Source organism: Hyperoodon ampullatus (assembly GCF_949752795.1).
Source record: "Hyperoodon ampullatus genome assembly, chromosome: 1".
Classification (NCBI taxonomy): Eukaryota; Metazoa; Chordata; class Mammalia; order Artiodactyla; family Ziphiidae; genus Hyperoodon; species Hyperoodon ampullatus.
The window spans coordinates 178,167,045-178,239,133 of NC_136914.1; the positions used below are offsets into that span (position 1 = coordinate 178,167,045).

At 44.6% G+C, this 72,089-nt stretch overlaps 3 protein-coding genes across 3 annotated transcripts in view; all 3 read right to left on the reverse strand.

Annotated features, from left to right (window-relative positions):
* Positions 1-5,326: 5,326 nt before the first annotated feature.
* Positions 5,327-15,977, reverse strand: LOC307055142 (cholecystokinin receptor type A-like; the record flags this gene model as incomplete). Its single annotated transcript, XM_079707112.1, has 5 exons — positions 5,327-5,862; positions 6,787-6,914; positions 9,146-9,407; positions 14,938-15,189; positions 15,869-15,977. 5 exons carry the CDS (start codon positions 15,975-15,977, stop codon positions 5,327-5,329), a joined length of 1,287 nt encoding a protein of 428 aa, XP_079563238.1.
* A 41,464-nt stretch (positions 15,978-57,441) lies between these two features.
* On the reverse strand, positions 57,442-61,919 carry LRIT2 (leucine rich repeat, Ig-like and transmembrane domains 2; the record flags this gene model as incomplete). The annotated part of the gene is made up of 3 exons (XM_079711664.1): positions 57,442-58,235; positions 60,729-61,510; positions 61,810-61,919. The coding sequence occupies 3 exons, from the start codon at positions 61,917-61,919 to the stop codon at positions 57,442-57,444; spliced, it is 1,686 nt and encodes a 561-aa protein (XP_079567790.1).
* A 6,581-nt stretch (positions 61,920-68,500) lies between these two features.
* LRIT1 (leucine rich repeat, Ig-like and transmembrane domains 1) overlaps positions 68,501-72,089 on the reverse strand; it is a gene marked incomplete at both ends in the record, with an annotated part of 9,850 nt that continues 6,261 nt past the window's right edge. Inside the window, 2 exons of the mRNA XM_079699363.1 lie at positions 68,501-69,474; positions 70,692-70,997. Of these exons, the coding sequence (XP_079555489.1) occupies positions 68,501-69,474; positions 70,692-70,997 (1,280 nt within the window). The remainder of the gene's footprint in view (positions 69,475-70,691; positions 70,998-72,089) is intronic.

The following is a 72,089-nucleotide window of genomic DNA, read 5'->3' on the forward strand; positions in this document are numbered from 1 at the left end:
GCTGTTGACTAGCTGTCAGACCTTGTACACATGGTCACTCCCCTGAGGCTCAACTTATTCACCTGTGAATTGTGGGAAATGATGCCTCACACGTTGTTTTGAGATTTAAATAAGAAACCAGATGCTGCTTTGCAAGCAACCTTCTCGGGGCCTTCCAGGGTAAAATCTGAAACCGGCCTCCTTGGTAGAGGGCAGGGAGAGACTGAAGACAGAGGCAGCCCTCCAGATTGGTCGTGGCAAGTATAAGAAGCAAGGGGACTTTCTTGGGCGGCAGCAAGGTGAGTAGATCTCCACGTGTGCCCACAAAACTCTTAGAAGTTTACTCAGAGGCCTTCTCTGCACGGTCCAGGAACCTCAGCACCACATTTCTATCTCAAGGCTGTATCCTTGGAGCAGCTTCTGGGAACAGGGAAGGCAAGTGGAAAGCATATTCCAGGGACAGGGGAGGGGAAGGGGAGCTTCCAGCTCAAGGGTCAACTGGCGGTAGCATCTTTCTGAAGGCCTCCTTTAACCCCATATGTACCAGACATTCATTCATCCTTCCATGAGTGTGTATTGTTACCCGCTGTCACCAGTGACTTCACAATGCATAAAGCAGGCTTTAACGAATGTTGGTACTTCTGTCATCTAGGAAAAATTTGGTTTGGGAATGGGTTTTTCTGCCTACGTTTCAGTGAGAATGTGGCTCGGGTTCCAGGGACCAGCCTCACACAAGTTGCTCTGGGCAGCTGTGACCTAGAAGGGGCTGAGAGCTTGCACATTCCTCTTTGAGACCTTTTCTTTCTCACCCTGGCCGCCTTCTCTCAGAGGTGCCCTCAAGATCGAGCCTTCCTCAGAGGTGGTTATGTGCTTAGTGTCAGGGAGCTTTTCTGATTGCAAAGACAACGGGAAGCTGACGAAATTAAGGGAGGGTATGGAATAATAAAAGCACATAGCAAATTCCGACCTACTGAATCCCACAGTACCAAAAATGGAGCAACAACCCGTCATTTTGCAGGAAGGAATTGATACCCAGAGAGGGTGTGTGACCTGCCTGGAGCCACACAGCAAATTAGGGACAGGGCTAAATTTGGGACACAGATTTCCGGACTTGGGGTCCAAAGTATATCCTCTTTACCCACAGAGGACGTGTTTATGGTCAGCGAACTCAAAAGCAGTTTTTGCCGTACTTCATGTCCAGCGTGAAGGATTGGAAACAGAATGAGGCCACCCAGTCAGCTTTACCTCTTGTCAAGCCCTACCTACTGCACACTCTGGGCAAGATGCCTCTGGTTAGGATGGTGCCGTCCCCAAAGCAGCCTGGAAAGGCCCGGCATTGAGGAAGGACTCCATTCAAATGTATTCATCCATTCACTCATTCATTCACCCCCAGACACTTACTGAGCACCTGTTATGTGTTATGTACAAGGGTGGCTGCTGGACAATTCATACTTGTCTGATCTCTCTTCTTGAGCAAGAAAGAGGACCTGAAATTCTTCCCAGGCTGAGCTGCTCAGAGCCAGGGTGTGGGGTGGAATTGTGGGGCTGGTCCTCAGCTGTGGCAACAGGTTTAGGAAATGTGGAATCTATGTTCCACTTGAGGGTGACCAGGAAGCCGGAGGGACCATAGAGATCCGAATCAAGGAAGCACCTTGGCTGGAGCTGAGAACCAGCCACAGGGCTCAGAGGTAGGGTTGGGGAGGGGGGGATGGCACAGGAAGATGCCCAGAGGTACCCAGAGGAGTCCTGCAGGAGAGCAAAGAGATGGGAGGTAACAGCTAAGGGCGCCAAGTGGGCTTTGATAATACTCACCAGCCCTAACGAGTGAGTAGAGTACTTAAACATGGATTAGGAACACAGTGGTGGTTATTTTTACTGTTCTCCTTAAAGAGAATGAGGGTGGGAAGGAGCAAAACCAAGGGATACTATAGACCAGTGCTTCCCAACCCCCTTCCCCCTTTTTAATTTTGCTAAAAAAACACATTAAATTTACCATCTTAACCATTTTTAAGCGCACAGTTCAGTAGTTTTAAGTATATTTACATAGCTGGGCAAGAGACCCTAGAACTCTTTCATTTTGCAACACTGAAACTCTACACTGGCTAAACACTAAATCCCCAGCCCTTGGTAGTCACTGTTCTATGTTCTGTTTCTATGATTTTTGACTACTTTAGATACCTCATGTGAATAGAATCTTACAGTATTTGTCCTTTTTCCCAGCCCTTTAAAAAAATCTATGTCCTGGCACTGTTCACAGGTGTGACAGTATCCCATTGGTAACATCTCCAATTATACACACACACACACACACACACACACACACACACACACACACACGGGGGAGAGCAAAAGGGAGGGAGAGATGGCAGCAAATGCTCACACAGCCAAGTCTTGGGTAGGGATACACGCAGAGTTGGAAAAAGCCCTCTAGAAATTCTGATACTCCCCAAGAGTATGCCCCCCTTGTTGAGACTCACTGTTGTGGACAGAAAAAGAGTTCTCCAAAGCATCGGAGGCAGAGCAGGAGTCAGTCACAACATTTATTGAGCACTCATGGTGTACAGAGTACTGGGCAAAGCACTGGAAGGAAATACAGTGGAGATTCAACAGCTACTGTCACTTGCCTCATGATTACATTTTAAGTGAATGGAGAAGATACACACACGAACATGTATAAACTAATATCTAGACACATGCATTTCTTATTCACCACTGCAAGTTATCATGAGAGTTTACCGAAGTAACTAGGGCATGAGAAGCCATTGGGACACATGGGCTAAGTAAAAATCAAAGATACATTTCAGTGCTCAGGTTCAAACTTACCACTCTGGTGATGAGTGGAAGCTACCAGAAGACACTAGAAAATACCAGAAACTTGGTGAATCTATTTTCTTAACTCTATTGGTCATTTTGTTTCAAATTTAAGAATTCAGTTTACCATGAAATAAAGGAAATTGGCTCAACAAAGTACTAGAATACCTTTATCTTAAAAACTTTTTTTTTTAAGTAAAATCAGCCTATTGATAGTACCATTTCCAAAGGTCAGGCACAGATTCTGAAAGTTAATAGCATTTTTCATCTTTTTAAAAAAAGCTTCCATTATGTGAAAGACTTTCCAATATATTTCGTGAACAGAGACATTTTATTGCTCTATATTATATTTGGGAAAACTTGTTTATATTCTTACATGCTTTTAAAGTAGGGTTGCCAGATAAAATATAAGATATATTTTAGTGCATGGGACATACTCATACTAAAAAAATTATTAATTGTTTATTTGAAATTAAAATTTAACCAGACATCCTGTATTTTATTTGCTAAATCTGGCAACCCTATTTTTAGGTTAACATACCTTTGGAATTTCCAAAGGTTTCCAATAAGGTGTGGGGAGCAAAGAAGCTAATTTAGCTTCATTTATATGCTAACACTGTCAGAAGGGAAGGCTTATTCTTCTGGCAGGAAAATGGTAGGTTTTGTAGGATTTACTCAAACATTGGAGACATCTGCATTTCTTACACCTTTTATCATTACTATTTTAGCAGTGCACGTTTTAGTCAGTTGAATTTTTACCTTGAAATTTTTGACAGAGATGACTGGTTAGAATTATTAAAATAAGATTGTAGTCTGAGGAATAGAAAAACTAACATCTGGCTTGAAAAGTCCCCTATAACATATGTTCACGTCCTCAATAATTTCTTCTCTGTTAACACTTTATCCCCCCAACCCGCAAAAAAACAACAAATGTCAACACTCACATCTTGTTAAATTATACAACGTCCCTTCCCCTATTCATGATCACTTCCTGCCACTCTCTGCCCCTCCCCTTTCCATATTGATTTTTTTTTTTTTTGATAATTGAAAACACTAGCTCTTGTGCACCACAAAGAGTGTCTGTCAGGCATGGATCAATGGGTGGTCATGGACCCAAGAAAACAGGAAAAAGAAAAGCTCACCTCTCAGATGCTTGGAGGCATGAAAACTATGACAGAAAGTGGTGGGGAGGGAGGGAGGAGGGCTGGTAGACTGGATTGACACCTTCTGTTCTAGAAATGCACTTCCTTGTATCTAAATGTACAGTTCATGTCTTATTTTAAGTTGAGATTCTACATTGGAGGAGAGATATTTCAACACCAATTTTGCAAAGAAAAGAAGTTCATGAAACTCCAACCATTGTAGAGGAATGTAGAATGATAACACTTTCTGAATTCCAACCTCCATCCACTATTCTTTTTTTAAACACACCGAAGAGTATATCTATATGTAAAGAATGTACTTCTCTGTTCATATTCCACATACACATAAAATTACTATGAACATTAACAAACACATAGATTGTATTTAAAGGCATATACAGCCTTTGACTTTCAAAAGCTACTTATTAATTGAGTTATTCTGGGCCTGACTCCACCTGTTTCCAGCTTGGCCAGGTGCACATAGGTTACAGCTCTCCTTTGTACCTTGAGGTCTTTCCAGAAAAGAGGATGAGTATGAGAAATTAAGTTGAGGCAAAGAAGCCACGGGGTTTCATATCACCATGTAAAGGTGGAGTTAAGCAACATATATTATTAAAGCAGAAAAATATTTCTATGCCCCCTCTGGCATTTAACATTCCTTATGCTAAGACAGCATTCCATCCAGCTGCTTGCCACATACTCTTTTCTTTTCAGAAATATAAGTTCCAAATTCCATCGTTTAGACAACTTTCCATCTGCTGTTCTGATGACGACATAAACTTTTGTCTCTGAATGCCCCTGACCGACCTCAAGGAGAACAAGTCAGGCTGTTCTTTTACTACAGAAAACGGCCGGAAGAGGGTTTGCTTTGGGTTCCCATTCGTGGTCATGATGAGGTGGGTGGCTACAGAATGTACGTGAAAGAGTGATGGACTCCCCAGGGCCAAAGTAGCCCCCCAAATTTTGCATCAACAGAAGCAGCAGTGCACAGAAGGGTGTCCCTATGGGGGGTGAGAGCCCCCTCTAGAGCCCCACTTCTAAAGCTCAGTAGGGTCCGCGTCCCAGTTTGAACACGTGCTTGGCAATTACACGTGCAGGAGGAGTCCTGTTGGACTCCTGTTACTGGCCTGCTGAGGTTTTTCTCATGGTGACTGGTATGGAAACTGCCTGCCTGGAGCTGCCTGGAAACCCAGTCCCGGCCCCGCCCTAGTAGTGTTCCCCTGGCACCCAGACGAAGGATGCCAAGCAGACAAGGAACAGTTCCCACTGGGGATGGCGCCTTCCTGCTCCTTCACTTCCCGCTTCCTCTTCCTCCTGCTTTCTTCTTTTCCTCCTTCTCTGCTACCTCCCTCGGTCCCCGTTCCATCCTTTGGCGCTGGCGGCCAGGGCACAGCTCACGGGGGCGGGGCAGAGGCGCTCGCGTGGCTGTACGAGCGCCTGGACAGAGAGGCCCGGGTGGTCCTGCTCTCCACCTCCTCCCCCGCCTCCCCTCTCGCTCCTGGGGGACCAGGGTTGGGGCAGCAGGGGAACGTGGCCATGAAGCCGAGGCGGAACCGCTGGTTCATGAAGCAGTAGATGATGGGGTTCACGCAGGAGGAGGTGTAGGAGAGCAGGAGGATGAAGGAGATGGGGGTCCCGGAGAGGCGGCGCTCGGCAGAGGCGGTGTCACAGGCCCGCCAGGCGTTGGCGCTGAAGATGGGCATCCAGCAGAGGAAGAAGAGAACCACGATGACCATGAGCATGCGGATCACCCGCTTCTTGGCCATCAGGTTGGTCGCGGGGCTGCTGCTTCTCATGCGGCCGAGCCTGCCGCCGCCGCTGCTGGACAGCTGCTGCAGCTCCAGCTTCCCTGGAGCTTGCTTGGACCTCTGCAAGTAACACCCATCGGTGGCCTCGTATCTGCCGCTGCTGCCGAGGCTCGGCTTCCTTTCTGGGTGGGCAAGGGATAACACTTATTTTTCGGGATGGGTCATGCCAGACAGAAGGCATGGAACCCCTGCCCCCTGCATCAAGGGGCTAAACCACACTTGAACTGTACTATTGGGCAGGCGACCTCGGGCCTGCCTTGACATGGGTAGGTGTTGTTTACACTAGTCCTTTCCTTCAAATGAAAAGCTACTTAAAACCACTAAAATAATAAATAGTGTCTGAGGTACATAATTTATAATAGTAAAATAATATTTTACATATGTAGATTATAAGGATAAAAAACTGTTCAAGAATGAATAGGCACACTCTTCTTCCAGCTCCTCAGGGGGAAGTTTCCTGCTTGCTTGGGAAACCTCCAGACTGCTTTTACTGGGAGGACTCTGCATAATGAGCAAAAACCAAAGAAGACCTTGAAGTTGTATAAGTGGTAAAGAGTTGAGTAAAGGGGTGGAGTGAGAAGGGGGGGCGAGTGTTACCAACAAAGGTGTCAGGTAAGTTTCTCTGACCAGTGGACTATAATGAAGGGGGGGACGGGAGGCTCTGTGGCAGCTGCAACAAGAGTGAAGGGGAGGAGAGAGGATGGCGCCTGGAATTACAATTTGCTTTGGTTGCGGAAGGGGGTCCATTTGAATGCAACGGCACAGAGAGCCTGGGACCCATGGGCCCCCAGCTTGTAACTGGGCGATGTGTGTATTATTTCATCTATTCCAATCAGCACCCTTTTGAGAGGAATAATTTCTTCATTTTACAGATGAGGAATAGAGACACTGGGTCTCATGACTGTGCCTTAGGACACAGAGTCTCCTAAGAAGACTTTTGAAAACCTCTAATATACCCTATACACACTCCGGGTATATCTATTTAAGTTACAGAAAATAAGCTTTTGTAATCTTTTGGCATAAGCATACAGCTAAGAGATAGTTACCTCTAGCAGACTTCTTCTGGCTAGCATCAAATTTTATTCCCTGGTAAAGTTCCAGAGAGATTAATCCATATGCCACCATCATCACAATTCCAGGAATAAGAAAGAGGATGAGTAACAGGAAGGTGTGCCTAATAAAATAAAAAGCAATCCAATAACCAGCATCTCTAGCATTACAAACTCAGATGGAATGGAATAAGCAAGGTTCATCTCCATTTTAATGAGTCTGAGGAAACACATTAATTACTAGGATTTAATATCTTTGGAAATTTCCCATCTGGAGGGTCAGTCATTAGAAGTTGTTTACTTCTTTTCTTTCAGATAAAGTCTCTTATGAAGGACTAGTTAAATTTGAAAAGTTTGGTGTAAGTCTGTGCCTGAAACAAGTCTACATTTAAAACAAATGAGAGCTTAAAAAAGAAAAAAAAAAAACAAGCCAATGAGAGTAGGTGAATACCTCAATAAAATGGTTTCTGAAATAGTAGTAATAATAAGAGCTTACATTCATTGATGACTTATTCAATTTCAATATAGCATATATATATTACTATATCTAATTCCCATAATAACTTTTGAGGTAGGTACTATTAACATAATACCCATTTTACAAATGAGGAAACAGACTTAGAGACAATAAATAATTTGTCCAAAGTTACACAGCTCGTGGCAAAGGTGAGATCTGAACCCGAGCAATATGATTCTAGAACTCATGCTCTTAAACATCACAATATACCATTTGTTGACTTTATAGCAACAGAATCATCTAATGCATAGGTAGCAATGATGGAAAACCTCCTTGGTTTTGCAAAATAAGCATTCTGGCTGTTCTGACCCATTGGCACAGTGGCAAGCTTGTTCTAGTGCCTGGTGGGCCAGAGCTATGCTTTCTCTAAATATGTTTGATTCCTGAAGAATTGCAGCCTCCTTCTTTATGAGTCTGGCCCCTAAATCACTTTTGCAGTCTGGCATGTTAAGATTGCGCGATTAGGCCATAAAATTGTCAGAGGCTCACAGTGGCTGAGCCATTTCTCATTTCAATTGGACATGTTTTGATAAGAGTTCTTTTCGAGTCTTGGAAAAGTCCCTCATTTGCAACATAACTCTTTTTGTGTGTACGCATTACTTGGATGAAATGAAAAAAAGGAAGGCAAAGAAAGCAGAGATTATCTCAGTTTTGAGCTATTTTTTTAAAAAATCCTTGTCTGAAGTTTCCAACATCTGTGTTTTTTAGGGTTGGTTTCTATTGCCAGTTTTTTTCTATGTACAGCTCATATTTTCCCATTTATTCCCATGTCTAATACTTTTTTTAAATTTTTATTTATTTATTTTTGGCTGTGTTGGGCCTTCGTTTCTGTGCGAGGACTTTCTCTAGTTGCAGCAAGAGGGGGCCACTCTTCATCGCGGTGCACGGGCCTCTCACTATGGGGGCCTCTCTTGTTGTGGAGCACAGGCTCCAGACGCGCAGGCTCAGTAGTCGTGGCTCACGGACCCAGTTGCTCCGCGGCATGTGGGATCTCCCCAGACTAGGTCTCAAACCCGTGTCCCCTGCATTGGCAGGCAGACTCTCAACCACTGCGCCACCAGGGAAGCCCTTGAGCCATTTAAAAATGTCTAACTCCCTCCTTCTAAAACATGCTGGGAACTGGTAAACATAATGTCCTGCATTTGTGTAGCCTTTTTAAAGATATTTAGTGACATTTTCATAAACATGCTCTCATTTGAATCTCACATCCATCTAATGAGGTAGATAAAAAACATATCTTTATTCTTAAATCTTTGTGTAGATAAAGGACTTGAACGTCAGGGAGGTGATATGAACTTGTCCAATATCACCCACTAGTAAGCAAAGAAACAGGTACTAGAACCTTGCCTTTTAATTTCCAGTACAGTGTCCCGTGCAAGTACCACAGTTGCAGCTCTAAGAAAAACCACGTGGGATTCGGAACTCATCCTCGGCTCTACCTCCAGTTCTTGGAGAATCAGAGCTCTTCCAGAAGCACACTGCATAGTGGTTAAGACCAGATGCTCTCTTATCTCTTCTAGGTTTGGGACCTGGAGCAACTTGCTTAACCTCTCCATGTCTCAGTTTCCTCTGTAAAATGGGGACAATAATAGTACCCACCCTATAGGGTTTTGAGAGGATTAGTTGAATTTATATATATATATATATATTATGGCGTTTAAAACACAGCACTCTAAGTGTTTGCTGTCACTGTTCCTCTAGAAAGAGGTTAGAGCGAACCTTCTCAATAAGTCTCCAGGAGACTGATCCCCCTAGACACTGGACAATACATTTCAGTTTTTATTAAACCTGCAAAATTATATCGAGTTGTATTAAACAAATAAACCCATGCAGCCTTACCAGGACTGCTGCATGACATCATTTGGCAGTAGAAAACGGCACATGTTCGCAGTCTGATTGTTATTTTTGGTAAAAGGCACCAAGTTGCTATAAATCGGGTACGGAGTCATGATGGTAAAGGAGAGGCACCAGGTAGCGGCAATCACCTTCAAAGCGTGGGATTTTGTCTGCCAGACGCGGGACTGTAAGGGCTTGCAAATTGCACCATATCTCTCCAGCGATATGGCTACCAGATTAAAGGTGGAGACACTCACAGAGGTGCCTGGAAAAGGAGCAAAGAAGCTGGTTATGCAGGCTCTGAAATCCAAAGTTTATTTGCACAATGAGCTTAAGCATACCTGATCTGCGCAGGTTTGATAGATAGCAGAGGAAAACGCTCACAGGGTAAGAATATTGTGTATATATATCTTTAAAAAATGATTTATTCCCAGCTTTGTCCCCAGAACGATTTGAGGCAGGTAACGAAATGTGTTTGCAAATACATCTTATTGCCAATTTTTAGATAAGTTTATTGAACTTTGATTACAACCAACTCCTTCCTAGGCTGAAGGTGCTCATTATTTAATAACCAAGTGGATGAAATATGTTCCTATCCCACAGAAGAGATTTCTGAGTGACCTGTAGAATAGCTTTAGTTTTGAGCATGATCTGCATAGTTAAGTTGACCTTTTAACCCAATATTCTCAAGGACTGTGAGCCTGAAAATTCAGTGGGGTCTGAGCTGGGACCACTAAAACTCTTCCTGAAAATTTCTAGTACAGACATTTTTTAAAAGATTTTTTTGATGTGGACCATTTTTAAAGTCTTTATTGAATTTGTTACACTATTGCTTCTGTTTCATGTTTTGGTTTTCTGGCCACAAGGTATGTGGGATCTTAGCTCCCTGACCAGGGATCAAACCCACACCCCCTGCATTGGAAGGGGAACTCTTAACCACTGGACCACCAGGGAAGTCCCCAAACTGTTTTTAAGAGTGAAACATTCTAAGTTTCAAAATGGAGTGTTGGAAAAATTACCTAGTGAAAAAGGAAGAAGGGGAAACTCTCCATATCATAACTAACGTTTTTCTCTGGGTGGAAGGGCTAGGGCCTGCTTTCTCATTCTCTTTGCTTCCTGTATTTTGTAAAAGGAACGTGCGTCATCAGTGAGAAAGACGTCAAAGCACCTCGTTCAAAAGGATATACTTACGCATAGTCAAAAGAGCTTAATTTTCCTTATTTTTTGTATTTTGTGTGTGTACATACTTATTATAATCTCTTATCCCCTTAAAATTCCCTTTAATTCTTTTTTTTTTTTTTTTATGTGGTACGTGGGCCTCTCACTGTTGTGGCCTCTCCCGTTGCGGAGCACAGGCTCCGGATGCGCAGGCTCAGCGGCCATGGCTCACGGGCCCAGCCGCTCTGCGGCATGTGGGATCTTCCCAGACCGGGGCACGAACCCGTGTCCCCTGCACTGGAAGGCGGACTCTCAAACACTGCGCCACCAGGGAAGCCCCCCTTTAATTCTTCATCCATAAATTCAACTGATTCTTCTCTTATCTCTTACCATGATAGAGGAGTTCTTAGCCAGGGGCCTTTTGTGAAACTATGTATAAAAATATTCTTTTTCTAGGGAGAATAGCCATAGTATTCCTGAGAGACTTGAAGGAATCTACAACCCTGAAACCATTCTATAAGAACTTACATTCTGAGACAGGATTTGCTGTGTTTTATAGGACTTTAAGGAGTTGATGACATCTGAATTAGAGGGTACAGCCCCAAATTCCTCAGAGTCAAGTCTGTACAATGGGTCCACTGTACTTATAAACCCACCAGCAGGCAAGCAGTCTTTTTTTTGGCTATGTATTAGGAGCTTAATGAGTGTTAACTATTAGAAACAATATTGAGGAGAACATAAAATTAAGGGAAGAATTGAAATCACTGGAATCAGAAATCCAACAAAACCATTATGGTATTGCAAACGCTTTCAGAATTATCTTGCTTTTCATTTTCTAGAACAGTCTGTCCTAGAAATTTTCAGGAAGAGTTTTAAAGCTCCTAGCTCAGACCCCAGCTATTTTTAAAACACTTTTGGTTGCGGTGAAACTTACATAACATAAACTTAATCATTTTAAAGTGTTCTGTGGCATTTAGCACATTCACAACGTTGTGCAACTACACAAGCACTCTTTTTAAATCTCCTTCCACAAACCTTGGTTAAGATTATTAAATATTATCATAAGATATATACAGACAGGTCTTGAAAGCCTAAAGCACTATGAGATGTTGGTTATTATTATTGCGTCATTGTTTAACAATGATCCTTTTCATTTGTGAGTCCATTTTTCTTTTCAGAGGACTGGACCCAGATTGACACTTTCTTGGTTATTTGTCCATGTCACGCAGATCAGTTATTCATCATCATTTTGTCACTGCTGGATCCCGCTTCCTCAATTGGGAGAAATAAAGGCTTTTAAAGCTTTCCGGTCATTGAAGGCTGCCCTAGCCCAACTCAGCTCTGCATATTTTGCCTGGCTTAGGTCAGAACAAACAACAGCTCCTTCCTCATTCCCCGCCTCTCCTCCTCCTCTCCCAACTAATTCTCAGATTGGGCAAGGGACAAAGCATTTTGGCAGACAGAGGGGACAAAGAGACATGTTTTGTTTCAGCCTTAGAAGAGCCACAGCAGTTGGCAAAGCGAGGTCATGTACTCACCACTGTTGTGGCTACCGATCTGGGTTCAAGTCAGCTCTGTAGCTTACCACCTGTGTGTCCTTGGGCACATTATTAACCTCTCTGTGCCTCTATTCCCTCCTCAGTGAATCAGGGAAGGATAACTGTATATTCTTTATAGGGTGGTTGGGAGATAAAATATGATCATGGTTTGGAAGTTTTAGCCACAGCAATCAGAGAAGAAAAGGAAATAAAAGGAATCCAAATTGGAAAAGAAGAAGTAAAGCTGTCACTGTTTGCAGATGACATGATACTATACATAGAGAATCCTAAAGATGCTACCGAAAAACTACTAGAGCTAATCAATGAATTTGGTAAAGTAGCAGGATACAAAATTAATGCACAGAAATCTCTGGCATTCCTGTACACTAATGATGAAAAATCTGAAAATGAAATCAAGAAAACACTCCCATTTACCATTGCAACAAAAAGAATAAAATATCTAGGAATAAACCTACCTAAGGAGACAAAAGACCTGTATGCAGAAAATTATAAGACACTGATGAAAGAAATTAAAGATGATATAAATAGATGGAGAGATATACCATGCTCCTGGATTGGAAGAATCAATATTGTGAAAATGACTCTACTACCCAAAGCAATCTACAGATTCAATGCAATCCCTATCAAACTACCACTGGCATTTTTCACAGAAGTAGAACAAAAAATTTCAAAATTTGTTTGGAAAAACAAAAGACCCCGAATAGCCAAAGCAATCTTGAGAACAAAAAACGGAGCTGGAGGAATCAGGCTGCCTGACTTCAGACTATACTACAAAGCTACAGTAATTAAGACAGTGTGGTACTGGCATAAAAACAGAAAGATAGGTCAGTGGATCAGGATAGAAAGCCCAGAGATAAACCCACGCACATATGGCCAACTTATCTTTGATAAAGGAGGCAGGAATGTACAGTGGAGAAAGGACAGTCTCTTCAATAAGTGGTGCTGGGAAAACTGGACAGGGACATGTAAAAGTATGAGATTAGATCATTCCCTAACACCATACACAAAAATAAGCTCAAAATGGATTAAAGACCTAAATGTAAGGCCAGAAACTATCAAACTCCTAGAGGAAAACATAGGTAGAACACTCTATGACATAAATCACAGCAAGATCCTTTTGGACCCACCTCCTAGAGAAATGGAACTAAAAACAAAGATAAACAAATGGGACCTAATGAAACTTCAAAGCTTTTGCACAGCAAAGGAAACCATAAACAAGACCAAAAGACAACCCTCAGAATGGGAGAAAATATTTGCAAATGAAGCAACTGACAAAGGATTAATCTCCAAAATTTATAAACAGCTCATGCAGCTCAATAGCAAAAAAACAAACAACCCAATCCAAAAATGGGCAGAAGACTTAAATAGGCATTTCTCCAAAGAAGATATACAGACTGCCAACAAACACATGAAAGAATGCTCAACATCATTAATCATTAGAGAAATGCAAATCAAAACTACAATGAGATATCATCTCACACCAGTCAGAATGGCCATCATCAAGAAATCTAGAAACAATAAATGCTGGAGAGGGTGTGGAGAAAAGGGAACACTCTTGCACTGCTGGTGGGAATGTGAATTGGTACAGCCACTATGGAGAACAGTATGGAGGTTCCTTAAAAAACTAAAAATAGAACTACCATATGACCCAGCAATCCCACTACTAGGCATATACCCTGAGAAAACCATAATTCAAAAAGAGACATGTACCAAAATGTTCATTGCAGCTCTATTCACAATAGCCCGGAGCTGGAAACAACCTAAGTGTCCATCATCGGATGAATGGATAAAGAAGATGTGGCACATATATACAATGGAATATTACTCAGCCATAAAAAGAAACGAAACTGAGCTATTTGTAATGAGGTGGATAGACCTAGAGTCTGTCATACAGAGTGAAGTAAGTCAGAAAGAGAAAGACAAATACCGTATGCTAACACATATATATGGAATTTAAAAAAAAAAAATGTCATGAAGAACCTAGGGGTAAAACGTGAATAAAGACACAGACCTACTTGAGAATGGACTTGAGGATATGGGGAAGGGGAAGGGTAAGCTGTGACAAAGGGAAAGAGAGGCATGGACATATATACACTACCAAACGTAAGGTAGATAGATAGTGGGAAGCAGCCGCAGAGCACAGGGAGATCAGCTCGGTGCTTTGTGACCGCCTGGAGGGGTGGGATAGGGAGGGTGGGAGGGAGACGCAAAAGGGAGGGGATATGGGAACATATGTATATGTATAACTGATTAAATTTGTTATAAAGAAAAAAAAATATATGATCATGGAAGTAAAAACTTAAAGCAATTAGGAGACTATCTGGTGCTCAAAAAATGCATTCAAAAATATTAGCTCTTGTGACTTTTATTATAAAGCAATTAGGAGACTATCTGGTGCTCAAAAAATGCATTCAAAAATATTAGCTCTTGTGACTTTTATTATCATCACCATCATTTTGATTGGCAAAGGCAGAGAGCTGCACATCTCAGCCAACCAGTGTCAGCTTAGCGACCCACAGGCTCTAGGAACAAATTCAATTCCTCGTCTAGTGGCAGAGGTCTCTCTCTCTCTCTCTCTCTGCCTGAGATGGTCCCAGACCCTCGGAAAACAGTCTGGGAAGTGAATCCTGAGAAGGGAATCTAGACCTCTGATGAAACTGGTTTTCAAATAGCCCCTGTTCCCTAGGAAAGCCAGAGCAACGGCAGAAAGAGCCCTCTTCCAGCACCATGGCCACCCCAAAAGCCATGCCTTGGGTTGGGTAGAGCTCAGAATACAATCAACAACCTCCAGGAAGGAACAGAACAGCTTGCATCTGTCTTACTTTCTAACAGAAGCAAGCAAAACCAACCTCTTCTGTGGCTTCTTACCAACTTATTCCACTTTGAGAAACTGACCCCTAAAACTGGGGACTGACTTCTGGGGAGTTATGAGGACTGACCCCCCCATAAAGCCAGCTCCTCTGTCCTTACACCTAGCCCTACACAGACAGATGTTTTGTTTTGGCTGTTAGGGGTTGGGGAAGGTCTGGGGCTGAGCGGGGTCTGGGGCGAGCTCCAGAAATAGGCACCCTAACTCACCCATGAAGTAGGTGGTGGTCTTGCAGACAGCGCTCCCAAAGATGAAATCCTTGAGCAGGTTGGGGATGAGGTTGAACGGCATGCAGAAGAGGCAGAGCATGAGGTCACTGACAGCCAGGGAGAGCAGGAAGGTGTTGGTGACCGTTCTCATCCTCTTGTTCCGAATCAGCACCGTAATGACCAGCGTGTTTCCCAGCACACTGAGCAGGAATATCAAGGAGTACAAGAGAATCTGCACGGCTGGCTGCCACTCTGAGAGGAGGAACGGAGACGAGGGATGGAGGTTATGAGAGCAGAATGTTAAAACCTAGCACGCGCAGCAAACACTTATTTCCTGCCGATTTTTTTTTTTCAGGGGCGGACATCATTGAACCCAGATCTCCCTGTACTTACAATATTTTGCAGAAACAAAGTGAGGAGAGCACAGAGTGTTCAGTTGCTTCTAAAATGTTGGTCTGTTAAAGGATCACTCACTCAGGGAACCACTTTTTCTTAAGAACAAAGCTCCTCTAGTGAATAGTGATTGCTTTCTTTCCTAAGCTGCTAAGCATTATTTTGCTAGAATCACTTCTTCACACTGATTTCCCCCAAGAAAAGGCGACAGCTAGATTGTGACAGCACCTTTTCTGTGATGCTTGTAAGTTCAAGCTTTTACACTTGTCCTCGCTTCTGGCTCCACTTCAGGTCCTCCTCCCACTGCTTTTGTGCCCCCAAGTCCTGTACATTAATCCCAACTCTCCCCTGGGGAACAAGAAGAACATTGGACTCAATTCTGCTTTTTGATCTCTTATTCAAACTTCTGAACAGATGACTTTACCCAGCCTTGTCTCAAGAGGACTTTGTTATATTTTCGCAGTCAGCCTTGCCTTTGCTGATTTCTTCCCCCAACTTAATAGTTTTCTGAATTAAAATATCAGCCTCTGACACCTACCTTTGGAAGCATGGGGCTGATCCAAGCAGAAAAACGTCTTGTTTTCGATCCCCAGTTCGCAGGGAGGCGTCATGTTGCTTCCATTCAAGAGAAGGCTGTCCACATCCATCCTTGCTTGCTGATTTTCACCAAGCGCTGGCGAGCTGATGAATGGCTCACTCTCGGCTCATTCCTCTAATGACCGACTGGAGAGTTTCCCAAATGCAACCTGCCGTGGAGGAGCAAGGGGGTTGGGGGAGTGATTGCCAGGTGTGGGCTTCTGAAGCCATTCTTAAAGGCGACTGGAGTTCCACACACTCAGGCCAGCTGGGCAAGCATGTGCACTCCTGTCTTGGAAAGAGCAGCTGATGCAAGGCAAGCCTACCCCACCTTCCAGGCCCACCCCATTCCTGGGCCAGCCATGGGGCCGCTGCACACAGACAGCCTGATTGTAACTTAACCCTTCCTGGAGTGTCGCTGCTTTTCCATACACATGCACACAGGTGTGGACACACACATACATGGACACATTACCGCTCTTCTCTGTATAGGAACCTGTCACCGTCCCAGACATAGGCAGAATAAAGCCCAAACTGGCCGTGTGAGACAGAAACAATTAACACAGTAACAGATACCATAATGCAGAGCATCAGGACTAAAGGACACGGAGGGACTGTGTTTCTACCTCCTTATATAAAAGCAGTTAGTGCCTTTTTAGCTTTGGACCCATGCCCAGCAGTGTGTGTGGATATAACTACTGGTTGTTAAGCTCTTACCAACCACAGGGTTATTTCTCTGCCCTTGGAAACTGAAAGAAGGGGGGTACTTTGACTATACGTGCCTTGATTCTTATTACAGAAACACTTTAGTAAGATTTTCCATTCGTTCATTTATCCACTCATCCATTCATTCAGCACATGTTCATTGAGAGTCAGCCGTTTGCCAGGTACTTTTCTAAACACATAAGCAGATAATGGATAAGATTATTTCAGATGTGTAAAGCACCACAGAGGAAGTCAAGCAAGAAGGCGTAATTGAGAGGGATGGATGGGGGGTGCTAATTTAGGCAGGGTGGTCAGGAAGGGCCTCCCGCAGGAGGGGACTATGATCAGAAAGTTAGATGGCAAGGAGGAGGAAAGCTTGTGCCGATCTGGAGGAAGCTGCTTCTAGGCAGGAGGAGCAGTCTTCTTGGCAGAGGTCACAGCAGGAGCAAAGGCCCTGAGGTGGGAATAAACTTGAACTGTTTGAGTTCAGTTAGAAGTAGGAATGAGGTGGGAGGTTAGGATAGAGAGGGGGACCTGGCCGGGAGCTTTGGGTTTTCTGTGAGGCTTTGTGGTGCCGGAAAACTCCTCCAGCCCTATTGCACACATGCTCTCCTCAGTTGAGACCTTTGGGACAGCAGGTGAGAGCGGAGGGCCCTGTGTTTCTCACATGTTGCTTGGCCCAGCTGAGACCTGGTCTAGATGCCTCTGGGATGCCTTGTGTTTTGACAGCTCTCTCAGTTGACAGAGCTACGTGTTATATATTTGCTGAATCCCTGCCAGACACACATGAACTAATGGACTTTTTCACCATCCAGGCTCAGTGGAGCTGAGAAGAGAGTGGTACCCCTGTTCTTTGAAACCATGAACAGCTCACGTTGAGGCACTTAATTGTAGGAACTAGAAATTCGAGGAATGTTGGAGAAGCTAACAGTAATTATTAAGAAGACAGGCTTTGGCATCAGACAGACCCAGGGTCAAATCCTGGCTTCACTGGTTACCTGCTGGGAAATACTGGGCAGGTTTCTTAACCTAAGGCTCATTTCCTTCTTCTTTCAAATGGGGACCAAAATGACCTCATAGATATTTGTTATGAAGATTGATTGCCTCAGGACAGTGCCTGACACAGAAAAAGTGTTCCATAAATCACAGAAAATAACAACTATTATTATTATTTTCCTTTTACACACAAGGAAATTGACTCAGAGTGGCCATGTGATTTGCTGGCGAGAACCAGCTGTGGATACTCCCTCACTGGCCGGCAGCCCCACCCTCACTCCTCTTCCTGCAGCATAGAGCTTTCTTCACTGTCCTAGTGTCCTGTAGCCCGTTTGGAGCCAGAACCCGCGTCTCTGCCTGTCATTCCTACCTCGGTTCCTGTTGGCTGAATCTTCTCAGTCTGCAGACTGATACGGACCCTGCCCACTAGGAGGGGACCCTGTGCAATACTGTCCTGATTTGGAAAGGGATAAACATTCAGATTCTGAGCACTGGGTATAGCTAAATTTCACTGCACTGCTGTTCCCAGCAGCTGACTGCTTCAGCTGCTTTAAGTGGGCTGATATCACCATCCATAGAGGGTGTTTCCTAAGCACGTTCCTCAGGCCCTTCGGCTGCTGCTCCAGCCACTGCAGGGAACCTGCTGCTCAGGGTCCAAGAGCAGAGGGGCAGAGGGCTGGTGTCCACCTGCCCTGAACTGAAATGGAGCCCAATTTGGAGCGTTTCTCCTCCCTTCCTTCCTCCCTCCCTCCTTCCCTTCTTCCTTCCTTCCTTCCTTCCTCCCTCCCTCCCTCCCTCCTTCCCTTCTTCCTTCCTTCCTTCCTTCCTCCCTCCCTCCCTCCCTTCTTCCTTCCTTCCTTCCTTCCTCCCTCCCTTCCTTCCTTCCTTCCTTCCTCCCTCCCTCCCTCCTTCCCTTCTTCCTTCCTTCCTTCCTTCCTCCCTCCCTCCTTCCCTTCTTCCTTTCTTCCTTCCTTCCTCCCTCCCTTCTTCCTTCCTTCCTTCCTACCTTCCTTCCTTTTTTCCTTTTATCCTTTCTTCCTCCTTTCCTGCCTTTCTATTCTGTTCTGTTCATCCATTGGCAGGAAGAAAGGGTGGAGTGCAGGAGAGTGGGTCCTAGAAGTTTTGTAAACTCACAAAGAGTAAGTGTGGCACATTTGAGTGCTGTGCTTTATGAACTTTAGTGCAAATCTAATCACTGGGCTTAGTGGTTAAAAAATGGGGATTCCCAGGCTCCCTTCCCAAGGATTCTGATCCTTCTGCCCCAAGCCTGGGAATCTGCCCTTTTATCCAGCATTCCTGGTGATTTGGAGGCCAGTGATCACAAGATTACCTCTTAGGAAGCTCCCTGGAAGCTGGTAAGTGTGTGAGAACAGGTGTCAGATGGCGGGAACCTAAGCCTGAACTTCACCCCAGTTGTGAACATGACCAAATTACTTGACTTTTCTGAGTCTCAGCTTGTTCATCTGTAAAACAGGCATAGTATAGCCCTACCTCTAAACAAAGCAATGCATGGAAAGCACCTCGAAAAATGCCTAGAACATAGGGCTGGACTCTAATTATTACTATCAGTGGATAAGAGTAATCCTGGGAATGCTCTATTTATCCCCGTTATCATGGTCAGGTTAAGGGTTTGTGTCTCCAGTACATCAGCACAGTGCCTGGCATACAGTGTGTGCTTGGGGAATGGGAATAAATAAGGAGTAAAAAATCAGGAGAGCCTATATTGCATTGCTTATTCTACCCTTCTATATCTCTATTACATCGGTTCTTTTCCTGGCCAGCTCTGGATTTTTCAGTCTGACTTTCTGAGCCAGTGTTACCACAGAATTAAATTTAAAAAGAGAGGATTCCAACAAGAGACATTAGGGCTTTCAAGGGGAGAGCTGATGCATTTTTCAGGATGTTAGCCCTTACTTCGTTCCTCAGCACACATTTATCGAATGGCTTCTAAGTGCCAGGCAAGGTGCCAGGTGCTGGGGATAAGCTATGAACCAAGTGGATGGAATCCTGCCCTTGGGAAATTCTCCGTGCACTGTGAGAGGCAGGCAATAAACAGATGGGGCAAAATAAAAGTAGCCTTCTCACCTCGGAGCCCTACCTTCTGACTGAGCATAGGCCCAGGAGAATTAATAAAAATTTACTAAACTGAGTTGAAATGGTTTAAGTGCCTCCCCTCTCTCCGAGCCACAGAGTTTTGGTGTCTCCTGCAGTCCCCAAAGCCCTGTGGGTACTGAGGACTCTTTTCTGGCAAACGCTCCCCTAGGAAGACAGAACGTGAGCAATCCTGCTGGAGCCCCGGATAAAGAAATTGGTAGCTGTTCCCCCAAACCATTCTCCATCTTAAGAAACAATTGTTCTAAAACACGTAAAAGATTTATTTGGATTTTTTCCCTCATTATAACATGAATCATATGCTCATGATACATGTTAGGCAAATTTTTTTAAATAAAGAAAAATAGATAAATAAAAATATTATACAAATACATTTCAGAGCCCCACATGATTTATCCTCAGAGAATCACAGTCCAGAAGCCAGAGGTAGTTAACAGGTAATGGCATGTTGCAGGATTCCCAATTCTTAGGGCAGCCTGACATTTCTTCAAATGATCTTGCCTCCCCTCTGCAATTTTCCCCCCTCTCTGCTGCTCAAAATGTCACTCTCTAAATTCCTTATTCCTCATTCTCTTTCTAAACTCACCCAGACTGTTGCCTGCTAGGGTTTTTCTCTTTTCCTCCCTGTAACCATCTCAGATTTCTGGAAGAGCCTGACTGGGACTCCCCTCCCTCCTCACCCTGCACTGGCCACGTATGGGTTCCTCAGGAGGGTAGATGCACTGAGCCCTGCTGCCCTCAGAAGCTTGTGTGCAACCCCCTCTGAAGTCCTTCTCCCACTAGCTGCCCTTCTTGAGAAATCATATTGGATCCTTTCTGACAAGTGAAAAACCCCTCCTTGCTACAGAGGAGGGCAGACATCATGTCTCTGTCTGATAAGGCTGTCACTTAGCAAGTCATGGCTGAGTTTGGGCAGGTAGTTTTGCCTCGGTCTCCATTTCCTCACCTGTAAAATGGGTTAACAGAGGTAACACCTACCTCAGAGGGCTGCTGGGATATTACATGTCACAGTGTGTGTAAAGCACACAGCAGAGTGGTTGGCATGTCATAAGAGCTCAGTAAATAACAATAATGATAGCAATATAATAGTAATAATAAAAATAATATACCATGTTTCATGTTGATAGGAACATTAAAATCATCCTTAATACCACTGCCTCAAGATAGACATTTGTCTGTTTGTTTTGTTTTTAAACATCTTTATTGGAGTATAATTGCCTTACAGTGGTGTGTTAGTTTCTGCTTTATAACAAAGTGAATCAGCTATACATATACATATGTTCCCATATCTCTTCCCTCCTGCGTCTCCCTCCCTCCCACTCTCCCTCTCCCACCCCTCTAGGTGGTCACAAAGCACTGAGCTGATCTCCCTGTGCTATGCAGCTGCTTCCCACTAGCTATCTGAGAGAGTGGCATGGACATATATACACTACCAAAGACAGACGTTTGTTAAAGACTTGGTAGCTATCCTTCCAGCCTTTACCTCTAATCACAGTTCATAAAAAACAAATTTGAACTCTTACTTTATATACAGTATTCACCCTACTTACCACTTTTTGAAAATGTATTTTTAAGATAGAATTTTTTCTCAAAATGAGAAATATGGTTTTTGTAAGTTTCTGGAAAATGTATATTTTTTAATTTAGACAAGAAAGTAAAAATAAAATTACAACTCCATCACCCAGAGAGTTTGAAAAGTGCTTTACACATATACTATTTTGTATATTCATTATTTTCACTTAGTATTTTTTCATCATCCTGTTTTGGTACTTCTCTATGGTATTATATTTAGGGATGGCTATTATTTCATTAAGAACATGTACTCCCAATGACTAAAGTATTTCCATACAGTTGGGTACTTAGTTATTATTTGTAGCCGTCTGCTTTTATAAGTGACACTGTAGTGAACACTTGTGCATAAATATATTTTGAGGCATTTGATGTACATTGGCAACCTCGGGGCTGCCATCAGCACCACTCCAAGGGCAGAGCTCACATTGAATGCACTGTCACTGCCACTTCTTAGAGCTGCCAATGAACGACGCCTGGCACTGGTGGCCTGAGGCCTGGGCAAATAGCTTTCTAAAGGATCAGATTCGTTTATAAGCTGCTGTTTATTAGTACTGGTTTATTATCCTTTTATCAGCATTTGATATTATGGGTTCACATTTTCATTTTGCTAATTTAATCATTGAAAAAAAGCACCTCGTGGTTCCTTTAATTTGCACTTTTTCTTTTAATTGAAGTATAGTTGATTTACAATACTACATTAATTTCAGATGTACTATATAGTGAGGCAATATTTTTATAGATTATAATCCCTTTACACTTATTTTAAAATATTGGTTATATGCCCCGTGTTGTACATAACATCATTGTATCATATTTATTTTCTACCAAGTAGTTCGTACCTCTTAATCCCCTACCCCTATCTTGCTCCTCCCCCTATCCTTTTCCCCTCTGGTAACCACTAGCTTGTTCTCTGTATCTGTGAGTCTGTTTCTGTTTTGTTATATTCATTCGTTTGTTTTATTTTTTCAGGTTCCACATGTAAGTGAAAACCTACCATGTTTGTCTTTGTCTGACTTATTTCACTTAGCATAATGCCCTCCAGGTCCATCCATGTTATTGTAAATGGCAAAATTTCAATCTTTTTTATGGCTGAGTACTATTATTTGCATGTCTTTTATTACCAAAGATGCTCCATATTTTCCATGGGTTTGTTTACTAGTTGTATTTCTTCTGTCACTCTTGTAAACCCAGGATAAGCCAGAGCATTTTTTTATGAATTGTTTATGTGCTTTGTCCATTTCTTTGTTCAATCACCAAATATTTATTGAACACCTAGTACTTGGCAGGAACTGATGTAGGTACTGTTCACAGCAGTGAATAAAACAAAGTCCCTCCCCTTACTGAGCTCCCATCCTCGTGAGGGACACACAATAAACATAGAAATAAATAGAGCACATAATATCGGATAGTGATAAGTGCTATGCAGGGAAACAAAGCCAGATTAGGGGATGGAGAGTGATGGGTGCCCAGAGAAGTCCCTCCTGAGGAGGTGACATTTGAACAGAGATCAAAATGAATTGAGGGGGCTTCCCTGGTGACTCAGTGGTTGAGAGTCCGCCTGCCGATGCAGGGGACACGGGTTCGTGCCCCAGTCCGGGAAGATCCCACATGCCGCAGAGCAGCTGGGCCCGTGAGCCATGGCCGCTGGGCCTGTGCGTCCGGTGCCTGTGCTCCGCAACGGGAGAGGCCACAACAGTGAGAGGCCCGTGTACTGAAAAAAAAAAAAAAAAAAAAAAAAAGAATTGAGGGAATGAGTCTCATGACTATCTGGGAAAAGAACATTCCAGACGGGGTATTATTTGTCATCCTAAAATGTTTTTCTCATCACTTGACAGGAATCCTACCTAAAGTGATGACAGTGATATTTAATTTACAGCTTACTGTCATAAACTGTTGTTGTAGCACAGACTGCTTCCCTTCCCCCCCTTCTTGTATAGTAATTGAAGCCCCAATTTTTAATTGGGTGTGTGGCTGCCTAGAATTAATGTTATATATTTCCATTCTCCTTTGCAGCTAGATGTGGCTGTATGCCAAGATCTGGCCAATGAGAAGTAGGCAGAAATGAATATACAGCTCCTGAGAAGTATCTTTACAGAGAAGGAGCATACCATTTTCTTTCCTTTTCATCCTTCCTCTGACTAGAATGAAGATGTGAGCACTGGAGCTGGAGCAGCCATCTTGTACCCCGAGGTGGGTGCCAAGAATTGAATGTAGCAGAAACCTGGATACTAATAGAAACCTAGATTCCTGATGGTCTTAAAATTTATATACTAGCCAGACCTGGACAGCTTACCTCCCGACTTCATTTATGTGAGAAAGAAAAATAAATTTATTTTATTAAGCCAGTGTTATTTTGGGTTTTCTGCCACTTGCAACCTAATCCTAACTGAAACAGTGTGAACTAGAGTCTGCATGTTTAATTTCTGATCTAGTCTCACACGATTCCTCAGTTGCACTCAGGATGCATCATGGTAGCGGTCACCTCACCGACTGGGCTTGCCAGCATGTCTGACTCCTTCCCACCTAATCAGGGTTTACGCTTCTTCAGGGCCCAACTTCATCCCATCTCCAAGCAGCCTTCTCCAGTTTACAGCCCTCATGGCTCTGCCTTTTCTTTTAACTGCCACAGCCTTTCCCACTGATCCCACCCATTGGGAGTTAATCAAATTGCCTTATTCTTTCTCAGGTTGAAGATAAATTTCTGTCCCATTATTTCACATTTCTCCATCTCCACTGCTCTACCCCAGTCCACATGACCCATAACTGATGTTCCTACTTTCCCTATGACTTCTCTTAACCCTTCTCCATGCAGTAACCCGAGCCGTGGTTTCAAAACATAGACCAGAATGTCATTGCCTACCTAAAATGCTCCAGCCCAATCCAGAGTGGATGGTCTCTGCCTCCCTCCATGGCTTCATCTTACACTATTCCCCACCCACTCCCCGGCTCTGTGTGTGCCGATACACTTTCTTCTCTCTCCTGTGCCACGCTCCTGGTCCACTCTCTTCCCCACAGTGTTTGCCCACATTGTTCTCCTGCCCAGGCTTTTCTGCCTGCCTGTTATCTCACCCTCACTTACCCCTACCCACTGATGCCACCTTCACAGGGAATTCTCCCCTGGACCCAGACTAGGACGAGTTTCCCTGTTGGATGTTCATAAAGCCTGCGGGGCTCTCCTTTCACTTACTATGTACTTACATAGCACTTACTGTAGTTTTGAATGTTACATTTGTGTGATCATTATCTGTCTCCCCATTAGCCTGAAGCTCTGTGAAGACCAGGGCTGTGTCTGTTTTGCACTTCACTATAGTAACTCCTCAGGCAAAGTGTCCAGCACCATTCCTCTTAAAACCTCTAGGAAGTAATAATTATCTATTACTATAATTTCCTTTTGCAGATGAGGAAGATAAGCCACAAAGAGATTGGAAATGCAACATCAGTGCTCAGCCCCAAGTAGGACTGGGGCCAACATCTACACTTGTTTCATTACACGACTACAGTATAAATACCACCTAATAATTCTCAGAGTCTTATGGGAAAAAGACCAACAACTGACTGATTCCCACCCCGTCTGGTCCTCAGCACTGTTGTGGATGGGCTGTGCGTCTTTAAGACCCAAGGATATGACTCTCAGAATGGAATTTCACAGTGATGACAGACACTGGGCGAGACACATGGGGCAGAGGATCTGGTAACTTGAGAGTCAACAGGAAGACAGAATTAGCTTAGAACTTTCCCACTCTTTCTTAGGGTCTCCAAGGACCACTCCAAGCAGGACATCAAAGGATGAACATGCCAAGACCCCTCCATGTGTCTTTACTGTGCCATCTCCATTATCTGGCCTCAGTTGGGCTCCACCCTTGATCTTCATGACTCTGAATATCCAGATCCTCATTCATAAAGTACTGATTATAATAAGAAGCTCACAGGGTCATATGAAGATCCCGTGGGATGGGGTACGTGTGTGAAAGTTCTGTCTGAACTCTAGAGAAATGTGTGAGTGATACAAGCACCATTTACTGAGCATGAACCCTCCTTTGGGTGCTTTATTCTGCCATTTCTATTCCTCACCCAACCTTGTGAGGTGGCTTTAATTATCCCATTTTACCAATGAAGGACTCAGAGTTCCAGGAAATACACCTGCTGCCCCACTACGGAGCATCCTCCAGTTATGTGTGGGAATCCTCAAAGCAGGGCTCAAGGGCACCTACACACCATTCTCTTAGCTACCATTCCCTCCTGATGTCTATCATTTTATCTCCCACCCTGGGTCTCACCATGGACAAGTACTACCCTTGCAGCCACAGGCTATGGAAAAGACACTGTCTCCATATATTCCCACAGTGGCCAGTCCTTGGGCAGAGGTGGAGACCGAGCACCCAAATGGCTATTTGGGCCAGAACCTCAGAAAGCCTCCTGTGAAAAGTGTTCCATCCGCCCCAGTCCCCGAATCCCGTCCAAAGGCCACCCTGACCCTCCATCTCCCCATCTCCCGCTCTCCTGCTCTGCTCCTCACCCAGAAGCCTTTCTCCCCACTGAGCTAAAAGACCACAGCCCCCAGGGACTTCCCTGGTGGTCCAGTGGGTAAGACTCCACGCTGCCAATGCAGGGGGCCGAGGTTCGATCCCTGGTCAGGGAACTAGATCACGCAAGCACGCCACAACTAAGAGTCTGCATACTGCAACTGAGAAGCGCTCATGCTGCAACGAAAATCCTGTGTGCCGCAACTAAGACCCAGCACAGCCAAAATAAATATTAAAAACAATGAAGTCAATCCCAAGGGTTTTTTTTTGTTTGTTTTTAATTTTTTTTAAAAAAAAGGACCACAGCCCCCAGAGATATCAGTGGCTGTGAAGAGCTGGATGTGCCTTCTGGGTGGTGGAAAGTCTGTGTCCCAACTCTGCCAGCCAAATGTCCTATTCCATTATTATTATCATCATTCAGTAAGATGTTCCAGTTATACCAGGACAAGGCTGCTGCACACCATTAGGTCACTAAAAACTCCAGGTTCACATGGCTCAGAGGTGTGGGGAGCCATCAACACTGCTCTTACAGGAACCTCTTAGAGAGTTGTGCCTGCTGGGATCTGACCCACCCACATGTCCACTTGCTATCTGGGGACTGTAACAGCTACTGAATCCATTAACTGGACTAAAAATGAAAGCAGTTGGAAGCACAAGTGGCTTGAAATGTTTAAGCACCATAATGCTGATCTGGCTTCATTACTGCCAAAAGTAGGGTCAGAACAGAACTCTTGATCTCAGCCCCCTTCATGGCCCAATACATTAAAGGAGAAATGTCAGATTTAATGATTAAAAAATATGATTTCTATGCCTGTCAATAATAAAAGCTTGAATTTGAAATTCGGTTGTCTTAGAAAGGTACTAACAGGTCACAGAGTACTTACAGCACCTAAGCGCCCAGGCTCAGAGCTTATAATTCACCTTCCTTCTGGCTCCCGAGGTGGAGTGGGGAGGGGGTCCGGGCTCCTTGAGGGCAGGGCCCTGTCGGCCACTTTTGCTGCAATTATATCTCCAGCTGTTCCTGCAATATCTAGTGCATTGTAAGCATTCACTAAATGCTTGCTGGGTAAATGCATGAACAGATGGGAGGATTGATGTCATTGAATGTCATTTTATCATTCTTATAGACAAAAGAAAATGTTAGAGTCTGAAACTGTGAGATTTTCCAGACTAGATGGGATCATCTTCCTTATTTTACTTGTGATATAACTGTTTAGAGAACTCAAGTCTCTTGAATGAAGGGCTTTTTCGAAGCCATTAATAATATAGCAGCAACAATGAAAGTAATAATTATACCTAACATTGATTGACTTCTGTTTCATGAGCTTTATAAACATTGACTCTTATAATCCTCATATAACCCCTAAGGGAGGAACTACTATGACCCCCATTTTCTGGAGAAGCTGAGTAACTTTCCATAAGACCACAACAGAAAAGAAACATGTTCCACTAGGGCTGCTCATGACTTTCTTTGGGTCATAAATCCTCCTTAGGAATCCGACATTATGAGTTTCCACCTAAGGAAAAATGTGCACTCCTCAAAACATACACTATCGTGCACAGTTTCAGCAAGTGCATGAAGCTGCCAAAATCTATTCATAAACCATAGGTTAATAGCCAGTGTGACAATATCCTTAGGTTTTGGAATAAGACACACCTGGTTTCTTTCTCTTTTTTAAAAGTAATAATTGTTAATTAAGAACTAATACTGGGGACTTTCCTCGTGGCGCAGTGGTTAAGAATCCACCTGCCAATGCAGGGGACACGGGTTCGAGCCCTGGTCCAGGAAGATCCCACATGCTGCAGAGCAACTAAGCCCGTGCGCCACAACTACTGAGGCCACGTGCCACAACTACTGAAGCCTGCACACCTAGAGCCCGTGCTCTGCAACAAGAGAAGCCACCGCAGTGAGAAGTCCACGCACCACAGTGAAGAGTAGCCCCCACTCACCGCAACTAGAGAAAGCCCGCGCACAGCAAAGAAGACCCAACGCAGCCAAAAAAACCACAAAAAACCCCCCTAATACTGAAGTACATGTTCTTTAGTGAAAATCCAAACATTAGAGGTAATATCTAAATTCCCTTTGACCAGTTAATTCCAGGACCCTTCTTAGAAGTAACCATTCTTATCGGTTCACGTTATATCCATTTTCTATACATTAAATACCTATCTATGTACCCATGGAAATTACTTGGTATGGTTGCATGTTACTGGGGAGTTTACAAAAATGATATTGTATTGCATCTTTTTTTCCTGCAACTTGCTTTTTTTCACTTAAGAATCATCTTAGAGTTTTTCAGCCTATATAGATCTGCCGTGTCCTTTAAGCGGCTGCATAGTACTCCACAGTGTGGACACATTACACTATTACCATTTTCTTATTAAGTGACTTTAGATTGTTTCTAGATTTTTGCTCTTGCAGACGAAGCCACGGTGAACACTTTTTTTTTTTTTTTTTTTTTTTTTTTTTTGCGGTACGCAGGCCTCTCACTGTTGTGGCCTCTCCCGTTGCGGAGCACAGGCTCCGGACGCACAGGCTCAGCGGCCATGGCTCACGGGCCCAGCCACTCCGTGGCATGTGGGATCTTCCCGGACCAGGACACGAACCCGTGTCCCCTGCATCGGCAGGCGGACTCTCAACCACTGCACCACCAGGGAAGCCCCATCATAAGACTTTTTGTATAACTTTGCTCTACAGGTCACAGACCGCCTCATGAACTTGAGTTCCCCCTAAGCTTCTAGAAAAGGTAAGACAGGGAGAACTCTGCCCCTCCAAACTTCTGAATAAGGAAACAGAGGCTCTGAGGCAAAGCCATCTCTGACTTTCCCAGTCTGACTTGGAGTCCCCTCCTAGGCACCTCCATCCCACCATGTGCCTACCTCTATCAAACCACCTTCAAGTCAGGTATATATGTCTTGGTTTCCTTCACTAAATGAGTTCCTTGTGAGCAGAAACTCTACCTTCTGTCTGTGCATCCTTAATCCCTGCCTAGCATGAATGCATAGATAACAGATGGATGAATGTATGTCATACCTGCTAAAAAGTGGTACCCAGGTCTCCATAAGCCATACAGAGCATTTCTTTTTTAGACGTATTAACAAAATTTTTTAATGTCTTAAATGATCATACAGTACAGTAGACTTTGGGGAGAGTGTGTATATAGAGCTCTATGAATTTTAGGACATGTATAGATTCACATACTCTCAGCCACAATCAAGTGACAAAACTGTTTGATTGCCACTAAAAACTCCCTTGTATCACCCTTTATAGTCACACACTCCCCAACCCCTGGCAACCACTCATCTATTCTCTATCACTAGCATTTTGTCTTTCCAGAATGTTGTATAGATGGAATCATACAGTATGAACCTTTTGACACTCTTTTCTTTCATTCAGTATAATACATTGGAGGCCCATTCCAGTTGTGTGTATCGATAATTTGTTCTTTTTCTTATGCTGAGAAATACTCCTTTGTGTGGCTGAACCACAGAGCCGTTATCCATTTGCCTATAGAAGACAATTTACGTTGCTTCCAGTTTGGGGCAATTATGAGTAAAGCTGCTATGAACACCAAAGTCCAGGTTTTTATGTGAACCTAAGTTTTCATGTCTCTAGGGCAAATTCCCAGGAATGGTATTTGCTGAGTCTTATGGTAATGTGTGTTTAACTTTTTAAGAAATTGCCAAACTGTTTTCCAGAGTGACTGTATCAAGCATCCTCACCTTTGTACCATAAAAACTTAAAAAAAAAAAAACACTCCTTTTTTTCCCTCTCTTGGGGTAGGATCCCTTTCCCAGGCTCCCCTCAGCTAATTTCCCCTCCCTGCACCCTTCAGAATGCTGGGTGCGTCCCTGAACTCCAGGGCCAAGGAGGCAGACGCCACAAGGGACATTGATCGGAAGATGAACCCCCTCAAAGTCTCTCTCTCGTGGGAGAGCACCAGATTCTATCTTTCATCCTTGTTAAAAAGCAGATGGTCAGGATTGGAACACGATGGCCTCTTATCAGTCTTATTTTTCATAGAACGAACCACATTCATGGTTTTCCCAAGTATGGACTTGGTACAGGAAATAGAAAAACGTTGGTGGGCAGGGTAATTGGAGCGACTTGGGGGAAGGTAGAGGGTTCCCAGTGCTATTTGTCTGTCAACGCTGTTTGTTTGAGGCAGCTTTGCTGACTTACACTCTGACGCTTAGAAATGGGCCAGGGTGGCCCACGCCCCACCCCTTCTTTTCCGTATAATCTTCTACAAGTTCTCCCCTCTCATTTCACCACGATGAACACAGTGGAACTGGTTCCTTGCACTCAACCTTTCATATTGTGTGATTAGCACAAAGACCCAAGCTAGACACTTTTAGATTAAGGGATTATAAAGTCCCAGGGACAATGGCGTCTCACATCATGGCTTCTTTGTACAGGTCTAATCACGTATCCTTCCCAATTTGACACCAAGATGGTGGTAGGGAGGCAGGGGAATCCTGATATCACACAGGCTACAAGGTGGAAGAAGGTCCTGCCCCCAAAAACTTTGCAAGAGGCACCACGGCCTCTTAAAATAATCTACGTGTCATATTTCAAGCCCCACACTCTTTATTTTATCTGTGATCTTAAACACTGCCCGGCAATGAGATATGATGATGTCAGACTTCACAGCCACAAATCATGATGTTATGTGAGTTGCTTCATTCTTGACAAACTTCACAAACACAGGGGATGGAAAGAAGAGGCTCTTTTTGTCCTTCTCTCTTTGTGAAATCTTGACACCATGCAGACCCACTTTCTTCTAATGGGCCTTTGGCCATAATGGCGGTGGTGCCATCTGGCAGTGGAGCCCAGACTGGCGCTGGTCTCTGTGAAGCCAGAAGGCTACCTGGGCCCAGGGCCTGCCGGTGCTTGCTCACTGGAGGTGGTGCTTCAGATAGATCTGCCCCACCGATCCTGCTGAACCTCCTGCCCTGCTGGCTGCCTCCCTGACTGGCCTGCTGGGATTTTCTCATTTCAGGAAGCAAATTGTTCATAGGCTTCGTAGCTCAGCATCCTGCATGCTGCAGCCCCTCCTACACTAACGGGGAAACAGGCACACCAAAGGCTCCTTTGCATCCAGCTGAGCCTCACTACCTTGTCTCTGGGGCTTATAGGCTAGACAGCGCTGAGGAGGGAGGACCAGTGTGTGGGGTGAAGGTGTTTCCGAGGGTGGTGAGTCTGATGGGGGTCACAACACAAAGATCCCATAGTGGGAGGGTGAGGAGAAAGCGGATGGAGGTTACAGAATTTACTGCATGCTCTTAATCCCCACCCATTCTGAATGACCTTGACAATGAGGACCAGGGAAATGGCCCACGCCTTTCGCTGCTGGGCCCTTCCTTCATCAGTGAAGCTAACTGCTTAATGAGGGGGAAAGGTGACACTTAAAATGTGTTCTCCAAACCATAAGCTAAAGCAGAGATCAGCAAACTTTTTCAGTGAAGGGGCAGATAGTAAATATTTTTGGCTTTGTGAGCCCAGTGTTCTCTGTTGCAACTACTTAACTCTACCTGGAACGTGAGGGAAGCCAAGACAGTATATAAACAGATGGGCATGGCTGTATTCCAACAAATCTTTACTGATGCAAACAGACAATGGACTGGCTTTTGCCCATGAGTGGGTCATGATTTACTGACCCCTGCTCTAGGGGATGGCAAATAAGCCAGAGAAAGATTCCAGGTTCTTATTCTATCAGCTCTGGATTACTTACATTTCGTCTGTTGGGTGAGAGAGAAATGAATATCTTTCTTGTTTAGGCAGCTGTTTTGTGGGTCTCTTTCTTACAGCAGCCTATCTGGTCCTTGCTTGGCTCACGCCCTTACTTTATTTCAAACTTGTACTTGAATGGCACCTTCTTAGAGATATGCTCTCTGACCACCTCATCTGAAACAGCACCTTCTAACATCTCTAGCCCTTTGAACTGCTTGATTTTTTAATTGTATCTGTTACTATATGTTTTTTTTTTTTACCTGCCTATAAATCCCAGTAAGTTCTATGAGGGCAAGGGAATTTCCAATTTTAATGTTGTATTCACACACCTGGACAGAGGATAACACGTAGTAGGCACTGAATGAGTATTTGATGAGTGAATGAGTGAAACAATGAATAACCTTAAAGGATCTGGAAAGCTCAAAGTATGAGAGACTAAAACAAGTTTCCAAACTTTTTTCATCTATCCCCTGTCAGCCAACATTTTTTGAGCATGTACCCCCACTATAAGACTATTTATTTATTTCTCAGTTATGTCAAAAATTTTAAAGGATGAGATGAAATGAAGAAATAGAACTTCCTACATGTCAATGAAGTGTCTCATGCATCCACTTTGGAGTCCACTGAATTAAAGATGGTGGTAAGAGGAGAAGGCCTAGATCAAAGTTGACATTGGGGATGGAGAAAGAATACAGGTACCAGTGCAAATACATAAGTGATTTATTGGATCCCACAAAAGATCTTTGAGGGCATTGTCTGTCCTCAAATCTTTGCCATTGCTCCCTCTGACCCTGGTGAATGGTTCAAGGAGCTGACCCTTCTGAACAACCAATGTAGAATCTGGGAGATGACCTCAGCCATAAAATAACAAAAGCATATGCACAGGTTTTAGGACCAACTGGAAAACTGTATACTTTCCTTTTTTTAAGAAATTTCTTTATTTTTGGCTGCGTTGGGTCTTTGTTGCTGCATGTGGGCTTTCCCTAGTTGTGGCGAGCGGGGACTATTCTTCGTTGCGGTGCGCAGGCTTCTAATTGTGGTGGCTTCTCTTGTCGTGGAGTACTGGCTCTAGGCATGCAGGCTTCAGTAGTTGTGACACGTGGGCTCAGTAGTTGTGGCTTGCAGGCTCTAGAGCACAGGCTCAGTAGTTGTGATGCATGGGCTTGGTTGCCCCGCGGCATGTGGGATCTTCCCAGACCAGGGCTCGAACCTGTGTCCCCTGGATTGGCAAGTGGATTCTTAACCACTGCACCACCAGGGAAGTCCTGTAGACTTTTCTTTAGTGCAGGAGCTTGGGGGTGGGGATGGTCTCTTCTGTCCTTTAATTTCCAAATTGTCTAGAGTGCATGTGTGTACTTTTAAATAAACTAGCTCTCAACTCATTTATTTTTAAAATATTTATTTATTTATTTATTGGCTGCATCAGGTCTTAGTTGCGGCATGCGGGAGCTTTCGTTGTGGCGCATGGGCTCTTCATTGCAGTGCACGAGCTCCAGAGCACGTGGGCTCATTAGTTGCAGCGCACAGGCTCTCTAGTGGTGGTGCATGGGCTCCAGAGCTCGTGGGCTCTGTAGTTTCGGCCCGGGAGCTTCAGGGCGCGTGGGCTCTCTAGTTATGGCATACGGGCTCAGTAGTTGCAGCGCTCAGGCTTAGTTGCCCCAAGGCATGTGGGATCTTAGTTCCCCGACCAGGGATCGAACTGGCGTCCCCTGCATTGCAAAACAGATTCTTAACCACTGGACCACCAGGGAAGTCCCTCAATTCATTTATTAAACACAGTCCACATGTCAGGCACCTTGCGAAGCTGGGAGTTGAAAGCAAAAACAAGGTTCTCAAAACCTAGGAAACACCACCTCCCTTTACAATGAGAAAAAAAAAGCAGGAGGAAAACACACATACGGAATGATCTTCGCTGCTTACAGACCATAGAGAGCATGCTCTGTAAGACACTGAATATTCTAGAGCCTAACTTTGGTGTTGCAGCTGCTCCCTCAGATATTTACCTTGCTATCCCCTTGGCCGCCTCCTGCTCCTGTCTTATTGGCAATTTGCCTCTCTTACAGGGACTGACTTTTCGGCCCATCTCAGCCTGCTCTCACTTCTGGCTGCATTGAGTCTCTCATATTTTGAGCTTTCCAGATCCATTGAGGGGCTTTATTTATGATTAACATTTTCCACACTGTGTCTGTGCCCTGGATCTCTTTCTTCTTTGCTTTATTAAAACTGGATATGTTAACACTAGGTGTTTTCATCTTTTTTAATATATTGAAAAACAGCTTGTTTGTTATAATTTCATCTTCCCAGGACTCAGGGGTGAGTCCCTGGGTGCTGGGTCAGAGGGAAGACAATGGAAGTGACCATGGGATCTCATGTTGTGTTCAAATCCTCCCTCCACGCTAACCCTGCTGAGCTTGGATCACATCTGCATACTTGACTCTACCCTGGGACAAGAGTTTTCCCAGGAGGATTTTCTATTCCTCATGTTAATAGGGTCTTGATATGATTCTCTCCACTACTCTTCCAGATGCAACTGAATCCTGGAGTAAAAGCCCATGGGAATCCTGCAAATATACTGGCACACAATAGTGTTACACAGCTTTGTTGAAATAGCGTGGGCTTTGCTGTCAGCTGGAGCTGGAATTGAAAATGATTTTATCATGTGCTCAGTGTGCGACCTTGGCCAAAGTACTCAACCTTTCTGAGCCTTGGGTCCCTTATCTTCATGTGACAGAGAAAGAAGGAAAGATGTTAGATTATGACTATTTGCACTCCCCCCCCCATACACACACACTCCACAATACAACACACCTGAAATGAGCAAGGATTCTTTGCCTGCTATTGGGCTCTGGATTGGTTCCACCAGGGTGAGAGGTGGAGAGGAGAATTAAAGAAACCAGAGAGGCCAGATTGCGTTGTTTAAGAAAGATTTGAAGGGGCAGTGGTGAGGTAGAAGGGAGCAAGCGGGAGCCTTTTTCATGGCCAACTACAAAGACATGGGAGCTTAGGAGCTGGGGCTTCGATGTGTCATTTTGCATCTTCCGAGAAGCAGATGCCAAGATGGAATTAGAAGTACAGAGATTTATTAGGGAAAATGTCCGTAAAATAAAAAAGACAGGAAGCAGGACGCGGAGGAGGGAAGTTTGACACCTGTGAAGAAAGAGTGGGAAGGAAGGAGGATTGAATAAGAGCTTCAGTCTGCAGCACAGCTCTGAGAGAGTCTTGGCCAGGCTGATGGGAGCCCCAGACCAAAGGCTACCCAGTAGAGGAGTCCCTTGTTGGACAGGAATGGCCAAGCTCAGGTACCCCTACCACTCACATTGGCTGGGAGCAGCCCAGGGAGGGCAGTGGTGGGTCCAAAGCCCTACTGACGCTATGGTGGGTCCAAAAGTGCTGCAGCACGAGGCTGTCAGCTACAACAGGTTCTCTCTTGAAGGGAGATCAGAGAGTCATGCTCCAATGTCTGCCATAGACCGTGGTGTAAAGATGGCCCTACCCCATATACCCTCATGGCTGCAGGGTTGATGGTCACTGCTGCTGTTACCATTCTATTGCTGCTCTTGACAACTACCAAAAACTTAGTGGCTTGAAACAGCACACGTTTATTATCTTATAGGTCTGTAGGTTTGAAGTCCAAGAAGAGTCTCACTGGGCTAAAGGCAAGTGTTGGCAGGGCTGTGTTTCCTTCTGGAGGATCTAGGGGAGAATGCATTTCCTGGTCTTTCCCAGGTCCAAAGGCTCACTGCCTTCTTCCACCATCTTCAAAGCCAGCAGCAGCAGATGGATGCTTCTTACATCCCATCACTCTGACCTTTTTTCTGTACTCACATCTTCCACCCTGTCTCCTCTTCTGCCTCCCTCTTCAACTTTTATGGACCTGTGTGATTACTTTGGGACCACCCAGATAATTCTAGAAAATCTCCCCATCTCAAGGTCCTTAACTTAGTCATATCTGCAAAGTCCTGTTGGCTGTGCAGAGCAGCATATTCATAGGTTCCGGGGGTTGGGACGTGGACATCATTATTCTGCCTCTCATGGTGGCTGTGAGTTTTCAGTTTGGATTCTGTGTCCCATCAGAAACACAGTCTGTGGAGCCAGCCATTGACTGAGAGGGAAGCAGTTGGGTTGTGTGGCAAATAGATGAACTCCAAAGTTGGATTTTTATCAAGAATTATGTGGGAAGTTAATGATGGATATTTCTTACAAGCCATGTGATAAAAATAGTTTTGTTCAGGCAAAAATGGGAAGGGGATGATCAATTTGAGGGCAGAGGTAACACTAACAAAATTTCGTCTACAAAAGAAAAATACAAGGGTAACAAGTTTGTGGGATGTTTTCATCTGAAGTTGGTTATTTTTGTCCAGCAGCCTTTTCCCACAAGGAGAATATCTAAATATCCTCCACATAATCAAATTTTCAAAAGACACACATTCACAATAAAGCACATATCTGTTTAAGAAGAAGAATCTTGAAATGTAGTGAAGTTGAAACAGATTAAATTCTTTTTTTTTTTTTTTTTTGCCGTACACGGGCCTTTCAGTGTTGTGGCCTCTCCCGTTGCAGAGCACAGGCTCCGGACGCGCAGGTTCAGCGGCCATGGCTCACGGGCCCAGCCGCTCCACGCCATGTGAGATCTTCCCGGACTGGGGCACGAACCCGTGTCCCCTGCATCGGCAGGAGAACTCTCAACCACTGCCCCACCAGGGAAGCCCCAGATTAAATTCTTTTGCTTAAAAAGAGTAAGTTCATACTGTGGGGAATGCATTGAGAGTAAGGATTATGGGATGGCCTTCATCAGTGTTCAAAATCTTATCAACGTCACAGAATTCATAATGGAATAAAAATCTGTGAATAAAATGAACGTAGGGAGATTTTTAGCCATGGCTGTCATCTTACTCAACATCAAGGACTATATGCTGGAGAAAAATGCTGTGGATATAATAAATGCAAGAAGGCTTTTAGCCAATGCTCAATGTTTACCCTCTATTGGAGAATTCATATTGTGGATAAAGCCTATGAATGTAATGGGTATAGAAAAGCTTTTAGCAAGTTCTCAGTCCTTACTAGGCACCGAAGAATTAATAGTGAAGTTGAAACCTATGAGTTTCATTACTCTAAGGCTGGAGTAATGACTGTGAGAAGACCAAGACCTTCAGCCATGCCTCCAGCCTTGCCTAAAGTGAGAGAATTCATGTTGGAGGAAAGCCCTACAAATGTAATGATTGTAGGAAGTCCCTTAGACAGAGCTCAAACATTGAGCAACATTTCAAAATTCTCATGTGAGTAATGAATGCAAAGAAGACTTTAATAGATACTGGCAATTCATGCATTGAACAAACCCTATAAATACAAAGAATGAGGGGACACCTTTAGCCTGTGTCACTCCTTACTCATATCAGAGAATTCATATTGGGGAATGAAGGTGGAGCTTCTCTTAGTTATAAGTTTCATTGATTTAACATAAAAAAAAAGGCACAGCAATGAGAAACCTCTGAATTTGGCAATGTCTTTTGTCATAGCTCAATCTTATTGACAAGCAGAGAATTCTGATCTGGGAGAAATCCAAATCACAGAGCAAGTGAGTAATTTGAATACACAGGTAAGGCATGAGAAATGTGAAGAGATCCATTTGTCTGTGTAAATACTTGGTTTTCATTATCATTTCACAGAAAATATTGGTAAATAAAGCCAAAGAGCAAGGATATTGAGGACTTTTGTCTTAGAGTCAAAATCAGTAGAGGTAACGGCTGCAGACAGAAGGCAATTTCTCTGTTATAAGGAAAGCCTAGCACATTTGTTTTGAAAAGCCTTGTCTTTTGGGACTTCACTGGTGGTGCAGTGGTTAAGAATCGGCCTTCCAGTACAGGGGACATGGGGTGGAGCCCTGGTCCAGGAAGATCCCACATGCTGCCAAGCAACTAAGCCTGTGCGCCACAACTACTGAGCCTGCGCTCTAGAGCCTGTGAGCCACAACTACTGAGCCCTCGTGCCACAATTACTGAAACCCACGTGCCTAGAGACCCCCTGCTAAGCAACAAGAGAAGCCACCACAATGAGAAGCCCGCACACCGCAACAAAGAGTAGCCCCCGTTCACCGCAACTAGAGAAAGCCCACACGCGGCAACAAAGACCCAACACAGCCAAAAATAAATAAATAAATATTTTAAAAATTAATTAATTAATAAAAATAGATAAATAAAAGCCTTGTCTTTTAATAATGTGTATTGTAGGAATCATGAATGAGCTCATATTTTAATGGATAAAGTTTTTTGGGTTTTTTTTTAACATCTTTATTGGAGTATAATTGCTTTACAGTGGTGTGTTAGTTTCTGCTGTATAACAAAGTGAATCAGCTATACATATATCCCCATATCCCCTCCCTCTTGCATCTCCCTCCCACCCTCCCTATCCCACCCCTCTAGGTGATCACGAGCTGATCTCCCTGTGCTATGCAGCTGCTTCCCACTAGCCATCCATTTTACATTTGGTAGTGTATATATGTCCATGCCACTCTCTCACTTCGTCTAATGGATAACGTTTTGAGTCTATTCCAAATGGCTCTGAAGAGACAATGAAGAATGAAGCATCCAGAATGAAAAGTTTCCAAGTGAAAGTTCTTGATACACAGGAGGAGCCACCATTTCGTGATGATGAGTGTAAAAAGGAAGATGTAGGAGCAGAATGGGGGAACCTAGTGATTTTAGAGGAAACAGTAGACTCACAGTGGTGGTGAGCATTGACTTATGGGGAGAAAAAACAAGGACAAGCTTCAGGATGGAGATGTGTGGAATCTGAGGGAACTATTTTCTTTGCTATCAGAAACCATGTAGAGAAGCAAGTATGACCAAGGCCAATGGGAATGAAGGGCCAAGGTCCTCGGGGGAGACGGCAGCAGGACTCTCATTTAATCCACAGTGAGCATGAACGTTGGGGGTTATGTTATTGTTTCACTTGAAAGTAATTTAATATATTGTATAAATGAAAAGATTTTTTTTTGGAAAAAAAAAGAAGAAAAATATTGGACTACCACAGTGGGGAAAAGATTTGCAAATGGAGAGAAGAGAGGGCTAGGGAACACCAGGTGGCTGAGAAAGCATAGCCCTGTGGAGAGGGAGAAGAGGGGAGGAGATATGCAGATCCTTGAGGAGCAGATTTTTTTTTTTTTTAGGTACGCGGGCCTCTCCCTGTTGTGGCCTCTCCCGTTGCGGAGCACAGGCTCCGGACGCGCAGGCTCAGCGGCCATGACTCACGGGCCCAACCGCTCCGCGGCATGTGGGATCTTCCCGGACCGGGGCACGAACCTGTGTCCCCTGCATCGGCAGGCAGACTCTCAACCACTGCGCCACCAGGGAAGCCCGAGGAACATATTTTAATTACGGAGAGTGGGTCTGCGGTGATTGCGCAATGTAATCCTTTCTTCACTTCCCCATCCTGCTCCCACCCTAATACAACCTTCAGTAAAGTTCACATTGCTTTCAGTGCCAGCAGATCAGATTTGTGCTTCTTTTAAGGTGGGCTTGTTTTACTTGGGTTATGTGTAAAAGCACGATTAGCATCTACCTTTTGGTTATAAGGGATACGTAAAGTGAAGCACGTGGAATTGCTTGCCACATAGCATACTGAGCGTCTGAGATGTACCTGTCACTATTCTACGTGCTAGGAATGGAGCGATAGACAGGACGGTCTTGCCCTTGTGGATCTTCATATGTGGTCATTTTTCTTATCTTCCTTCTCAGGAAACATTCAGTTTAGGAGATAACGCAACCAAAAGGACATTTAGGATCTCTTTGATTTCACACCTGCATAGACAGGCAATCCCCTTGAGTGATATGATATTGACTAGTTATGATAATAATCTTGGCTAATATTTGTTGCTTGAGCTTGAGGAGTTTTTATGTGTGAATGTGTTGAATCTTCACATCATGCTCATAAAGCAAGTATCTGTGTTACCCCCATTCTAAAGATAAGGATGATGGAGCACAGAGGTCTTGAAGCACTTAGCAGGGATTTGGCAGAGGTGAGATTTAAACCAGATGTTGGCCTTCAAAGCTGCCACTCTATGGAGACACCATTCTACCACTGGAGTGAAAAGACCTATCCCGTCTGGAGAAGTAAGCGTTATCTAATGACCCTACCCACGCAGCCCTTAATGAGTTAACTGTTGGACAAATGTTTGCTTTTCATAAAACAAACGTTAACGCCTTTTATCTTTCCAAATGTGTGTAGTGCCAACAAGGCCATTCAGGGAGCCAGGGAACAGAAGCAGGCCGAGTAAGCCTTTATTTATGTTTTGAGAAGACAGTTCAGCATTTTTCTTGTCTACAGAAGAACCCTAATATCTGTCTGCAGAGCTCGTTCTGGGTTGCCGCCACTGTTTGCTCCCCATCCCCACGGCCAAGACAGAGTGCTCCCCTTCATCCTCAGGAGGCGGAGACTGCCCTTGCTCCCACTTCCAGACAGATATTTTCTGTGCCAATGCCGGGAATAATTCTTCAGCAGATTGCTGTATTAGTCCTTCATTTGTGGCCCAAGTTAATTTTTTTTCCCACTGCCATGTTCATTTCTCCTGTGAATGACACACACCTTCTTCTGGATTCATTTCTGTCTACGTTTTTCCTCTTTTGTTTAGTTTTTTCTTCCTGTTATTCAAGGTTAATAGTGATATTAATATCTTCTATTTGCACAGTGCTCTCTGAATTACAAATGTTTTCATTTACTTACTTTAATCCTCTCGACAGTTTTATGAGATGGGCATTTAACATCCATTATAGAGATGAGAAAACTGAGACCTAGGTATTTTTGGTGATTTGTGCAATGTGATTGTAGTGGACATTTGTTGTTTGCCTAGCATCTGTTTCCCCTTTTTCTAACACCGTTCTGATTTTTATTGCAGTTGACTTCCCCGGTCTTAGGGCGTGAGGTCCTCGTGAAGCTGAGTCAGCTAATGGTTCCACAAATGACTATTAGAGTAATATACCACCTGAGCATCACTGAAAATTGGTCAGTGACCTCCATAGAGGTGGCAAAAGGTCATCCTGGGAGTGATCTGGAGAAGGGCCTTCTTTTTTACTGAACATGAATTTTTGAGGACCCACAGGAGAAAAGAGATGACTGAAAATGGAGTTGATGCAAAAAGACGCAGAGCTGAAGACAGTCAGCGTCTTTATAAGCTGGATCCTGCTAGAAGTTCTGGTTGAGAGAGCCAACACCCACCCCTTCTGACTTAAGCCAGGTGAGTTAGGTTTCTGTTTGTCCTTTTGTCTCACATCCCCTGAAAGCTTTCAGCTTATTGGATTATTTATATTGTGATCCATGGTGACTCATTTTACTCTAATTTTCCAGATAGACGATTTCCCCCCATTTTTATGTACTCAAATTTATCTGTTCTTCCTAATATAGTAGTCTTCTCATTTTCATTTCATTATTAGGAGAATCTACTGCAATTAATCATTGATTTTTCTCTAATATATTTGTTAACCTTTCTTAGTTTATTTTTATTTTATTTGGTGTAAAGTAGGAACTTCATTTAAATTTAATAAATTGGTTGTCAATTATTCCAACACACTCTATTGAATAATTCACATTGTTTCTTCTGATTTGAAATACCACCTTTATCATATTTCCTAAACCTGTCTTTATTCTAATTCTGGACTCCCTGTTCTGTTCTAGCAATATATGTGTGTATTCTGAACAAGTGTTGCAGTATATCTATGCTCTAAGTTATCCATTACATGTACTACAGAGTTAAAAGCACAGGCTCTGGAATCAGACTGCCTGGCTTCAAATCCTGGCTACATCACTTATTAGCTATGTGACTTCGGGCCGGGCACTAAATCTTTCTTGACTTTGCTTTCCTTATCTGGAAAATGTGACCAATAATAGTATCAGTCTCACAATGTTGTTGTGATGCTTAAATGAGATAAGATATGCCGAGCATTTAGTTGAATGCCTAGCCCGTTAAAAGTAGTACATTCTTAGGGAACTTCAAGTCTGAGACCCACCAAGTGCTGTGTGCTCCTTTTACAGATATGCTTTTTAATCTCCACTTAAAAAATAATAATAAGTAAGATTTAGAAATTTTTTTTTTTAAGAAGATGTTGGGGGTAGGAGTTTTATTAATTAATTTATTTATTTTTGCCGTGTTGGGTCTTCGTTTCTGTGCGAGGGCTTTCTCTAGTCGTGGCGAGCGGGGGCCACTCTTCATCGCGGTGCGCGGGCCTCTCACTGTCGCGGCCTCTCTTGTTGCGGAGCACAGGCTCCAGATGCGCAGGCTCAGTAGTTGTGGCTCACGGGCCCAGCTGCTCCGCGGCATGTGGGATCTTCCCAGACCAGGGCTCGAACCCGTGTCCCCTGCATTAGCAGGCAGATTCTCAACCACTGCGCCACCAGGGAAGCCCCAAGATTTAGAAATTTTAAGAAACTTGCCTGATGTGTGATGTGGTGGAACCCTGATTCTAAACTATGTCTCATTGTAAGACATGTGCCCTTTCCACTGTATTATCCTCCTTTTAAACAAAAGGCACTTTGCAATAGTGGTAATTTGTGACTAACCTCCTTCCTTTTTTTTTGAATTTAATTTAATTTAATTTTTGTATGCAGCAGGTTCTTATTAGTTATCTATTTTATACATATTAATATATATATATATGTCAATCCCAATCTCCCAATTCATCCCACCACCACCCCCAACCCGCTTTCCCCCCTTGGTGTCCATATGCTTGTTCTCTACATCTGTGTCTCTATTTCTGCCTTGCAAACCGGTTCATCTGTACCATTTTTCATATTCATTTATATCATAGTCTTATTGTTAGTCCCATTAGTCTGAAATTGGCTTTCCCCCAAACCACTGTTTTTTTACCCTCTCTTGACCCCCTGGCTTCCATGCTGAGGAAGGATGCCAGTGTTAAAGTTAGTTCTCCCGGGCTCCCCTGGTGGCACAGTGGTTGAGAGTCCTCCTGCCGATGCAGGGGACACAGGTTTGTGCCCCGGTCCGGGAAGATCCCACATGCCGCAGAGCAGCTGGGCCCGTGAGTCATGGCCGCTGAGCCTGCGCGTCCGGAGCCTGTGCTCCGCAACGGGAGAGGCCACAACAATGAGAGGCCCGCGTACCGCAAAAAAAAAAGTTAGTTCTCCTAAGGGACTTCCCATGCACTAAGAATTGGGGGCAACAAACAAGGCCTAAAGCATAGTAATACATTTTCTCTTCTGGTGGTTTTCATAGCTATGTTACCCAAAAGAATATTCAACATAGGCTGTTGGCCAAAGCTTAAAATTATTTTAATTCCACTAACTTTTAAAAATGATATTCCTAGTAATAGATTTGGTCATGGTGCTCTTGGTTTGCCCTCTGCTCTGAGTTCCCAGGACATCCTACACCCTGCCACCCTCTACTCTCTTTGACAGTTTGTTGAGCATCCCCCTCATTTCGTTCCAGTGCTTCTAGGATTGTTCTTTCCTATATCAGGGATCCTTTATGTTGAAAACTCACTGCAGCAGAGACCAGCTAGATATTCACCACTCCCGTTTCCTCTTCTTAGACACATGGGACAATTATATTCCCTGCCTTCCCTTATGGGTAGAGCTGGGCCTTAGTATGAGCTATGGCCAGTGAAATGTGGTCAGAAGCGATACACACTACTTCCAGGTCTGACAAGAATAGAATGTGTGTGATGGTTAATCTTATGTGTCAACTTGATCAGGCCACAGTTCCCAGATATGTGATCAAACATTATTCTGGATGTTTCTGTAAGGGTATTTTTGGATGAGATTAACATTTAATTGATGGACTTTGAGCAAAGCAAATTGCCCTCCATAATGTAGGTGGGCTTCATCCAATCAGTAGAAGACCTTAATAAAACAAAAAACTGGCCTCCCCCAAGCAAGAAGTTCTGCCAGCAGGTGGCCTCAGCACCAGCTCTTCCCTGGTCTCCAGCCCACCCACCCTACAGATTTTGGGATTGTCAGACTCTATAATTACATGAGCTAATTCCTTAAAATAAATCTTTTTTTCCTCTCTACACACACGTTCTATTGGTTCTGTTTCTCTGGAGAACCCTAATTAGTACACTGTGCCATTCTCCATGCTACTTTGTTCCCCAGCTGCATGGCTAGAAGTAAAGTCCTCCAAGATGAGGGAGCCACATGACAGAAGGAGCTTGGATCCATCCCTGCCTGAGTCACCATAAAAGGCATTCTGCCCAATAACATCATCTGGCTGTATCAGGCTTTTTATGAGCTGGAAATAAAAGCTTTTTTTGTTTTGTTTTGTTAAGTCACTGAGATGTGTTACAGCAGCCGGAGTTACTTGTCCTAACTAATATACACACTTATATCATTGTTGTCTAGAAATTCCAATGAAAATGTCTGACTTTTCTGAAGCCCTTTCTTTTTTTTTTTTTTTTCTTGCGGCATGCGGGCCTCTCACTGCCGTGGCCCCTCCTGTCGCGGAGCACAGTCTCCGGACGCACAGGCTCAGCGGCCATGGCTCACGGGCCCAGCCGCTCTGCGGCATGTGGGATCCTCCTGGACCGGGGCATGAACCCGTGTCCCCCGCATGGGCAGGTGGACCCCCAACCACTGCGCCACCAGGGAAGCCCCTGAAGCCCTTTCTTGAAACTAGGAATTTTGCTTGGAAGCTGTCCTGACCCTGGGATTCTATCACACTTGAGTGATAATCCTGGTGCTCAACTATGTGATCCTAATAATTTTTTTCTTCCAGTTTTATTGAGATATAATTGACATACAGCCCTGGATAAATTTAAGGTATACAGCATTATGATTTGATTTACGTACATCATGAAGTGATTATCACAATAAATTTAATGAACATCCATCATTTCACATAGGTACAAAATTAAAGAAATAGAAAAAAAATTTTTTTCTTGTGATGAGTGATCCTAATAATTTTTTCATATTTTCTATAGTAGACTAATTAAATTATCTACAAACATTATTTTATTAATTTATTCAAGAAATATCTACAGACTGCCTACCAAGTTCTAGGCACTGTTAGTGTTAAGGACACAGTGGTGAATAAGATATGTATGATGTCTGTCCCATAGAATATACAATCTAGTGGGGGATTTATGTCTCTCAGAACCTTACAAGGTTCACATTATCATCTCTACAGATGAGGAAAAGGAAGCACACAGAAGTTAGGTGGCTCTATTAAGCTCTTTCTGGGTAAGGAGATCTCTCTCATTGACTCACTAAGCCACCCTAGATGTGGGCTTCCAGTGAGCAGTACCTATTTCTGGTTTCAGCTTCCAGTAGCATTTGATTCAGGAGGAAGGCATTGTTTACTACTTCTCTTGCACGCTTATTCCTGAGCTCCTCCACTTTCCATACAAAATTTAGTGTCCAGCGGGCCAAGGAAACCATAGGCTTCATCTCTACTGGTGTGCACATCCAAATGTATCATCAAGGCTTGTGACCTCAAGCAACAGAAACTAAGTTTGGTTAACTAGGGCAGAAAAGAGAATCATTAGAAGGATATTCTATTTCCAACAGAAATGATGGAAGATTTAGAGAGCAAATTGAAAAAAAGTTGCAGGAACCCAGGTTAGCAGAAACGTAGCCATGACCATGTCTCAGGAACTTTCTGGCAAGACTACCATTGCCACTGTGGCCACTGGATTAAAAACTGCCATTTTTGCTTTGAATACTATCTCTGCATCTTTGTGTCATCGTCTGGATGGGATAATTGAGTTTCAAAATCTGGGCCAGGAATCCATGCTAAAGTAGCCAGGGATCAGGGAGAAGGATCCCTTTGAATAGAAATGGTGTGGTGAACAGATTCTGGGTAGCCAAAAGTAATGAATGCCCACTCCATCAAGACAATCCCAGATGAGACTAAGGTACAGAGGAAAGCCATGACCATAAGAAACTCTCAGCATTAGTGACCCCAGAAGCCAGGCATTGGCAGGGTTTTAATTCTGGGGTAGAGGGGATCCATCAAGTGTGGAGCAGTAGTAATCAAAATTCTGAGTTTCAAGAACTAAAAACAAACTCTTTTACCTTAAGCAAAAAAGGGAATTTATTGTCCAATGACATGAAAATGTACAAGAATATTTTGGCTTTAAATATGTCTTGGTCCAGAGATTCAAATGACGTCACTAGAATCCAGTCTTGCCATCTCTGAGCAAACTCCCCTGTATGTTTACTCTATTCTCAGGCTCTACTTTGTGGCAAGATGGCTACCAGCAGCCCCAGGCCCACATTCTCCCAGGTTTATAATCAGCAGAAAACAGCGTGTGCCCCTCTCCAGAAAGTTCAGGTAGAAGCCTAATTATGTCTTGTTGGTTTCTACTGATGACATGCCCATCCATTAAATCGTTAGTATGGTCAGGGAAAGATGATGTCTGATTGGCTAATCCCAAGTCACATGCCCACCCTAGAGCTGGAATAAAGTTAAGTCTATTTGGCACAAGGACAGAAAATGGGGGAGGAACTGGCCCTTCAGAGAAAAACCAGAAGAGGGCAAATGCATGTTAATAGCAAAAGCAAGATGTCCACTTTGAAGTAGGACCCCAGACAGTGGTGGAATATACAGGCTAGAAGGTCTAACCTGGCAGATAAATAGGGGGTTCGTCCAAGTGGGGAACCCTAATGAAAACCAAGGAGGTGATGCAGAAGGGACTTGGGAGTGAGCAAACACAGAGAAGGCTTATGGACCAGAAGCTGGCCTGGTGGGCCAGAGCTTCCTCAGGCAAAACATATACTTGTCCTGCAAAACACATTTTAGACTCCAGCTGCTGGTCAGTGTGAGCTGATTGTCTAGTAAGACTCAACCCAGGGACTGTAAGAGAATGAGCGACTGGGCTCCTGTGGAGCCAGAGAGGCTGGGGCCCAACCCAGCTTACTCAGGAAGCAGGAGGGCAGTGTAGGCAGCTGGATCAGTAGCACTAGCCCAACCTCCCTTGGTCCTTTGCTTATATTCATACTTCTCCAAGTATCTCTGCCCTTTCACTTAATCTTGCTGACATCCTCATTTCTCCCTCTAACCCTATTTCTCTGTGATGAGCTGGGTTTCTTGCTCCCCTCAGCCATCTGGCTCTGACCCATAGCTTGTTTTGGCTGCCAGGCAACCAGATGAGAACTCAGGAATCAGGCACTGACCTCAGCCAGACTCTAGTCTTTGATGTCTCCTTGCTCCTTGTAATGGATTGAATAGTGCCAACCCCCCAGTCATGTCTACCTGGAACCCCAGAATGTGACCTTATTTGGAAATGGAGTCTGGACAGATTCAAGTAAGTTAAGGCTCTCAGAGTGAGATCATCTTGGATTTAGGGTGGGCCTTACATCCAGTGACAGACATCCTTATAAGAAATGCAGAGGATGCAGAGACACACATCAAAGAAGGTGATGTGAAGATGGAGGCAGAGACTGGAGTGATGAGTGTGCAAGCTGAGGAAGGCCAAGGATTGCAGGCCGCCACGGGAAGCTAGGAGACAGGCCTGGAACAGATTCTCCCATTGAACCTCTGGAAGGAACCAACCCTGCCAACATCTTGATTTCAGATTTCTGACCTCCAGAACTGTGAGAGAACAAATGTTTGCTGTTTCAAGCCACCCAGTTTGTGGTAATTTGTTATGGCAGCCCTAGGAAATTAACACACCCCTTCAGGCCCTGCTGTGGCTGTTTTTCTGTATACATTGCCTGCTGCTCAACGTTAAACAGCCAGTTAGTGGTTGAATAGAGTTTGAAGCTGGCCCTTATGATACCTGAATTAAAACTCTTGCCTCTACCTCTTGAGGCTTTAGGAAGCAGCTGATGAACGTGGAGGATGAGGCAGCAGGGAGCAAAAAGCCCCTGATATCCTCAACCCTGACCACTATCAACTTCATCACGGACTTTCTGGTTCAGTATACTTGTTGCCTAATTTCCAACCTTCCTCCAAGGTGAAGAAGAGAGACAGCGGTCTGCACAACCTGTTCAACACAATGAAACAGAAAAATTCTGTTCATCACCCTGGTTTTTATTTGCTAGTTCCAAACAGCTAAATAACAGAATTCCCTAACTGCCATCAGGATGTGTTTGCTTGGCCCGGGTATGGACAGGCTCAGATGTCTCCATAGTTGGCTTTGTTGGAGGAAAAAAATTAGAACGGTGACTCAATGCAAAAATCACATTACTTTAAATGATATGAATAGCAGTCAAGGCAAGAATACAATTATCTGGGCTTCCCTGGTGGCGCAGTGGTTGAGAGTCCGCCTGCCGGTGCAGGGGACACGGGTTCGAGCTCTGGTCCGGGAGGATCCCACATGCTGCGGAGCGGCTGGGCCCATGAGCCATGGCTGCTGAGCCTGTGTGTCTGGAGCCTGTGCTCCGCAACGGGAGAGGCCACAACAGTGGGAGGCCCGCGTACCACAAAAAAAAAAAAAAAAAAAAAAAAAAAAGAATACAATTATCTGCAGGTGGAATCAGAAAGCAGAGGTTCACTGTCACAGTCCAGAGGAGGTTTGTTGTCATCTGAGTTCCTTCCTCTTCCAGACAATTTCATTGACTGTTGATCAATCAAACACAGTTGAGAACACAGAAACTGACCCCAGTATATCTAAGAAAATAAGATGGTGTCTTGGTCTGTGTGGGCTGCTGTAACAGAATACCATGGACAAAGTGGCTTATGAGCAACAGACATTTATTTCTCACAGTTTTGGAGGCTGGGAAGTCCAGGATCAACAGGCCAGCAGATTCAGTGTCTGGTGAGACTCCACTTCCTGGTTCATAGACAGTTGTTTTCTCCATGTCCTCACATGGATGAAGGGGCCAGGGAGTTCTCCTGGATCTCTTTTTAAGGGCACTAATCCTATTCATTAGGGCTCCACACTCATGACCTAAGTACTTCCCAAAGAGCCCACCTCCAAATATCATCAGATTGGGGATTGGGATTTCAACATATAAATTTTGGGGGGACATAAACAAAACATTCAGTCTATAGCAGATGGCATTTCAAGTTAGTTGAGGGAAAACAGATTATTCTTATCATTCAACAATTCATATAGGAGCAATTGATTATTTGAAAAAAGTTAAGTTCTATTCTTACTGCACAGCATAATTGAATTAGTCGGTGTACTTGGATGCAGACAATAGAATCCTCTCTAGTTAGTTTAAGTAGAAAAGGAAATGATTAAATTTTTAAAGGATATTAAGTGGCCCTGAGACTCTCTTAAGAAGGCCAGGAATCAGGCCTGAGGACTATGTGGCCAGGGAATAACCCAAATTATAATACAGCCCAGCTCGAATGGAAATCCTATTGCTCCCCTCCTAAGTATGGACCTCCAGACTTCTCCACTGTAGCTGTGCAAAAGCTAGTGACCCCAGAACCTCTGTCATTGCTGCCTCTGAGATCTGGAGGCCTGTGCCGCCACCCTGCTTAGAGTGGATCTTTGGAGGCCTCTACCCTGATCATCACTTGTTTCTAGGTTGAAATTTCATATGGATTGGTAAAGCATTGCTTATGCCCTATTTGCAAAGGCAAGCTTCTGGCTTCTACCATGAGGGAAGTACAGATAAGGTGAGAACAGCCCCTAAACACACACACACACACTGGAAGGAGTGTGTCCAAGTTGCTGGTTAGCCAAAAACACGATAAATATTCACTATAATACTTCAGAATAAATTCTAGGAATTACAGAGTTAACTGTAAAGAAGGGGGCCCTAAAAAGACTGGGAGAAGATACAGGCAAATATTGAACCAATCTTGAGACAAGGAAAGACTTCCTGAGCATAAAAGCAATAGAAGAAATCACAAAGGAACAGACCAATAGATTCAGCTACTTAAAAATCTAATCCTTCTTACATCAAGCAAACCATGAACTATTTGACTGATCACCCCATGTGGCACTTGCCTCCTTTAAAATACACACGTGTAAGGCCAAAGTCAACTGAATAAAATATATTTGGAAAGTCATCAGACATCACACAATTTGAGTCCAAAGGAAACTATTTCAGTCCTCTCAGATTGCCTAAAAACCAGCTCTGTTCTACTCCAGAGGATTATTTATATTTCTAAAGAAGAAGCTCTTGTTTTTCCCAGTCTCTTAAGAATTGCTCTTACATATTAGGAAAGTTTGTTTATTTTTATTGTCCAAATTACTTTCTGCCTTTTAGAGGAATTTAAGTTAATCCATGTCTAGACTTATGAGATTCTTTTAATTAGAAAAAGAAGTGACTTTGTCAAAATGTTGATTTTTCCTGCAGTTCCCTCAGCTGTTTATAAGGTTATAGCTGAATGTATTATTGCTAAAGTGGAGACCAATGTGGGGCGGTTAAAAGGAATCCTCTTTATTCCTTTTCTTTACAGCTACTGGAGAACGCTGGGACTCGGCTTTTGTGGCTAGCTGGGCTCTGACAAGCGCTTTTTACTGACAATATAAAATATATGTTTTTTGATTCCTTGTCAGATTTCAAATGTATCGTTCAGATGATAGTAAACTTAATCTTCAAGGAAAATGAGGAAAGAAGAGCAGATCAGGGTCTTGACACAGAGATGTGCTGATGTATGTGAGGCTGGTTGTCTGAGCCTAGAGCAGTGCAGATGTGGGGGGACATATCCCACACGCTGACCCACTCACTCCGTGGTAGGTGAGGGGATAAACAATATCCCACAGATGTGGAGGAGATAAAGAAGGGCTATCTGATCAATGTGATCTTAATTGTTTTGGAGTTTGTGATCTAAGATTAAGCAAAAAAGGGTACTTGTAAGCAGATATGAAAACCACGGTCTATTCCCAGCCAGTAGTTTCCATCCTGTGCATTTCTACCCCTGTAAGCCCACCAACACCCATTTCATCGCAAAACACAGAAAAAGTCAGAAAATTTTATTCTGGCATCTATATGCCAAGCACTTTGAATAAGTAACAGGAAAATAATTTTGTTGTTGACAACACTTTTTTCAAGATGACAGGTGTGGTGGATGAAAGATGGTGCAAATTCTAATCTGAGTTGGCTCTAGCTTTGACCAATAGAAGGTAGTAGAAATGTTTACCTTAGAACATCCAAGGCTGAGCTTTAAGAGAGCTGCAGCTTCTGCTTTCAAGTGTTGGGAATGTTCCCTCTTGGAATCCAATTGCCATACTGTGAGAAGCCCAAGCAAGTGGAGAGGCCACATGAAGGGGAGCTGGGTGGCTCCAGTTCAGCTCCCAGCAGAGGCACAGCACCAACAGCCAACCATGTGAGTAAACCGTCTTGGACATTTCATCCTCCTGATGCCGATAAGGCCAGCTGACACCATGTAGAGCAGAGGAACCACATGGCTGAGCCCAACGAACCCAAAGAACTGTGACAGAGATAATAAATACTTGTTGTTATGTTAAACCAGTGAGTTTTGGGGTGGTTTATGCAGCAATAGGTAATCAAAATAGCGAGTCCTGATCAAATGACTGGAGGACCCTTTGTTTCCTGAGCAGTGTGTCAAGTTTACATGTGTTAGTGTAAAATTCAGACCTGGCTTAGAGCCAAAGTCATATGGTAATAAAAGTTTGATAGAATTGCTTAGGGTGAAAGATACTGGAGGGAGAGGAATAAGGGCAAAAAAAGAAAAAAAAAGAGAGAAAGAGAATGAGAAAGGAAGAGAAAGATAGATGGATAGAAAGAGATAGAGAGAGAAGCTCTCCCCCATCCCTTCTGGTGGCAGGTTAGCAGAGAAGGGAGTTGGAGCAAGAAACACTAGGTCATTCGCTATGGTGGGTAATATGCAAAGCTCTTCTTCATTGCCCCTACACAATCTTCATTAAAGTCTACATTACTTACAAATGCTTCTGCGCAAGTGCAGCAGTCAGACACAGTGGCTGCCTACAGTTATTCCAGAGCCACAGGACAAGAAGGCAGAGTGCAGGGCACAGGCAATAGGCAGCATCTCATCTTGTCAGCTGCCCTGTGAGATAGGTATCATTCAGCTCATCGGCAGATGAGCAAATCGATGCTTTGAGATGTGATGTTTCCTAAGTAGTGCAGCATAAAAGTGACAGCAGCGGGATGATTCACCTCTAATACCATTCTCTCTAATACCATTGCTTGAATTCTTTCCACCTCACCTTGTTTTCTGTGCCTCCTCTCATCTTTTACTGTTCATATAAGCAATCTTCAAGACTTAAACAAGGGTTTCATATGCCTTTTATCCCTTGGTTTCTCAAGCCTTTTATTCTCTATAAATGCAATGCCCTAGTAGTATTTAAATGTTGTTTGAGAGGCTATTAGCCTAATGGCCACATGCATAGATTCTGGAGCCAGACTACGTTGGTTCACAGCTCATGTCTATCACTTACTGACTTTCTGAAATTCGGCAAGTTCTGTAACCTTTCTTGTGCCTCTGTTTCCTCATTGGTAAAATGGGGATGATATTTTTTTTTTTTTTTTTTTTTTTTTTTTTTGCGGTACGCGGGCCTCTCACTGCTGTGGCCTCTCCCGTTGCGGAGCACAGGCTCCGGATGCGCAGGCTCAGCGGCCATGGCTCACGGGCCCAGCCGCTCCGCGGCATATGGGATCCTCCCAGACCGGGGCACGAACCCGCATCCCCTGCATCGGCAGGCGGACTCCCAACCACTGCGCCACCAGGGAGGCCCTGGATGATATTTTTTAACCTCTCCAGGTTGTTGAACATTTTCAATGAGTTAATGCCTAAAGTTCTTATGGCAGTACCTAGCACACAGTAAATGCTACGCAAGTATTAGCTATTGTTATTACACTACCCACATTGTAACAGCACCTCTGGAAGATGGGAAACTAAATTTTTCCACTCATTCTGATGTTTATTGCTAGTATTCTTGGTTTGTACTGGAGATGAGAGGAAGCAGGATGCCCTCTCCTTGTTGTGAGCTGCACTGCCTGCTGAAGTGGTCAGCTTGTCCCCAGCAAGTGGACAGTGAATTCTGTCACAGGACAGCAACTGAGGACCCATGAAGAAGTCCATTTAAAACTTCCTTTTTCTTTGTGGGAAGAAAAGAAATAAGCTCCGCTATAATTTAAAGAGACATCAGAAGAGCAAAAAAACAAGCTTATTAAGCAAAAGCTCTAAACAAATTTCTGCATGGCACATCCCACTGCAGGGGGCACGGGTTCAATCCCTGGTTGGGGAACTAAGATCCCACAAGCTGCGTGGTGTGGCCAAGAAAAGAAAAACAAAACAAAAAACAAACAAACATTGCTCTTTACAATCTGACAGCCCTGGGTCTGAATCCTGGTTCTGCCACCTAAGTGTGACTTGGGACAAGACACCAAGCATCCCTGGGGCTCATTTTCCTCATCAGTACAGGATGCAAAAAATCACTGCTATGAGGATGACAAGAGCTAATAATCTATGCAAAGCACCTGCTACCAGCTTTGTTTCTGCTGATACAAGCTCAGGAGAGAGGCACTACTCTTAGTTGTACACGAGGGCATTTGAGGACGGCTGACGGTCCCCATGCTAGAGCATCATACCCTGAGGAAAGGATTTCTTCTGCTCATCCTTACCCCCAGGATGTTTCCACCCTCTGACAGGAGAAGAGAGGAGAGTGGACCAGGAGGCAAGTGGGGGAGGGCGGGGCAGACACCACAACATCTGTGACCTTTGCAGCCCTACAGACTGCGTTTGAGCATCTACACTCCCAGGGAGTTAGGAACCAATGAGACTGCCCCTAAGAGGACCCATGGGACTCTGTACTGAACAGCTGTCCCCCAGAGTCCAGCTGGCGAAGTTTGCCAAGAGCTGGACAGGAGCCGGAGTCTCTTGGTTCTCTGACGACCGGACGCTTTTTTTAAAATTAATTTTTATTGAAGTATAGTTGATTTACAAAGTCATGTTAGTTTCTGCTGTACAGCAAAGTGAATCAGTCATACGTATACATACATCCACTCTTTTTAGATTCTTTTCCCATAGGTCATTACACAGTATTGAGTAGCGTTCCCTGGGCTATACAGTAGGTTCTTATTAGTTATCTATTTTATATATAGTAGTGTGTACATGTCAATTCCAATCTCCCAATTTATCCCTCTCCACCATGAGGACTGGAAGCTTTGAGAAAATCCTGGGTCAGCTCACCCAGCATGGATGTTGGCATCTGTTGGCAAGCAGGAATACTTCCCTGACAGTCTTCAAGGGCCCCGAGCATGGGAGGATGGGCAGAGAGAATGGGGAGGATGCCATGTGAGGACTAAGGCTGCTGACCGGCATGTGGACACAGGGAGGACCCCTTAGGAGATTCACAGAAATAACTGGGTGAGGGGGCAGTGCTCAGAAGGTCTTAGTTTCTGGAACTTCCCTGGTGGTCCAGTGGTTAAGAATCCACCTTCCAATGCAGGGGATGTGGGTTCGATCCCTTGTCGGGGAACTAAGATGACACATGCCTCGGGGTAACCAAGCCCATGCTCCACAACTACTGAGCCCGCGTGCCACAACTAAAACCCAACTCAGCCAAAAATAAAATAAATAATTTTTTTAAAAAAATAGAAAGTCTTAGTTTCTAGAATGAAGTGGGTAAGGCTTAAGCAACCATAATTTGATCAATAAAGTAAGTGACCTTATTTTGTAGCAATGGGCTTGTGATATTGGTGACATTATAAAATTGTACAAATGCACCTCTTTGGCTGAGTGAGGTCCAGTCATTTATTTATTAATCAATAATTTACTCAATCATTCTTTCAATAACACAATTTCTGAGTATATTGTCTGTGTCAGGCCCTCCTGTAGGTGTTAGGGACACAGGCTCTAACAAGCAAAAAGAAAAAAGGACAAAACACCTCTCTCAACTTGCTAATAACAGATGCCTAGGAGTAGCAATGGCTTCATTCTAAAAGCAAGTAGCTCTGCTTACAAATGTCTCCTGTATCAAAGGCACTTACCTTAAAAAGACATGGTCTAAGCTCTAAACAGATTCCCAAGAGCATGACAACTATATCTAAAACTATAGCATATTTCAAACATTATTTATACAGAACAGAACATTAATTAAGCATTAATTAAACAGAATGTGAAGGACATTAGCATAGATACCCTGTCTTTATATGTATATATACATATATGTATGTATTTCTACAGAGACACACATATGTAATCCTAATAAGATCTGCTGTTCCAAATGACCAGACTGTCTGCTGAGTCACATTCAGAGAAAACACAAATGGACATGGATGCCTTAAATGGTGATACTTATTGAGGGCTTACTATGTGCCAGGCATTGTTCTGAGATCTTTACATGTAAAAATTAGTACAAGCATCAGGACAACCTTATGCAGTAGGTACTGTTATTATCCTCATTTTACAGATGATGAAATTAAGGCTCAGGGAAACAGAGTCACAAAGCCAGTAAGAAGCAAAGCCAAAATTTAAGCCCAGGAAACTGGGCTCCAGAGTCTGTGTTATTACCCCTACCATCATATTTCTTAATCTATCTAATGTGCATCTTTAGGACTTTTTTTTTTTTTTTTTTTTTTTTGCGGTACGCGGGCCTCTCACTGTTGTGGCCTCTCCCGTTGCGGAGCACAGGCTCCAGACACGCAGGCTCAGTGGCCATGGCTCACAGGCCCAGCCGCTCCGTGGCATGTGGGATCTTCCCGGACCGGGGCACGAACCCGTGTCCCCTGCATCGGCAGGCGGACTCTCAACCACTGCGCCACCAGGGAAGCCCCACCTTCAGGATTTTTTAAGGGGCAGTCTAAGGGTCTTAAAATATCAGATTCTCAGAAATCCTCTCTAGGTTATGTTCCCTCTCCCTAAATGTCCATGTCACAGACGCAGCTGAACACTGCCCCTGCTCAGGACATGCTCCTGACTCTCCCTGCTACCCACACTCCTCTTCCACAGCCCCTTCCCTCCTCCTATCCCTCCGCCCACACCCACCACGAAGCTTTCTCTGCCCGAAGTGGAGGCCAAAGCATCCACTCCTGCCTTCAAGGTAACCCTAGGCCACTTCACGATGACTGCATCCCCTCAAGACCAACGGACAGCCTTTGCTCCTATGAAAGGAGTACACAGAGGCCAATGGAAATACGTTCTTACCCTGCTCCGACCACTTTTTTTCAAAATTTATCGTGGGAAATCTCTCATAAAAAAATTCTCTGCTACATTATATATACGTGTGTGTTATTTGTACACACATGTATATATAACTATATATATGTACATATAGTTCAAAAACGCATGTTCTTTGGTGTGACAGTGGAATTGTGGTCATGTCTTTTTGAAACTTCATTATCTGTTTGGAGATAGAACTAAAATATTCACAGGTAAGTTTTGTATTTACCATAAATACTCCAGTTTAGAAAACCTGTTGAGAGCAAGGACTAGATGAAGTAAGAGTGGAAAATGTTAAAAAAAAAAAAATTATGGAAGCTGACTGAAGAGAAGAACAAGATTTTCTCTACTTTTGGTGTGACAGAAATTTTCCATAAAAAAGCTTCTGGTGCTCAGAAAAAGATAAATGAGGAGAACTTGAAGAAGTGAGATAACAATTGGTCTGAATATGAGAGCTGTCTTCAATTTTTTAAAATTCATCGTAACCAACACTGATTATCAACACAGTCCAGGTATTGGATGAGCCCAGCAGCTACAGCAAGAAAGGTCAGTCTCTGCCCCAAAGGGCTTGCAAACAACAAAAACATTGCATATCCTGTTCCACTCATTATTTCTTTTTCCTAGACATGTAAAGTCAAGGAGGGCCACTTGGAGGACGTGATACTTGAGATGGGTCTGGAAGGATGAGTAGGAATTGCTAAGGAAGGTGGGAAGGAGGGAGAAAATATTTCTGGGGATGTCACAAGGAGGTCAGCTCACACTTGAGTCTTCAGAGCGTTTCCCTGTGGCCAGTGGGAGAAGCTGTGAGGACACAGATGTCGGTTTAAATCCTGGGAAAGACCTTCACTAGCAGGGCTGCGTGGAGGGACAGTGAGCCGTCCCTGAGGTTCAGGGGGACCCCCCCTACTCCACGTGAGCCTGGTAAGAGGAAACAACCAACTCTCAGGGGTTTAATAGGAGAGCTTGGAACATTAACTGGGGAAGGGAGTGCGGATTATATCCTTATTCATATAAAAACATTTGTCACAGTCAGCACTGCAATACTAGGGACACAGGGCTGAAAAAATAAGCCTTAATCTCACAATCACATGAAACTAGGTGGGAATCAGGACTGTGTAGCCTCCTCTTTGTAATAAGAGTAAGAGCAATAATAATAATTATATTTATATGATTTTATATAAATTCTTTTCTTTCCAAATAGGGCTCCTGTGACCCTGCTTTCCATCAATCACTGGACCATGAGCCCCGGGCTGCAGCCAGCCCCCTGTTCCTCACTGCTGATGGCACCAGTCTCTCAGGAGCACCAAGGACTGCTCACAGGGACACAGACACCCACAAATGGAGACTCACATCACCCGCCAGGCTCTCATCACCCCCAAAAGGCAGCTTTTTTAGAACATCAAACTTACGTGATCTCAGTTGGGAGTTTGCTGTTAAAAGGAAGAATAATACTTTCTGAACAACCGGAGACACAAGAGACTTCAAAGCAAACATTTAAAGGAAACAGTGGAACTAGAACCTCTTTTGGGTGGTGCCTCCTGCCTACTAGTTGGGTGACATTGGTCAAGTCATTGTAACTTTCTGGGCTTCTGTTTCTTCACCTGTAACAAAGGCTAGAATCCTACTTTTCTGCAGGAGGATAACACATGTGAAATGTGTTATATGTAAATGTTCCATGTAAACATATAAATGTTATAGGGTTATATATTTAGAAAATAACATTTATTAATTTCGAGTCACCATGGATAACTGGACAAAGGTCCATTGGCACCAGTTCTGTGAAGATAAGAATTGTGTCTCCTGGATCATTGTGTCAAGTTCAGAGCCTGGAACTGAGTACCTGCTCAATAAATACTTGTTGACTAAATGGGTCGAGCCAAGTTGAGCTGCCACAGAAATTTAATTTAGGGGCTGGAGGCACACACCATTCCTCCCGGGCCACTATCTCTCCCTTCATCTCTCTCCTCGTACCCCTCCCCCTCAGCATCTCTGTGCCCCAGGCCATCTTCACAGACAGCTGTGTGGTCTCTGTAGGAGACATCCCTGTGCTCTGGGACTGCCAGGGGGCACCTGGGGGCTTTCCTGCGAAGAGGACAGCAGCGCAGGCCCCACTCCCTGCAGCTGCAGGGAGCCTGGACTGCCCAGACATAGGCGCCCACAGGCACCGCGAGCAGCACGGCACACAGGATCACCGTGGTGTGCAGGAGGCGCTCCCGTCCCTCCAGCCCGCTGTGGTCTCGGCCCGTCACAAAGACCACACACCGGCCCTGGCGTGGGGGCTGGCGCCCCAGGCTAAGGCAGACCTCATATTTTGTGCCAGGGAGGAGATCATCCACCAAGTATGTGCTGATTCCTGGGCCGACATGAACGACCTCCTTCCTGCGGGCTTCATCCGACCCAATGTAGAGGGTGAACCACTTCTCAGGGGTGTCGGGCGCCACAAACCATTCCAGCATGATCCCACGCACTGTCTGCTTAACCACCCGCAGGTCAATGTAGGCATTGCCCTCTGAAGTGGAGAAAAGAGAATGGAGTGTGGGCGGGGCCTGGGCAGGCTGGACGTGGAGGGAGATGACACAGGTGCTCCTGCCAATGGAGTTGGAGGCTACACAGGTGTAACTGCCCCTGTCTACCAGGTGGGCAGCAGGTATGACCAGCTCCGACAGAGCAGCATCTTCTGCAGTAGACGAGGTCAACACTGGGTAGAGAGACAGCAAAACAGCTCAGGTAGACATTTCTCTGATAGACAGTCAGCTGGATAATCAGTGTCCAGCAATGCCAGTTTTTTGTTAAAAGGTGGTGGCGAGCATTTATTAAGTATGTACTAGGTGCCAGGTGTTGCCTCTCAGCAATCCTGTAAGGTAAGCACCCAAATTTTACACATGGGAAGTTGGGGACTAGAGTGATTAAGCAACTTGCCTATAGTGAGAATCGTTCAGGGGTGTCGATTGATCTGGAACCTAGTTCTTCTGTCTATGAAGACCACACTCTTTTTTTTTTTTTTTTGCAGTAGATGGGCCTCTCATTGTTGTGGCCTCTCCCATTGCGGAGCACAGGCTCTGGATGCCCAGGCTCAGCGGCCATGGCTCACGGGCCCAGCCGCTCTGCAGCATGTGGGATCTTCCCGGACCGGAGCACGAACCCTTGTCCCCTGCATCGGCAAGCGGACTCTCAACCACTGCGCCACCAGGGAAGCCCAAGACCACACTCTTTTAACTTCACTAGCTCCTCCCACCAAATGACCTTAGCCTCTCTGAGCTAACATGTGGTTTCCAGGAGATCTCTAACAACAGTGTGATTGTACAATACTGTGAGCTTCAGGAAATGCCTTTTTACCTCCCGGATGTAGAGTGGCTCAGAGCCTGGAGCCAAGTGCCTGGATTCTATCCATTACTAAATATATGGTCTTGGATGAGTTGCTTAGATTCTCTTGGCCTCAATTTTCTCATCAGTAAAATGGGATGGTAACAGTATTTACTCCGTAAGTTTGATAGTAAGTGCTCAGTAAGTGTTAGCTGTTATTATTACTGAGAGAATGGATCTAACGTGGTACCAAAGAGAATGATAATAGAACATCACAAAAGATAACATCTGGATGCATCTCATCATTATCAAAGAGGCTACGACAACAGATCCTATGTTTCTCCTTCATTGGTATTTAACCTCAAGCCAATAAGATGTAATCAAATGATAGGAAAAAGCCAAAATTTCAGCTAATTAAGTATTTTTTAATCATCCAGATGTTTGTCACCATATATAACAAATATCTGGGTGACTGATTGTACTTCTCAAGTTTCACTTAGATATTTCTAGTTGTCTTCTAGATAGCGTCAAGATACTTCTAAAGAGGCCATCCTCGGCTTTGTGATGTACCCCAACGCTGAAGGGTGGCATTAAAGGTGATTTCAGCTGAGGTGTGATAACAGAGCATGAACTTCAGGAAATGAGATGCAGGTTAGAATCCCAGCGGTAGGGCCCACGAAGGTCTCTCCCTCTCCCTGGGTCCCAGTGTGGCAACTTCAAGCCAATAAGGTCTGATCAACACAGCGGTAGGAAGTGCAAAATTCAGTCAATATCTAGGACTTCCCAACCTTGCCTGGTAAGAGTTAGCTGGGGGGTAGGCAATGTCAGAGGGAGGAAACACTTGTTAAAATACATTCTCTCAGGCCCTCCCCTGGACTAATGGAATCAAGTCTCCAGGGAAAGACCTGAAAATTTTATTTGAAACAAGCACCCCAGGTGAGTCTGCTCAGACAAGTTTAAGAAGTAAGTAATAGGGCTTCCCTGGTGGTGCAGTGGTTGAGAGTCCGCCTGCCAATGCAGGGGACACGGGTTCGTGCCCCGGTCCGGGAAGATCCCACATGCCATGGAGTGGCTGGGCCCGTGAGCCATGGCTGCTGAGCCTGCACGTCCGGAGCCTGTGCTCCACAACGGGAAGAGGCCACAACAGTGAGAGGCCCACGTACCGCAAAAAAAAAAAAAAAAGTAATAGATAATCTCTAGAATCAGTTCTAGTCAGAAATTCTCTGATTTAAAAATACACAGTATGGTGTTTTGCATCTAGAAGGCTTTCAAAGAATATATGTGTTCATATACAATTCTATAATATTTATATCAATACAATATGTTAATTCATATATATTAACATCTTACATCCTATCAAGATCTGTAAGCAACAAATATACAAATATATATATATGCAACAAATATGTATGTAATATATATTTACATCTTGCTTCCTATACAGACCTGTATGCAAAAATATATAAATATATATTATACATATATGTGTGTAACAAATATATATTATATCGATAGATAGATCTGTATGCAACAAATATATAAATATATATTATATGGAGTACATATATTTACATCTTATGTCCTATAGAGATCTGTATGCAACCATGTAAAATAATGCCAATAGGGAGTTCCCTGGCAGCCTCGTGGTTAGGATTCTGGGCTTTCACTGAGTCGCATGACCTAATAATAAAATAATGCCAATAGTGGAACACTGTCTCGGAATTTTTTCTGTCATGGTGAGTATAATTCAGGTCTGTCCCAGTCTTACCTGCACCCCTCCTTCATGATTGACCCAATTTAGAACTTCTCTATTGAGGGCAGTGTTGCTACAGACCTCCCCAACCACCCCACCCCCACCCAGATACGTGGAGAGGGTGCAGGCACTTACCATCAAATTCCCTCCACGTGCTCAGGGGATAAGTCCAGGCAATAGTTGGTGAGGGGCTAGCCTGTACCAAGCATCGCAGGGTCACATTCTGTCCCACCCGGATGCTGACATTGGCACTGGGGGTTGAGATCTGTGGTTTCATGCAAGCACTGAGCTCTGTTTCGTGAAAAAGCTGCCCTGCCTTGGAGAGAGGACCTCGACACATGAGGTAGGGATTCACCAGCACTACTGGAAGACTGATGGACTTTACAAACTGGACAAGTCCCCTTAGGCGACAGTCACATAACCAGGGGTTGTCGTGCAGCGCCAGCACCATGCTGGAGAGAATCTCGGCCTCACAGCCAGGCTGCCGGTGTTTCTGGTAGGCTGGCCAGTTCAAGAAGACACTCTTGGCTACAACTGTAAGCCTATTGGAGGATAGGTCAAGGTAGGTCAGGTTGACCAAGAACTGAAGAGCCAGTTCAGGGAGTGCATCAATCCTGTTGTGTTTGAGGTCCAAGACCCGCAGGAGCGGAGTGGCACGGAACGCTGTCCATGGTACTGAACGGAGTTTGTTCCCCTCCAGTCTCAGCTCTTTCAGTTCTGACAGGTGCTCCAGGGCTCCTAGATGCATCACAGTGACATTGTTAAAATTGAGCCAAAGGTACTCCAAGGTGCTCATGTTGATGAAAGACCCTCGGGGCAGTTCAAATAAGGGTGAATTTTCAATTCTCACTTGCTTGAACTCTTCAGGAAGTTTCCTTGGGATCTTTCCCAAAGTGATAGACATGCACTGCAGAGTCCTGTACAAAAAACCAGAACAGCTTTGAGATGTACATCAGGAAACTGGGAAGTAGGATCAGGCTTATCCTGGCATTAGACTTATGAATTAGAAGGGAAAAAAATGTGATTCTCTTGAAATACAAGAGTTAGACCCATTTTGGTAACAGCGCACAGTTTATCAAAGTCCAGCACCAGTTAGAGGGAATCTCACAGAGATTTTGCTGATTTCCTGCCAAATGCTGGCCTGCTCCCACTTCACACCATCCCCAAAGAAAGCCCATCCCCTACAAGCTTCTGGGGTCTTGTTAGCCCAGCGCACCTGCCAAAACTCTCCTCTGAGCAAGTACATCCTGGCAGACAGGATGGCTGAGCTGCATGTGAATCCAGAAAGACCAGAACTAGCAAGAAATAGTGAGAAACTGAAGCCATATTCTTCTGTAAGAAACTACCTTATGAGTTTTTGAATAAGTATAGTCCAAGCTTCCGAGTGGCAAATCCTATTATTGGTAATCCATAATGATGTAGGTCAGCACAGCTACAGCAAAGCCCCTGGATGCTCTGAGGTCTGTTATGGCCCAGATCACAAGCGCAATAAGAACCCAGAAGAGAGGGGCTTCCCTGGTGGCGCAGTGGTTGAGGGTCTGCCTGCCGATGCAGGGGACACGGGTTTGTGCCCCAGTCCGGGAGGATCCCACATGCTGCAGAGCGGCTGGGCCCGTAAGCCATGGCCGCTGAGCCTGTGCGTCCGGAGCCTGTGCTCCGCAACGGGAGAGGCCAGGCCACAACAGTGAGAGGCCCGTGTACCGCAAAAAAAAAAAAAAAGAACCCAGAAGAGGGAGCTATGTCTCTTAACTAAGGTCAGAAGATTCACCATTTCTCTGGTTCTTGAGTCCAGAGAGCAAACTATAAGCCAGATGTGTCCAATTCAGTCCTGATACTGCCTCCTCTCAGTCTCATAAAAAAGATCTGAGAAACAAGCAGGTAATGCTATCCTGAGCACTATGGTTCAGGAGATTTGGCCAGAATACATCTAATACTTCATCAATCACAATTGGTTTCTGAAACCTAGGATTTTCAACCAGTCTCTAAAAGTGACTTCAGATAATGGTTAACAAAGTAATTCTGCAACCACTCCTATCAGTGGCAATCTCCCCAGCACCTCGTGTGGTGGATTCATTTTTCTTCTGCATTAAGACAGCTGCACCTGCTGCTTGGATGACCAGAATTAGAGAAGCATCACGGTACAGAGGTTAAACCACAAGATTGTGCTTTCTGATTAAATCAAAGCATGTTTCTTATCCTGGATCACATAATTTATCCTGAATGCTGTGTATTTCACATGTTATAAATCTTCCCTGAACGCTGTGAATTTCTTATGTTAAAATTTTTTAAGTGAGATAATACGTGGTTTTGTATACTTGATCTGCCATTCTTCATTCAACAAATATATATTGGTCATCTGCTCTAAGCCACACCTTTGCTAGGTGCAAGGAAGGCCATGGTGAGCAAGACTGTTATAGATCCAGTCCCATGGGGTCTTCTATCTAGCTTATACTTCCTAGTCTTGAGATCTTTGGAAAGTCAGTTTCTCTTGTGCAAAGTGAGAAAATTAATGAATTCTTTATAGTGTTTCTAGGAAATATTAATATTATGCAAAATAAAGTACATAACATAGAGTAGGTGCCCAATAAAGTTTAATTCACCTCCCACACCAACAGACTCTGGAAGAGAGTCTGCTTTCCATTACTTGGAGTACTTTCTGATGACTATTGAAATTCCATGGGTTCCCCTAAGATTCATGATATACATTATATCCTATAAAAGACCTCAGGGAAGAAAATCCGCTTAGTAGCTAACCAGTGAGAGGGGAAATGGGTCACCAAGTAAGCTGATTACACCCCAGGCTTTCCATCCAAGCCAGATATATTTGCTGGAATTTCCAGACAGTTTAACTCTACAATCTGGCTAGATCTCTGGACTTCCTCTCAAAGTGAAAATTTAAAAAGCAAGGAGAGTACAATGAGCACAAAGCTGTGGCAGATGTGGAGAGGTGCTGCCTAGACACCCTTCAAGGAATGAGCCGATGCTCAACTCCAAGGAGTGCTTGCATGAGGTCATGCCCTTCCCCAGGCAGCCCCATGCAGAGACTGAGGGTGGTGAGGGCACAGGGCCCTGGACAGTCTGGCCTGATGGGGGCAACTCTGATGGGTGATTCTCATTCCAGAGTTCCCTACCAGGTTGGCCAAAATTTTGTCAGCTTTGCTTTATGGGAAAATGTGATTCAATCCATGGGTATCACAAATGACTAGTGAGTTCTTTTCAAACCCCAAAATAGAAAGGCCTAAAGAGCCCTACATCCCCACAATTTCTTCTCTGTTCATCCCATCCTGCCTCTTTAAATGAATCCAGCTCAACTCAACCTTCCAGTGGTCTGCCGGAAACTTGAGAAGGACGCCCACTGGTATGTCATTTCTGGAATCACAGCTCCTTCTTCTCTCCTGACTCCCTCATCCTCTAGTTTCCTTATTTTGCATATAGGCATAGGGAGTAGTTGTGCTGTTGGTTAAAACAGGATCCTAGAACAATTAAAGTTAGCTTGGCTCATGTCATTTCTCTTAAACTACTAATGGTTAAGTGGTGTCCCTAAACTCAAGAGACTTAACAACAAAAGGAGGAAGGAAGGAATCTGAGGATATTATAGCCCCATCTCCCTTCTGGAAGGTTGCTTTTAGGAGCTTGGCTCTTAGGATTTTTAGTAGAGACAGAATCTTGGGGGGAGGAGTTACTCTGCGTTGGTGAAATTAATTAGATAAAAATGGCTTCTGAGCCGCAGCTCCCTGGCTTGTCTTAGATTTCCTATCTATTCAACTGGAAAATGCCCCCTTCCCCCCATCCCCCAATATGGTCGGAACTCTGGGAGAGCTCAGACAGAGAACTAGGCAACCTACCAGGAAGCAGATAGGCTGTCCTTCCTCTTTCTCAAGCTGGTGTTTTTCCTTCACTCCTCCACCTGCTCCAACCATGCCTCAGATGGTCCTCTTGGCCCCCTGTGCCTGTGATAGACACACAGAGGACTACATCCCCAAGCCCCCTTGAAACAGGTGGGCTACGTGACCAATATTCAGGCTAATGAAATGTTGGACGAAATCATGTTTTAAAAGCCCCTATGTGATTCTCCAGGTTCTCTTTTCCCTTGTTGCAGCAACTGTTGACATTCCAGGTGGTGAAGTCTTCATCAGCCTGGGTCCCTGAGTGAAGAAGAGAGCAGAGCCCTCCCTCCATCCTCACTTCCCACTCACTCAAGTAGACTCTGTGAGAGCAGGAATAAATGTTTCTTTGTTAAGCCACTGAAATCTGAGAATTGTTAGCACAGCATAAGCCTAACCAATCCTGACTACAGTGCCCATACAATAAAATATGCTCAAGTACTTGTAGATTGATTTTTGTCTCTCCTGGATTATATGATAGTTAAAACATAAGTTTCCAGCTCTAGTCCTCTAAACGCACTGCTCACTGAGCCCCTTGACTAACAGCCTAGTTTTAATAGCCACACCCACTTTCCAGGATAAAATTTCTCTTGTCTGCCTTTTGGTTCCCTGTAAGTTTACACGTCTACACCAAGTGACAACAGACATACCCTCTGCCTAGGTCAGGAGGAATATAACCATGTTGCAGCCAAAAAGAATAAAAAAGACATGTTGGAGATGTCATGATTCCAACCAACCTCCAAACAAGGCTTCCAAGGGCCACGTGCTGTGGGATCACCCTAGTGCAGGCCGGTCGTCAGCATTTGAGAGACTAGAAATTCTTTTTTTTTTAATTAATTAGTTTATTTATTTATGGCTGTGCTGGGTCTTCGTTGCTGCACGCGGGCTTTCTCTAGTTGCAGTGAGTGGGGGCTACTCTTCCTTGTGGTGTGCGTGCTTCTCATTGCAGTGGCTTCTTTTGTTGTGGAGCACAGGGTCTAGGTGCGCAGACTTCAGTAGTTGTGGCATGAGGGCTCAGTAGTTGTGGCTCGCGGGCTCTAGAGCGCAAGCTCAGTAGTTGTGGCGCACGGGCTTTGTTGCTCCGTGGCATGTGGGATCTTCCCGGACCAGAGCTCAAACCCGTGTCCCCTGCACTGGCAGGCGGATTCTTAACCACTGCTCCACCAGGGAAGTCTAGAAATTCTTCTCCCAGGATTTTAGGAAGACATTAGGTTTCCAGGGACTGACTCATACTAACCAGATTCATATACCAAAAGACAAATATACAAACAGTACGTCATTTTATTTTTTACAATGTGAATTTGTTTTTTCCAGTGACTTGAATATACATGAGCACAATCCAGGATGATTCTTCCCTACAAGAGCAAACCAGGGAAGACAGAACACACAAAGAAAGGCTGACATATGGGTATTTGGAGGCTGACCATTTTGGGGGCCATTCCATTCAGACCACCAATGTAGGTCTTCATGAATCACTGGAAAGTTGAAACTTTCTTTCTCTCTCTCTTTCACACACACACACACACACACACACACACACACACGATACTGGATAAATACTAACACATTCTTGCTTTCAAGTTCCTGATTTTTCTTCAAACAGGGTTCAATAAAACTGACTGCATGTTAGTTGGGTCAATAATTGTTCAGTCCCCATTGGCTCAGCCAATCATTTAGAGAAAACATCTTTATTATTTCAACAGATGGCTGCTGTCATCCACCGCACTTATATTTGTTCTGATTTGGGGAGTGTCTGTCAGTCTCATATACCAAACAATCAGAGTTGAGTCTTAAGTCTCACAAGGCATAGCAGAAATGCCTTTACAAATCTAGATCAGGGGTTGGCAAACTACAGCCTGGGAGCCAAATCCAGCCTGCCACCTGTTCTTGTAAATAACATTTTATTTGAACTCATCCATGCTCATTAACTTACATATTGTCTGGGATTGCTTTCACACTACATCAGCAGAGTTGAGTAGTTGTAATGGAGCTTCAAGTATCTCCTATCTGGCTTTCTTTATAGAAAAACACAAGTTTGCTGACCTATGATGTAGACAGTGGCTTTGTCATTTTCCAACCAAATAATTTCTCTAACCAATAGCAACAGCCCCCAAGTTAAAGTCAGATGTACCTTACAGGTGATGGGCAGGAAATAGCCATGTATGGAAATCCCACATTCACATGCACTGGTGCTCTCATGGTTCTGATCCCAGGTTTCAGTAGCTCAAAAAAAAAATCCATTTCCATAGTAAAACTGCTGTGGGTCACACTGCAGAGATCAATACTAAACAAAGACCCTCAGCCTGGCCAGAACATTAACAAAGACACGGATCCTCCAAGAAAATCCATCACTGTGCTCTATAAATTATTCAGCTCTTTGGGTTTCAGTTTTCTTGTCTGTAAAATCAAATAGCCCATCCCTCAAAACAGGTCATTGTGAAGATCAAAATGAGAGAAAACAAGAAAAAAATTTGTAAGGTCATCTGTTGTAAGGTCTTTCGTAAATGTGAGAGGAAGTACAGTAACTTTAGACATCACTGCATCACATTGGTTTCTATATTTAGCAAAGAGTCAAGACAATATGGGGTCTCTTAGGTGATACTAGAAAGATAGCTTTCTTGCATCACTTGCTGTCCCCAAATATCCTCAGTTGTTACCCAAAGGCCTTGGCACAAACAGCCTGGATGCTCCCTTCATTAGAAGCTACTCCTTCAGACAAGACAGAACATTGGCCCTTCTTCTGGGAACGTTTGTCTTCTCCTATGTGCAGAGATGACATCTCAGAGGTTTCACAGCTTTAAGCAAACTGAACAGGAATCCTCCTTTGAAGTGGCTTACTGAGTGACCCAGAAGGCTCTGAGACACCCTCAGGAACCCAGGTAAGTTTCAGTTAGAATCACAAATGCTGCTGCACGGGGACAGAGGTGAGCTGTGTGCCAGACAGCATTGAGTGTACTGTGCCACCTGCCACGGAGGGCCTCTCAGATCCCTCCAACCTGACATTCTGAGAGTAAATGAGCAGTAGTCTCCTGGGCATCATCTAAACCTCTAGGAATTACTGAAAATCAGATGATTATCTCTAGGCAGAATGGCACCCGGAGAAAAAAATGTTAGAATCCATGTGTCCACAGTGAGGGTCTCTGAATGTGTGTGTATGTGGCTGTACAAATGTGGCAAATGCATAAAAAGACTATGTGTGAGTGCCTACGAGTTAGCATAAATGGAATCAAGATGCAGTATAGGAAAGTAGCAAGGACTATCAACTCTGGAATCAAGTGCATGGTCCAATTTCTACAGCTGCCACTTCCTAGTTGTGTACTTGTGGGCAACATAGATTAGATCACTGCTCAGCAAAATATGTCCTGCCCTACCATTACCTCCATGGGAGAACTACCCTTTCCTGCCTTGTTTAAAGTTTAGTTTTGGCCATGAGACTTGCTTTGGCAGGTAGAATATGGGCAGAAATGGCAGTGTTAAGGAGCTTAATTGGCATCACATGTTTTTGCTCATTTCTCTGATATCATCTGACATCTCCATGAAAGAAGCCTGCCCCAGGTAGCCACTGACTCTCCATCCTGAGCCCCAAGTAGGACACACGGAGCAGAGCCACCGTAGTCAACCCACTGACCTATGGATTGTGTGAAAATAAGTGCTTGTTGCTATATATCACTGCAAATTTGCCTTTATTTGTTACACAGCAAAAACTGACTGATACAGGCAAGTTACTTACTCACCCTGTTCCTTCTCCAGGTAAGTGGGGAGAAGAGTGGTGCCTGCTGCAAAGTGTTGTCATAAGAATTCAATGAGTTAATGTATATAAAGCACTTAGAACACTTTCTGGCACATAGTAAGTGCTTATATAAGTGTTAGCTGTTGTTGTTGTTGTGTGTAAATGTATGAGTAAGCAGATACCCAAGTAGGTAAAAGTGGGTGAGCATGGACTCAGGTGTCAGAGTGAGCATGTGGGAGGTGAAGAGGGAGAGTGGTTGGGAGCAGGCGTGTAGGCACCTGTGTGCACGGCCCTCAGCAGAAGTACTCGTTGATCCGTCTGCCTGCCCTGATGCCCAAGGCCTGAGAGTCCAGGCTGGAGCGGGAAGAGAGGAGCCTGTCGGCCTCACTGAGGCTGTGCTGGGACAGCTCCTCTGAGCCATCTTCACTGTGGCCCAGTCTCTCCAGGTTGACGTAGGCACCTGTGGCCTCGGCAGAACCCCTGGCGTGGCACCTGCGCCAGCGGCTCTGGAGAGCACCGCAGCAGACGAGCAGCGTGAGGGGCAGGGCGATGATGGCAGCCACACTGATCACCACCACGTTGATGAGCCACTGAGTGGCTTCAGCATCCACCACCTCGTCAGTGGAGAAGATGACACACTGCTCCTTCCGGGGCACCAGGCCCTGCACGCAGACACACGCCACGTACTTGATCTTGGGCGCCAGCCCATGGATGGTGACACTGGTCTTCCCAGGCTGCACAACCATCCGCCGCATGTCCTGCTGCCCAAAGACTGCATAGAGGACGCTGAAGGAAGTTGTGTTCCCAGCCTGGGGGGCCTTCCACACCAATGTCACGCTCTGGTAAGTGTCCCCTACCACCTTGAGAGAGCTCACCCTTTGGGCCTCCTGAGGTCCTGCCTGCACATCCAAGTGCTCTCCTGGGGCCCCCATCTGGAAGGGCTGGAGGATCAGTTGCTCCTTCGTGTTGGGCACAGAGGGCCGAGTGGCCGGGACAGCAGGCTCGGGGATGTGGGGGACATGCCTGGCCACCATCTTGTTGTATGCAGCTGCTTCTGCTCCCTCACCTGTCCTTGCCCACAGTGCCGCTGGGCCCCCACTGTGTTTCGTGGATGTCTGGGGCTCAGAGACGACCAGGGAGATGAGAGTCTCAGAGGCTCCAAGGAAGTTCTTGGCCTGGCAGATGTAGTCTCCAGAGTCAAGGTGGGACACAGCAGGCAGGCCCAGCAGAGTCCAGATCGTGCCATCACTGGAGACTTCCTGGTGCACTGTGGGGAAGAGGCACATGTGGGAGAATGAATGGGCCCATCTGCCCCAGGCTTCCTTCCAAGGCCGAGTTCACAGCCCCTGGACTGTGAACATTCTGCCAAACACCCTGTTATCCCGAGAACAGACTGGGCATCACTGAACTTTTCTTAGATTAGCCATGGGGATGGAGATCACCTGGGCTCAAATGTGGGGAGACCCAGGCTGAGGCAGAGTCTAAGAATGATCAGCCTTCTAAATCTGAGATGCTCCAACTGTGTCCTTCAAGGGCCTGAGTTCTGCAGAGCTGACCCGTCAGGGGTGGCAGGCTGATGCTTTGGGAGTATGGTGGGTTGGGTGAACCTGAGGCAGAGGCCCAGCTAGAAGTGGTCTGCACACCCCTGCCTGGCCCCACTGCCACTTCAATCACAGCATCTCCAACTTCCTGTATTACATTAGTGGAGCTCCTTACACAGTTTTGTTTGTACATTGATTTCAAGCCCACAGTCCTAGAGCAACGCTTGCCAACCTAGTTGGGGGAAACACAGAAGAAAGCTGGGAGGGATGGGAGGTGTTCTGGTCAGGTGCCAAGAAATTATTCCTCCTTCACCCTCTTTCTGCAGGTAGGTGGGCTGTGACTCCTGCAAACCTCCCCCACCAAGTGCCAGGGAGGGACCACCTCTGTCTGCATAGCAAAAAGGGCACAGGCAGTTCCTCCTTGTATGAGCTGTGTGATGCAGACCAACCATTTAGCCTCAGTTTACTTATACCCCAAATAGAAGGATAATCAGTTTGTTCTTTAACGTTCAGTGACACCTTGTACGTAATACATTTAACACCTGAAGCGCTCAATAGATGGTAACTTCTAGCATTAATTACTCCTAGTGATACTGGCTTCATATTTACAACCTGGAACCTTACTATCAATAATAAATACACTAAGAGAGCATCTTCTACCAAAAAGCCAGTGTTTTGCTCCTCTCAGGGTGGACCCCAAGTCTTTGATAGAGTGGCTGGTGGAATATGACAGGACAGGGTGAGATCCATTGTTATTACTGAAGCCACTGTCCTCATGCCCAGCCTCTGGGCAGAGTCCCCCAACTCCACTCAGACAGGATGGGAGTAAAGAGCCTTGCTTAGCCTACCTCCGTCTCCCTGGCAAACCTGAAGCCCCATGTGGGATGATGACCCACCCGCCCCAGTCTGGATCTCAGCACAGCTTTCCCCAGAGCTCACACACCTGTGCCGTTGAGTGGGTGCCCGTCGGCTCTACTCCAGCTCATTTCCGGCCCAGGGACCCCGGAGGCCCCACAACGTAGCAATACTGCACTGCCCAAGGGGGACCTGATGCTGGCCGCCCCCCGACGGAGCTCCGGACTCTGGCACTTCCTCAGTTCCAGCTGGCTGAAGGCCACTCCGGCCAGGCTGCGCGGGCTGGCACACCTCAGCCTGGCCTCTATGAAGGCCAGGTTTGGGGCCCAGCCTTCCAGGAGACGGACCAGATCATAGAGTCGGCAGTCACACACCCAGGGGTTGTCCTGCAGCCCTGCAGGGGTGAAAGGCAAGGCAGGAGGTGAGCCCTAGATATTCAGATCCCCAGGCCCAGCCCCCCTTCTCCCCCAGGGAGGACAAGGCACGTTGTGAGCTCAGGGTAAGCAGAACTGGCCTCCAGACCCAGCTCCTTGCTTCACTACAACCTTAAGCCTTGTTCTTCATCTAGAATGACAGCATTACTCCCGTTTCTGGGTGGCTATAAGCATAAATAAAGGTAAATGATATTAAGCACTGGGTAAGCCATACAGCATGCTGACAAAATTGGCAGTTACTGCTGCCACTCTTGGACTGATACCCTCAGGCTACCAGCCAGGCAATGGGTATTTCTGCAATAACTGCAATATGCCAGAATCCATCCATTTCTAGAAATGCTTCATGAACCCGACCCCCCCACCCCCACCCTTTTTTTTGGCCTCGCCTTGCAGCTTGCAGGATCTTAGTTCTCTGGCCAGGGATCGAACCCAGGCCCCCTGCAGTGGAAGCCTGGAGTCCTAACCACTGGACCTCCAGGGAATTCCTGACCCCTGTCCTCCCAGTATAAGTGGCACTTTCAGCATCACCCCAGCAAAGAGTGTGGCTGTTCTGAGCCATGGTCCCTTTGACACAGGCTCAAAAAGACAAGAGTGAGGATGATAGGGAATCAAATCTTATGTTATATTCCCAGCCCTCTTTACTTTAAAATTGAACACTTTTATAGAGCTGAAAGCAGGTCACTGCACCTACCCTGTCAAATAACCTTCAACATATAGAGAGGTATTGTGGGTCCTCCATTCTAAGACACAGTTCCTTTTCATATGTTTGCATTTCTAAATACAAAATGAATGCATTTAATGTGATGTCCTTTCTACCCTCCATGGATTGTTATTAAATTTGATAGCATCTAATCAATAGCATGTTTGCGTACATGTATTTGATATATTTGGAAACAGAAATGTCAAGGGTTGGGGAAGGTGGATTCAGACCTGCTTGTATATCCGTGACTCCCGGGTCTTTTAGAGCACTAGCTGGGAAGGCGCCAGCTCCTCTCCTATTCCCCAGCCCCATCCCAGCCAGGTGACGGCTACCTTGTGTCACTGGTTAAATG